General features: G+C 39.2%; 1 long non-coding RNA gene across 1 annotated transcript; it reads left to right on the top strand.

Moving 5' to 3' along the window:
- The first annotated feature begins 361 nt into the window (after positions 1–361).
- LOC121947006 lies at positions 362–17,594 on the top strand. Its single transcript, XR_006106053.1, has 3 exons — positions 362–426; positions 524–647; positions 17,226–17,594. It is a non-coding gene; the product is annotated as an uncharacterized LOC121947006 (long non-coding RNA).
- The last annotated feature ends 43,354 nt before the right edge of the window (positions 17,595–60,948 follow it).

Raw genomic sequence — 60,948 nt, 5'->3', positions numbered from 1 at the left:
AAAAAGGCAGCCACTTAAAGTTAAACCTCCTCAGCTGTAGGTTTAAAGTTAACCCTGGATCACGGTTTAAACTGGAGTTTAAAGTTGTAAACTAAACTGAGATTTAAAAAGAAGTTTAAATTAAATCTTAATTTTAAGACAGTTTTAAGGTTTGGTGAAACAGAACTTAAACTTAATCTTCATTTAATCAGGTTTAAAAGTTAATCCTTGTTGCTGCAATCCAGCCTAAATTTTAATAAAATATATTCCAGTTTGTTAAAGTCCCAAAAAATGCTCCTGAAACATCACATGACCCACCTGAAGCAGGGTGGATAGATACAACACACCTGCCTGGAAAGGCTCCTCCTCCCTCAGGTGCACTCAGCTGAGTTAATGAGAGGATATTTGTTGCCTTCCTCCCTTTGTTTGACCTTGTTCAGCAGCCATGTAAGTTTGTTTCCTTTAATACTTAAATTTACCTTATAATGCACAATATCAGATGATGTCTCAGTTTATTGTTAATGCCTTTGTTTTCTCATTGCAGAGTTAAAACCAAACACACACAAATACTCTGTAATCAACCACACTGCTCTGCTGAGTCGACACCTGCTGCCTCTCCTGCTCCGTTCACGTCATCTGAGTCAGCGCCAGCGCTTCTTCCCCACAGGGTGAGTTATTAAATAATCACAGTTGTCATGAAAGTTTAAATCAGCCACAGAGACCAGGCTGTAAACATGTCTATTTCTGCTGACAAGTTGGGCATTTTAACATGGAAGTCTATAGGGATTTACTCCATAAGAGGAACTGTAGTTTTTTGCACTTCAACATTCAGCTTCATTTTCAGACCTGGAGGCTGCGGCGTGGTAAAAACTAAACTGAAACTTTAAACAGTGTGAAAGTTCAACTGAAATAAACAAACCAACTCCGGGAACTAACTGCTGATGAAACAAAAACTAAAAAACAAAATAAAAATTAAAACAGGGGCTGTCACCTTTAACACGTTAATCGCAATACGGTTATGGTTTGAACTTTTTTTCTTTTTAATCAACATGCTGCTGTTTTGTCCCGCAGCTGCAGCTTCCTGCAGTGGCACTGATGGAAAATAACGACACCACTGTGCTCTTGGCTGTTGCTCGAAGTACAGACTGTACTTCTGTATTTTGGTATTACCCGCCAACCAGACCGCCGCCACGGCCACAAAGAGTATACAGCTCATCAAGAGACACCCTCGCCCCTCTCTGTCTCGCAAACTTGGACCGAAACACCATCAAATGGTAAAACTAGGCAGTGCTGATCAAATAATCATGATAATGTTGCTGCATTGCACATTTCACACCTAAGATGTTTTCGGAAACGTATTTAAACGCCCTGTTTAACCATGATGGCGAGAATTTTGGAACGTGAAGTGGGCGCCATGCTGCTTCCTGCACAGTGAAAACAGAGGCCAAAAAAATTTAGATAAAATGATAAAACCAAGCAAACTGAGATTCTGTTACTGAGTTGCATTTTTCTTTCCTCAAATGTTTGGAAAAACATATTTTAGCTTACAGTTCAACTGTAATATGTGTTTATTGGTCTGCTGCAGAGCGGTGCATTGTGGTAGTTGTAGGTTTTCCATCTTTTGAGCAAAAGCGAATGTCACAGTCCCTTTTCTCTGTTTCCTCTGGTCATGTAGCACCAACTTCAAAGCATTTGCGTCTTTCTGCAAAGACAGAATAGTGTGACGTGAGGACTCTTAATATGGGTGAAATACTTTTTTAAGAGCCCTGAAACCCCGTTTTCTCCATCAGCTTTTTACTACGAACAGTGTGGTTTTACATGAACACAGAATTTTCTGCCAAAGTCAAAAAAGTTGTTTATTGTACATGAGAGATTTCTATATTTGTGTTTTTGTTTTTGCTTCTTTTTTTCAAGTGGTTGGGGCCACGATGGAAAAATAGGATCAAACAGACTTCTGTGCATTAGTCAGGGTTTAGCAATATTTTATAATCAAAATGTTTTACAGTTGTGGGGTTCGTTTTCATTCACAGTCAATCGAATCTGATCAAACGACACCCACACGGTCTGATGACGCACATTAGCCCAGTTTGTTTATGATTGTTGCTCATTTAGTCATGAATATTTAACATTACAGAGGAATAGAAAGTGTGTGGGTACTTCAAGTTATACTCTGTGTGTGTGTGTGTGTGTGTGTGTGTGTGTAGCTCCACACACTCTTACTTCCCTGGTGGAAACAGCTCGGCTCATGTGGTTTCACTTGAAGCACAATCAACCCAGGAATGAGAGCGAGTAGCTCTTTGGCACACGGCGCTCACTTTTATCTTTGAGCCCGTGTCTCTATTGATTTGTCTGTTGGTCTTTTTTCTCCTCACAAGATTTATTTTTCATTAAAGCTCTTTTCAGCGGGACGCGGAGAACAGAGGTCAGGGCTATTTCAGTTATCTCATTTCAGATAAATTTGAGGCATGCACACTCGCTGAGCACAGGGGAATTTTCCGTTTAAAAAAGCACAGCGTGGTTGAATTGGCCTGAAAATAATCAAGATTACTAATACTTAAAAAAAAAAATCATTAATACGAGCTTGAAGCAGAACTTGGAGTTTATGAGTGAGAGCTAATCCGTCCCTTATCCCGTCCTCTGTTCACACACACACAAACAAAACACGCACACACACTCGCTAATTGATACAAGGCTTGTCCTGGGTTTGATTTCTTTGAGCAAAGCTTGCTGGTTTCAAGTGGCAGCCCTCCCTCTGCTCCACTCCTCCTCCTTCCTCGGTTTTATGATTCTCTTTTTTGCGGTCTGCGCTGAATAAGCTGTTCTCAGCAATTATGGCAAATACAATTCAATCTGTTGGTAGATCTTTCTTTAATCTCATTTCCAGGCTCCTAATCAGTCCCATACATCCACTTGCGGCCATTTGGTTTACCATTGTAACCCCTTTCCCGGCCGCAAAGAATCCCATCTTTATAAAATTCGTCATCCCGAGAAGGATCAGAGACTTTATTTATGTTGGAATAAGCCCTGGCCGTCCACCGCATGGCTCATGAGTGGTAAACTGGCTGAGGAAGCAGGCGGGTGGTTAAATACACATCAGATACACGCCCACATCTTTGCTTCCAGTGCTCAGAGCTGTCACGAACGTTTGTTATCTCACACAGCAGTCTGCCACCTCTGCGCCACTCGTTCCCCGGAGGAGCTGCTTCACATTGTTTGTCAGAACAGAAACTCAAAGGCCTCCTCCTCTCCTGTTTTACAGGAATTGTGACAACTTTTTGTTTTGACTTCCCTTTTCACCACTTTTTTCATCTGAGCTCACTTTTATCACCTGTATGGTTGTTTTCACGCTTCCTCTCATACGTGACCAGATTAACCTGCTTGGGGGCCCCCGGCAGAAAATTCACCGTTGAACGGCCTGTTGCATCCGAGGTCTTTAGTAGAAGATACATTAGGTGGGTTTCCATTAACCCTCAACCCCAGAAATCCCTCATATGTGGCCGCGCTCACGTATGAGAGGCTTGACTTTCCATTATCTCTCGCATAACACGCCTACGTCGCTTTCGTTCGGAAATAATGGCGGCTAGTACGGTGGCTGCAATAGAAACAAACCTGCTAATGTTTTGAACATCCATCGCCATGTTTCTTGGAGTGTTATCGCGAGAGGAGAAGTCGGATAACATCGCTCAATCGAGACGTAGTCATCTCGTAATCGTGTTTTATCAACATTTCGTAAAGTTTGGCGTAAATCTATAATGGAAACCCGACATGTAGTTAAAAGTGCTAAACTTTTTTTGCACAGTTGATAATGTTAAAAAAATACCAAAAACAACACAGCTTTATCCAGTCATGCGGCCTCGCTGTCATCTATTTTCTCTTCCTCCTCCGCTCACTTCCTTCCTGCTGTTTTACCTTTCGTCTGTCATCCTTCCTTCCTGGTTAATTCCACAGGTCACGTCAGTCAAGAGGTCTGCAACATATTTGTCTCCCTGTTGTAATTTCTAACTATTTCTCCGTAACTAATAGGCCATTACTCAGTGCCAGCCTGTCGGCCTGTGAGGCTGCACTGGGGGCAGCGAACACGAGGCCCAGGGGCCCCTCTTTTTTTCATTAGTCCCCTGAGGAATCGGACTGCTCCTGGCTCCGGGCCGAGACAGGCGAGGCCCCTTTAATGTTTTTGCAGAGCACCAAAGCACTTTGTTGCCTCAATAAAGTTCATTTATGGGATAATAAGGCTCTGGAGGACACATGGTGCTGATTTGAGTTGAATGGCTTCAGCATGGCTCACATTCCCAAACGCAAGCTCTGTCTCTTCCATCTCTTTCTTTTATTCTGTCTTGTTTCTTTTTCTTTCTCTCGCTCCTCATCTCACGTTCCCCCCATACTCTTTATCCGCCGTCATTTATTATTCTTCGTTTCTAACACTTTGGCAGTGTAACTGTCTGATCCTGGGTTGACCTGGGATTTGCACACCTGGGAATGAATAGCAGCGAGGGGGCAGGAGGCCGTCTCATTTCCCAGGATTTATTCCAGAGCTTGGACGGGGGGGGGGAGAGCAGCGATCAGAGGAATGAAAACCCTCAAGCCTCAAACCCTGGCAGGAGCTTCACATGCCAAGGATACACCAGTACACCAAGTGCCCCGGACATTTGCTGTATCATAGCAACATATCCTCACAGGACAGTTTGCATGATATCCCACCAAAACACACAAGCAATAGTTTGTATAATGTCCTACGAATATGTTTTTGTACTTATAGTAGGTGGCCACTCTGGTAAGGTGCCAGAGTGCATAAACAAAAAAAGTGTTAGTGGAGGAACCCCCCGACAGAGGTCTAACAGCCGTCCTAAAATCCTACACGTCCTAAAACATAAAAAAAAAAAAAATCCTAGAGATGTTTTAAATCCTAGAAAATGTCCTAAAAACCGAGAAATGTCCAAGGATTGTCGGACATTTTTAGGATTGTCTGACATTTCTCGGATTTTAGGACATTTCTAATATTGTATAATGTTTCTAGGATGCTAGGGCACCTTTAGGATTTTAGGATATTTTTAGTATTTAACGACGTGTCTTGGTTTTTAAGGATTTAAGGATGTTCTTGGATTTTAAGACTTTTGTCGGATTTTAGGGTATTAGGGGCTTAGCTAGGACCTGTCTGGGGTGCAGGGATCCTCCACTGACTCTTAAAAAAGTTATATTTTGATGCGGTTTTATGCACTCTGGCACCTTATGTACACTAAACAAAAACAATTCCCAGTGTGAATCACTTAATTTTTATTATGAATTAGAAAATTATTGGGGGGGGGTCCACCTGGCACCCTGTCAGGGCCCAGATTTGGCCCATGGGCCTTATGTTGAGCATCACGGATGTAGGGAATATATGCGTTGAAACAGATTCCTTCACTCTGTTGACGGTTTAAAACACACAAGTTTAGATATATTAGAAACAGAACCTCCACTTCTTTATATCCCTCTGGTTATTGCACACAAGGCTTACGTGAGTGTTGGCCGTCTTTCCCTGAAACCCAGTACAGACATCGTACACCACTGTATGCTAAATGGTTTCATCTGAGTTCAATGTTTTTCTTTTTCCCCTCATTAGTAGTTGGTTAACCACTAATGCTTGGTGTATCTGCTCAGCTTTTCTTCCTCCCTTCATTGACTTAGCAAGAAACAGATGGCGGCCAAACCGCCACATCTCCCTCTCCCCTCCGACTGTCATCCTTCCCACCACTTCTTTTACAATAATCTCTCGCTCTCAAACGGAAAATCGCCCCAGTTTTGCATGTCTGCTCGTGGCGCAACACATGAGACAGTGTATGTGGTTTAATAGGATAAGGCTTTTGGGGTTGCTTGGTGCTTGGAAACATGGCTCAGGCCACCTCTGGCTGCTTCAATCATCTTAAAGACATTGGGTTAGGCCTGAGGGTGTTAGCTTGAGCTTGTTAGTGCGGTTGGAAAAGGCTGCGTTTGATTCCAAGATGAGGACTGGATGAAAAGCTGTGAGTCTGGAGGGCTGACGCTGATTTGATGTTGGCGTTTGGGAGCCGCTCCATTTTCAGTTGTGGTGTCTTGGGATGGCACGCTGGCTGAGTCGCCAGTTCAGCCGAAACAGACCGCTGACACGAAGGGTGGCTCAGTGATACAGTGAAGACTAACTGTTACATATTACTCAGGCTTAAGACTCTCATAGAGAACTGAGTGGTGCAGATATTTGACTTTCTGCTGCTATTTGGAAAAATCTCTTGCAGTATTTGAATAGATGACTTCAACAAGCTTTTAGCACTTAAACCAGAAGGAAGACTAGGATCATTTGTGGCTGCTGAATATATGCACTGAAACATTAATCAATATAAAGCCATATTTCTGTATGAATTAAATAAACTGGTTATACCATGTTAATTAGTGATCTTTATGCTAAGTCAAACCAAAGAGGTTATAATACCAGGAGGTGACAACAGCCACAAGAGGGCGCTCTTACAGTGCGGCCGTCAGACTGTATATGAAGATAAACAACATGACAGTTCCCCCAAAGTGTGGCTTTTCAATCTTGATTGCCCCCTGGTGTCAGACTGCAGTACAGGATGGCACATTGGCTGAATGCAAAAGTCAAACTAATTTTTCCCAAAATGGTTTCTGTCACAAAAGGTAGTTCTCATCACCCTGATGTTTGCTCAAGTTTTGTTTTCCTGACAAGTTTGGTTTTAATGAGTTCTGTTATTCTACAAAACAACTCCCCCACCAGGGATAACGCTAATACGCAGACTCCGGCGAATTACTTCACCAGCATAAGATGGCAGCATCCGTATCCTGGATGTTTTAGCCTCACTTAAGAATAGCGGGGGTTAATAGTGGCGCATTGTCCATCTTCATATACAGTTTATGGTTAGGCTACACCACTGTCTCATGTCTCATGACTTCAACAACGTTATCACAATGAGGCTGTAACACTGTGTTTGACAGGATGACGTTCTGTAGTCTCACTTGTCAGCAACCATGTTTTTTAAGACACATAAAGGCTTCCACAACTTTAGAGACTTGTTTTTAGAACATATTAATAAATGCCCCACTCGACATAATATGTCCTAGAACAAAACATGAATATCTCATGAGTTTGTGAGTTTGAGTTTAACCGCAGAGCAGGTGTGTTAAAATGACTTATTCCAGCAACACTATTCTCTGCTTGTACGGTGTGGTCTGACATATATCCATTTTACTGACTTCAAGTCTGTTTACATCCTGTCAACTCTACAGTACCTTCGCCTCCGACCTTAGTGATCACAGTGCTTCTTCATCTCAGAGTTAGTAATGTCACTTTTTACAGTCAGCCTTTAATTATTGCTAATAGTATTTATTGTTTTTGTGCAGTGTTTTGATCATTTTAGCGAGGTTAGCCGGTCAGATAGCTTAGCCAGCTACTGAAATTGCTTTTCTCTGACTTTGGCGTTTTATAGGTTTAGTTTGGATTTACCAAAGTCACACAAAAATACAAACAAACTGCAGATCTGGGCAGAGGTAGACCAGCAGCTCCCATGTTCAGTGAAGTAAAATTACAGTTTTTGTCAGTGGAGTCTGGCTTTGAAGAGAGCACAGACACGTTTAACTCTCAGTTCAGTTTCCTGTCAGAAAGATCTGTCTGTTTGGGAAGCACTGAGCATACGACTGGATAAATAAAACAAGGACTGAGTTTTGTGCGACTTTGTAAACAGATGTTTTAATATAGTTTTGCTGTTGACTACAGCAAAACTATATTATGCATATATTATACTATAAATGCAGACTACAGTGACTTAAATTCATAAAGACTTTTTTCTGTTTTTGGATTCTTCGTTTGCAGGAGTCATCATGCAAGAAAAAAAAGATTTTTTTCTCAAACTCGGCATAACACTGGGTTCATAACTGATAAACTGACCATAACTGACCATTTGACACTACAAATGGTCATCTGGGGTTGAAGTATTCCCCCTCCTCCTTTTTTGTCAAATGTTCAAAGAAAATAACACAGTCAAGTATGGCTGGATAATTGGTAAGATGATTTGTGTTTGCATTTATAAAGCATTGCATTTATCTTTATAAAGCTCAAACTTAAAAACACTCACTGATTGTTTTCCATTTAGACGCAACTGAGACCAATTTAGAGCGTCCAGCTCTTTGCCTAATTTGCTGCCTCTGGCCCAACATGAATTAGTTTTTTCTTTGTAGTGGGTTGATGATGATATAGTGGTTCAGGGGTTCATTTCCTCAACAGAGCTGTGGTTTCAGTAGTGTTGAGGTCAAAAGGTCAAACACTCAAAGCCTCTCCTCTGTCTCAGTCGTGGGCTCCAGTTGCTGAGTTATCGTCACGTTGGATCGTAGTTATTAACAAGTTTGACTTCAGATCAACTTAACAGCACGAAACCAGTGGTTAAGAGCCGAGCATGTGATACATGGTTATATTGTCGAACCATCTCATTACAAACATAAAAGGAGACTCTTTTCTTTGGGCAGGAGTTCACAAGATGTAAACAGGCTGTAAAAACTAAAACATCTGTATTCATTTTCTCCTGTTTTCCACATTTGGTAGTCTTTAGTCAACACAGCTCAGAATCAGGAATTCTTCAGGGTAAATTTAGCCAAATAAATGTTTAAATCGTCTGCTGTAAAGGTTCAAATGGAGGCAAGTTTTGACTGGACTTGGTCAAATCGTAAGCATGTGCGTCAAAAATTAGAAGTTTGCAATTGTGCTGACGTCATCTACTGTAGTATATCTGCTGGGCCAAAGTGCTTTGACATTTTCAATGGTTAACTTTAGGTAAGTCAAGTCATATTTCCATGATAGGTTTCTTCACACTTGTACTCCACTACATTTCAGACTTCTCTAATTATTTGACAGCTATAAATACTTTGCAGATTAATATTTTACATTGACCTCCATGTTGCTCTCTACTGATGATTATTCTCTTTTCCAGCCTGTGCATGACATTTAACATGACACAGAAGTTAAAAAATACACAAAGAACAGCATACTCATCTGCTGCAGAGCAGTGGACACAGCTTTGGTGTACTTGCAATAGGAGCAGAGTCTATAGCCAATTTTTAATGCGTTTTCCTGTGCCTAAAAAACCTGCAGACATTTACTTTTTTTGATCCAAAAGGTGTATAAATGATCTAGTTACCACCCCACACCCCTTTTGGTCTTTTTTATGTTCATGGTCAGTGTGTACACCCAAAAGCATATATGCACAGAAAATCTTAATCTGCAGGTGATGGTGGCATTATCATCTGCATATTGTGGCAATCTTACGCATTTTTGTGGCCGCGACCAAAGTTCTCCTACGCACTAAACACACAGGAGAAGTTTCAGTTTGCAACCTCACACCTAGATGCCACAGTTCCTACTAGACCTTTAACATGCGCACACAAGTGTCTGAAATAATAATAATACGAAGATAATTTGCCTTTACACGTACAGCCCCAGACCCACTCAAAGGTTTCGAGGACTAAGCCCCGAATCTCCCAAATACACCCCTTCTTATCCAAACCCTGCTGTGAAGTAACCTAATTTAATTGCAGCCCTTTTTTCTCCTCTTCTCATTAAACACGAGTTTAAACACAGAGTTGACTTCAGATTGTCGGTGTGTGAAATCGTTTTCCTCTCTGTGATCTCAGCCTCGTTGGGCGATGACTGCCTCTTTGTGTCTTTGATGCAAATTCACAATGATTGGAGGTTTCCGGCGCTCCAGTTCCTAATCTCGTGGGAAGTACTCCTGTTCACCTGATCAGGGTTATTTGGCTTTGACGAGCTGCAGAGGTGTGTGTGTGTGTGTGTGTGTGTGTGTGTGTGTGTGTGTGTGTGTGTGTGTGTGTGTGTGTGTGTGTGTGTGTGGCAGAGAGACAGTAGATTTTGTGAATACATTCATGCGAGGTGTGTATGAGTGTGTGTGAAATCATGCAGGCATCTCACAGACGTGACTTTCATGGCCTCACTTCAGAGAGAGCTTTTCCCTTGGCAAGATATCTTGCCCTTGGCGAGACCAAAGGGAAATATTTATAAATCATCCGCACAACAAATATTGAATCCGACCTGAGAGGTCAAAGCCATTCAGATGGACACCCTCGCCAGAAATGTGCAAACACACCTTCAAATCCGCCTGCTGACCCACCAGAGCGTCCCTGCGACCAGATTTCTGACCCACTTATGTATCCCACAAACACACACAAACACACTCACACCCTTCGACCTATTAATACCAACATGCTCCCTGTGGGATTGTGAGCTGCTGCTCGCTGGAAGATCAAATGCAAACATCTGGTACCTCGCCGATAAAACTACTTCCAGCAGTCTTTCTTTTCACCGCGCTGCATTTGCTTTTTGTTGTTTTTGTTGTTGCTGTCTGACCCGTTTCATTTGCTTGTCACGGTAGTGTGAGTTCTACTTAAGAGGAGCATGAAATAACTTTAACATAACTAATGACTTTTTATTTCCCCAAATCTTTTGATTTGTTGTCACAGTCTAGCAGTCACTCATATTTTTTTTTCCTTTTTTTCTAAATGTATAAGAAATGAGAAGTTATTTTGTCAAGAGGTGAAAGGAGATCAATAATAATAATGATGATAATAATAATAGTAATTATACGTATTTAATGGTGCCTTTTAAAGCTCTCAAGGCCACCTTACAAAAAGACAGTTAACAACAAGCACCAATGCATCCATAGATTTTAAAGTCAAACACATAAATAAACAATAATAAACTTGAGAAAATTATTGTCATAAAAAATAGGTGAAAATTATAGAATGACAGATTGATAAAGACTGAGAAATTCTGGATTTCTTTAAGCTATGAAATATAAATGATGAACTAGACTTTAATCTCTTTTTGTAGCATCCACTGAATTATAAATATAATTCAGTGGATGCTACACAAATAACAATACTTCAATCTCTCCTTTTTTCTTCAAGTGGGAATTTAGAACAAATTGGGGATTTAGGAGATGGATGTGTTAAGGTCATGAGCAGATTTGCCTTAAAATTACTTAAGGTTATCCATACATTTTAAAGGAGTAGTGTGTAGGATTTAGTGGCATCTAGCGGTGAGAATTGCAGATTGCGAATGGCTGAAACTTTCCCCAAGCGTGTGCCCAGCGTAAACGTCTGGTTAAAATTCCTTCAGTGTTCATTGTGCAGCAGGTTTTTGCAGGGAGCTGAATAATCCACAGAGGTCTCTTCCTCTCCAGAACAAATGGACAAGGTGATTTAAACCAGTATAAAAAAACAGATTAATGTGGTTTCACATTACAAATGGGTGTCTCCCTGATGCTTTTTGGCTGGTCCCAGACGAGCCGCTAGCTCAGCACACTCTAATGTCTGATCACCTTTTTTCTCTGATAACTTAAGATCCAGACATTCAGGTAGTTTTTACAGGAAACTGAATTATTTGCAGAGGCATCTTCTTCCTCAAAATAAACAGACCCGATGATTTATACCAATAAAAATCTGAATAAAGCAGTTTCACGTTAAAAATCTGTGTTTTTAAGTGCTGCTGACTATGGCTATATAATAATATTCTGGAAAAAATGATTGCAATCTTATATGCTATGTAAATTTAAAAATGATAATGTTTGATAGGCTTGGTATTGATGGGGATCTGTAAGTCAGATGGCTGATTGATAGTCTGTTTTTAATAAAAAATAATGGGGAAACAACTTCAGACACCAGCTGAAAACTGGTGTGAGGTTTTTTGTGTGGTGAATTAAGCCACACCAGCACGTTGTCTTGTATTATTCCTCTTTGTGCAGAACCATCATTAGTTTAACACAGTATGCTGGTGATTTATAGGAACATGCACTCTAATGTCTTACAGACTGCTGTATTTGCAGCTTCACATGGCTGCTGGACACATGTGGGAGGATGTTTTATGTGCTGCTGCATGTATGGCTGTTTTTATGTGGACTCATTCAGTGCAACAATATCAAAATATTGGAGTGAACCTTTTCTGATTTCACTCATGAATACAGTATGTGGGTCAACAGCGAGATAATGGTTCAACCCCATTACCAGCACCAGATCAGAGAAAAAGGACTATCAGCCCACATGGTGTGAAAAATGGCAAACGACAAACAATCTCTGCAATTTCATAGTCTTTTTAGTTTATTCTCAACTAGATCGAAGGTTATCAGTTGAAATCAACAAAATTACATGAACCGCTACATAACAGTCAAATAAGGACTCACTAATGTGTCATAAAGTCTTATAATGTTTAAAAGATACTCTGCAATGTACCATAGGTATAGACTTGGCAGAAGAAAAAAAATAGTAATAAAAAAAAAGTAAAAATAAAGTAATAATTATGAGATATTAGTGTAGCATCTTTTAAAACAAAAAAGCAGTTCAAAGTGCTTTGCAAGAGAAACAAATCAATGACACAAGTGTTAAAAATGGAAGGAGTGAAAACAATAAAATTAAAGATTAAAAGAAAAAAACAATATGATACAAGTAATAATAACAAGTTGATAATGGAAAAAACACAACAGAAGTTGTTTGTCTAATTTGTGACTGGAGTTTGTTCCAAACCTTTGGTGCATGAGGACAGAAAGCTGCTCCTCCATACGCTTTGCAATTAAATTTGGGTACAGTGCATAGCTACTTGCTAAACTGTTAAACCTATTGGAAAACATTGTTTTTCCTGACTTTAAAACTGTTACACAAAACAGTGAAAAAAACATTGTGTATATGACCAGATGTATGTATGTACACCTATGAAAAGTTATACACTATAATTTGTTTGTAACTCAGGTAATCGTGCGCCTGTCGTTTGTATATAACCCATGCTTATTTGTTAGATATCAAAAAAACCGAAGTTAGCAAACTGTTGTAAGAAGATGTATTAATGTACATATGTCACATATGTCATAATACTGACAATAATATTTATGGTTAAGGAGAGTGTTTATTTGACAGAAGTTAAGTTCTTCAACTGTTAATTTTATCAGAAATGTGTCAGAAATTTAACTGAAATTTTGAAATTGCTTTTTTCTTTTTTGTTCATCTTTGTTGGCACAAACAATGCAATGCACACTTTATTCTTGGGTTTTTAAAATGAGGAGAAATCGCTGACTTCAATTTTATCTAAAGCAGATTCCACATCTGCATTAGATAAACCACACAGAAAAAAAAACCTAACTGTTAATATTATATCTTGATCCATGGGGCAACAGAGGCTACACGTTCTGCTCCTGAAGTACATGTAAACACTCCTAAACACCTTTAAAGCCAAAAATATTTAAGATAAGATAAACTTTAATTGATCTCCTGAAGGGAAATTCAGTTGTTGTAGCACAAATACAGCAGCGATAGGCGACAGGTAAAAAGAAAAAGTTAAAGAAATTATAAAATGCATGTAAAAACAAAAATGATGTTAGAATAAATAAAGAAATAATAAAGAAAAAAAACTGGGGAACCTGGTGCTTACCCTGTTGAACAGACATCCCATGTACAAATGCTATGTCCCTGCTGCAGCAGCCGCAGGTTTGATTCCAACTCGTGGCCATTCGCTTCATATCATCCCCTCTCTTTTCCCCTTTCATCCTGAAGCTGTTCTATCAAATAAAGCCAAAAAGCAAAAAAAAACCAAAAACTATTAGCAGTTTTACCCTAGTGTCATTTTTTTGTGAATTTATGTCTATTTGCTTTCTGAAGTTTTCCATGGATTTTGTGTCACAGCTGCAGCCTCAGTGTTAGCCAGCAGAGAGCAGCAGATCCCCATCTGTTCAGAGCCTGTTTCAGGCGAGATCCCCTTTTGAAAGCAGCAGACTGAGTGGACTGGCTTCACTCACAGTGCCGCTCCCCCTCAGAGAAGACTGTGTTTTGATGTGAGTGTGATGAGAGGAACTACCATTCATCAGAGCTGCTGTAGGAGCTAAATCCTTTCATTTATTTATCACATTTTCATAGATTTCATCATCTTTGTGCAACATGTCCTGCTTCTTGCATGAGCGCAGTTTCAAAATCTGTGACTGTTTGGCTAATTTCAAAATTCCTTCAGATGGCGGTTTGTTTTTGACCTTTATTCGCCTCAGACAAAGATCAGACGGCGTCGGAATGACACTGACATGCATGGAGGGTGTGCATAACAGGGCCACCTCTGTGACAAATTTACTGAAAAATATGATTTGTGGATACAGGAAGGAAAAGAGAGGGGCTGTGGGTTGGAGAAAAAAGGTAGTAGCTGAGCAGAGAAAATGAAAAGAGAGTTCTGGCTTGCAGCGTTCTTGTTATTGCAGCCTGTTCTGGCTGTCAGAGGACCTGACTGAACCCTGACCTCTCTGCCAGCAGCATGAGGAAGTGGTTAGACAGACTCATAACAAGACGTGGTGCAGCTGAGTACTGAGAAACCGAGGCTGAGGGGAGGGAGGGGGGAGCGTGCTCCCTTTGAGTTGTCTTTTGTTTTTTGGCACGGCACCTCCGGCCACCACGGCAGTTCCTGGGTCCCACAAACTCTCTCAGATTGTCATGTCAACGATCACGTTGTGTGTCGACCTAAACCACATCTTGACTTTCTTAAAGAGCAAGTGGCCTCATTCTCTGTCTGATGCTCTCATGAGACAAAACGGCCCTCAATGCCATTAATTCGACCGCTCTCTGCTGACCATGCGGCTGAAGAGCGGATGGATAAACCAGACTGCTGCTCCATTGGACTCGAGCAGTTTCACGCTCATAAACACAGTCAGGGCTCAGTGCAAGCACACTCATCGTTGAACTCCCGCCCTTCCAATCCCTTCATGTTGTTGCACCAAATTCTGTGTGTGTGTGTGTGTGTGTGTGTGTGTGTGTGTTTCATACACACACCGAGCAGTCTGGAGGGGGCATGCCAGATGTCAGTGCTCCGTCTTGGAGCAATTAAACCGGTTGTTATGATGAAAGAATTTATTTGCCATTTGTTTCTCCTGCTCAAGTCTAATTGAGTGATTGAGATCTTAATTAGATTGGTGCTCTTTTTTCACCTCCATTGTTTCACAGCGTCTTTAATCCCTCGTTTGTATTTTAACCCTTAAATGTTGAAGTTATACCTCTGTGTATAAAGACGTCTGTGCAGAGCTGGAAACCAGCTAATTACTGTAAAACCACTGCAGTAACTGGAGCAAGTTTGGAGAACAGAGATGCTTTTTTACTGTATTTTTCAGTCGTATGGATTTTACTTGGGTACTTTTGTACCATTTGAACCAACCACACTCTGCACATTTTACTTTTTTATCTGTTATTGAAGCAGCTGTAAACAATATTTTTATATTGGCAATGGATCACATGACCAGGCGCGTAGCACCAAATTCTGGGCCCTATGCATGACCAGTCTCTGTGAGCTCCCTGCCCTCTCTCTTTTTATTTATTTTTAAAAAGACCGTATGCTTCCTTTCTTCTTTCTTTCTTTCTTTCTTTTCTTTTATTGAACTCCAATTCTTTGAGAAAGATGTGACAGTGTGCTTTGTTGCTCCAGAAGCATAAGCAGTCACTTTCCTCAACACTACAGTAGCTGTGCTTAGAGACAAACCATAGTGAAGGGGTGGACTGAACCATTTTGCACCCGTTAAAGGGGTGCTCAGAGAGCCTTCACTGCTTTTTTTTCATACAAACGTGAGTCTTTCAACCGATTTATTTAGCAAACTTTAATTTATTTATGGTACTAACTACTTAGATATTAAAAATTGCAAATGATTTTTTCATTTCAGACTTTTTTGAGGGCCCCCTCCTACTGGGGCTCTGGGTAATCAGTCCCACTGTGATGCCCCTGCACATGACTGTATGTGAAGGGGGTCACTGGTAGACAAACCCACAGTGAATTATCACCAGACTCTCAGTTCCTCTTTGCAAGATGGAGCATCTCAGTATCTTTCACCCCATTGTTTTGGTTTTCCGGCCTCTGACTTTGCTGTCTTGGTTCAGTTTCACTGCTCTTAAAGGAACAGTGTGTAAGATTCAGGAGGATTTAGAGTCATCCAGCAGTGCAACCAGGTGAAACTTCTCCAGGTTAAAATTCCTTTAGTGTTTATTGCTCAAGAGGTTTTTACTAGAAGCTTAATTATCTACAAAGGTCTCTTCTCCAAAATGAATGCACCAGGTAATTAAAACCAGTAAAACACTGAATAGAGCAGTTTTACATTAAATAAATCATTTTTTTCCTGTGCTACTCATCACAGAGGGGCTTCTAACTATGGTGACTGTGATGATAGGTTATATTTTGTGGAAAATTTGCGATCATGCATAAAATCCCAATTGCTCCCTAAATGATGTCAGCTACTTTTAGTTAGATGATTATCATTAACAGTTAACTCATGGAATAGCTTAGTGTGAATGTTTTTTCTGTGCCTTTGAAACAGAAATTTGACCATCTGTGAAAATACAGAGACCCTGGACAAGAGACTGAATTAACACTGACTGTTATTCGATCTTAATAAAGTATTTCATAATCAAGGCCCTCGCATAAAACAAGGCTGTCTCTGCAGCGGTAGGATGCAAATACTTTTTAAATTGGTGCTAGATGACCAGAGAAAACAGAAAGAAAGGATGCTTTTGCTCAAGAGGTAGAAAACCTACAACTACCAGAATGCAATGCACCTGATGTCACTTGTAATGGTCCCTGTGAAATGATGGTGGCCAGCCGGATCTTATATTACAGTTAAACAGCAGCTAAAACATGTCAATGAAAACATTTGAGGAGAGAAATGTGCGACTCAGTAACTGAATTTTGGTTTATATTTGATCAGTGTTGCTTATCTTTACTTTGGGATCCCTCTTCCAGGACAGACAGACGTGCAATAGATGTTGTAAAAGTAAGAAAAACATAACATATAACTATAGTAATAGACATAAAAAATTATAAATGTAATTTATGATAGCATTTAACATTACATTCAAATTTTGTAGTTTATATTTGTGGCGATAAGTCATATGTGTATATTCATAATGGCGGCATGACTAATAATAATGACATGACCACAGCACTTGGACAACCATGACCATGACCATGAGTTCATTTACACGTACTAATCACACTGTTTTGATACAAAGCAAAAATCAGCGAAGTATTCCTTTAAGGAGCCACAAGATTGAGAAGGGTCAAAGGTCATCAACCAGGAGTCATTGGAAGTCTTTTTTTTCTTTTGTCAAACTTCTACATAGTTTTTCTTGCCTCTGTTTGTATACTTGCCTACATATTATCTCTATGTGGTTGTTACACATATTTTGTGTCACATATTTATCATTCTTTTGGGTTTTAGGTGACTGATGATTCATCAGCACAGTCTTGCATCAGGAGAGGGAATCATGTTCGTAAAATAAGCCCACAATGCCTCAGTTTCCTGTCCCACAACATCTGCTCAAATGATTATGAAAAACACTCAGCATGGCGCCTCGTCGCTCAGAGCGTCCATATGTGGAAGTAAACACTGTTTGTGATACGATGCCATCCTTCCTGAGGCGGCCATCACTTTGTCTCTTCAGCTCAGAGATTTAAAACAGTGTGATAATGATGCAGTCTTTCTCTCACCGTGGCACATTATTAGATGCTTAAAATTGTCTCTGTACAAATTTGTTTTCTCGCTCTTGTAGTCTGTAAACAGCTCTCTGTTCCAGAGAGCCTTGCAGAGACCGGCCAAGTTGTTTTGCATTCTTGTTCTTGGCAGCAGTTGGGTAAAAGCTATAAATTATTTATCCATTGGTTGTTAGCAGAGATACTCTGGATGCTAATAAACTCCTGCAATGTTTGATCTCCTCTGTACCTTCGTGCTGAAAATAGTTGATTGTGACAGTACTGTGCCGGAGCTGCATTTCAAAGAAGCTGCTTCATTTTCTGTCTGTCTACTGATGTGTAGGCAACTGGTGTGTGTTTTGGCTGTTTGGAAGTTAATAAAACCTTCAGATGGAAGCGATGAATGAGTAAAGCTTTGTGATATTATATATATATGGGTTTGACGTGTGTGTTCATGAATACTGATTTTTAAGAAGTTACCAGTATCTGCAAAATAGTACCTGACAACTAATTATCAAACCAATTGTGGATGAAAGGACAGATGGAGGGAGTGATGTTATCTATTGAAATCTACTCTGAACTGCATGCTGTCTGTTAATGTTGCATATACTTGAATGTGTGTATGTTTATTGATATTTTTAAAGGGCAAATTAGGTTTAAAACTGTTATTGACTTTAATACTGCCAAGGAAGCAGTATCTAAATGCTGCAGAAATATTTATGTGCATTAAATTATTGATGTTTTATATTTTCATAGTTACTGTAACAGTAGTTACTGTAACAGCTCTATCAGGATGGAAGCAAAACTTAAAAATCAAATTCAGAATTTATATCAGACAAGTCATTAAAGTTGTCCTTGTGTACACACTGGAAGCTAGTCAATGTAACTAGAGTCATATATATATAGTTGTTTATTTACAATTTCTTCAACAACAGAAGAACAAAATTAATTGATTTTTATAATTGCATCTGCTGTTCTCTTTGTTCAATCCAGGTCCATGCATGTTGTTTTATGCATGCCATTCATGGCAGTTATCTGTTATGTTAATGTCTTACCTTTTTCTTTTTTTTTTAATAATCAAAATTTAAAAAAAAAAACTCATCAAACTCAACCACTCAGTACTTTTACTTGAAACAAAGTGTTTCTACTAGTTTTACTTATGGTAATAATTTGAAAAAAGAATTCTGAGTTGAAGTGTCTCTGTTGATCTATACATGTTTTAACAGATTGACATCCAATTTCATGCCTCTCCCAATTTTGGAAGACATGGTCTTGTTTCTATACTTTAATACGGGCTCTCATTTCACTGATGATGTTCTCAAACTTGTCTGTTTTATTGGCTAATATCACACTCACAAAGCTAAAGTGCTTCAAATTACTCCCAATATCCATTTGTTGCGTACTGAATTACAATATCTCTTTGACTCTGTTTCTAAGATAAAAACAGACAAAAAGCTAGGACGACCTCTTAAATAATTGAAAAATGTATATCAAATTAAAACAAATAAGGTGTAATAAGATGTCTTGGTTTAAATCCCCCTCATAAAATTTAATGTAATCTTTATTATTGTTTTTGTTTTATGTAGTTTTTGTTTTATACATCTTTTATCTTTATGTATTTGACATTGTTTCAGATGTTAATAAAACTATTCAGTGTTTTAAAATGTATGATATACCTGCACATCGTACTGTATAATTTGAAAAATGATCGTTAAAAAAATAAATAAATAAATAAAAATGGATTCTTCTTCTAAGGTTTCTCATTTCCGTTGAGTTTGTGTTGAACTGCTGAAACAGCGCCCCCCTGAATTGTAACAGTGGCTCCATGTTAATTTGTGTGGCCAAAAGGAGTATTGCACCACCAACGGCGGGATATTTATTTCAGTTTAGACCGCGGAAGAGGAAGCAAGTTCGCATCTGTTTGTAAACAACAACACTAATTATCAAACAACAAGATGTGTCCACCAAAGTGTCAACGATACGGTTTATAACAATGTTCAGAAAAGCTGTGAGGAGGAGACAGCCGTACCGAGACTTTACCAAAAAGTTCGCCGTTTAAATGAAGCAACCGGGAAAGTTTGCTGACTTTAGCTAGCTAGTTTCTCCAGTGTTAGCTAGCAGTGATAACAACAAACAACTCTACAAAATGACAGTTCACGCCGACTGTGATCGTTTCATTTAATCTGATGGGACGTTTAATGTCGGCTACAACGAAACTGGACCCGGAGAAGAAGCTGGAGAAGCACATATGATCAGAAGTGACTGTTGTTAAAGGCTAGCCGAGATATCAAGCTAATCCTCATCTGTAGTGGACACGAAGTCTAGCGGGAACTATTGGACATGGCTGCTGGACACTTTTCTACTGTGAGGGACAACAGTCTTCATCTTTAGAGACAGGTAAGTGTTTACAAAAATACACCTCTGTGCTTTGTCTCCGCTTCTGTGATGCTTGTTGGTTTTGTTTATTTTTGTGCTGGAGTTAAGCTGCTCGGTAACATTATAGTGCGTAGTTTGCTTCGTAAGGAGATGTGGAAACATAAATTATGGATATGGATGAGATGTTTTATTATGCCATTGCTAAGAGAGATTGTAAGTCGTGTATTTTATACGTGCAATAGCGTTTACTCGGGTACTTTTGAGGAAGTTGCACTTGTGTATTTTCATTTTCCTCTACTTGATACTTTTACTCCACTGTAGTTCAGAGGCAAGTACTGGATTTTTCTATCACACTACATTTATTTGATAACTTAAGTCACAGGTTGGTTTGCAGATTGAGGAGACTTATTGATCACCTTGTGGTGAAATCAGAAGCTGTCCATGGTCAGCAGTAAGGTACACTGTGTAGAGTGGTTAAAATTTGCCTCATATACATATACACCAGCTACAACATCAAAGTGATATACACATGATTTATTTAAGTAACCATCATATTCCAATAACATGCAGTGCTATACACCATTCTGTATATTGAGTACTTATACTTTTGGTACTTTAATGGAACACTGTGTAAGGTTTATAGGAATTTTAGTGGCAACTAGCAGTGATTATTTCATCTTGTAAGGAGCTGAAACTTCTCCTGGTTAGAATTTCGTTAGTATTAATTTTTTAAAAGGTTTTCACCAGGAGCAGAATTATCTGCAGAGGTGTCTTCGTCTCCAAAACAAACCTACCAGGTTCACATAAAGAGTAAGTGTTTCTCAGAAGTTCTTTGGCAGGTCGCAGACAGTCCGCTTTCCCAGCATCTGCAAATGTGTGCACACCCATTTGCTCTCATGCCTTGATGTGTGTTCACCTTATTTATGATCCAGACATTCAGGAAGTTTTTACTGCGAGCTGAATTATCCCCAGAGGCCCGCGCCTCTCCAAAACTAACTGCCCCTGTGATTAAAATCAGTAAAAACACTGAAGAAAGCAGCACCCTAAAAATCTGTCATTTTCCGATGCTCTTGTTGTGCAGTGGCTGCAAAGTCAGTGGCTGATGTGATAATGCAAATGGCCCTTTCTAGGGCCAGTGTTTAGTTTGTCCATTCTGGGCTATTGTAGAAACACGGTGGTGCAACATGGCATTATCCGTTGATGAGGACCTGTTCCCTTTGTAGATATAAACGGCTCATTCTAAGGTAACAAAAACACACCGATTCTTAGTTTCATGTGATTATACACAAAAGAAAACACACTTATTATATTATATTCCATTTCTGTCAATATATCTCCTAAATCCTACACACTGGACCTTTACGTATAATGTTGTGCCATAACTTTTGATTGCACCACTTTTACTAGTATCAGAATATTTCTGCGTTGTGGTTTTTATGGTTCCACTCTCTCAAATGTGAGAATTTGCTACTCTTCTTGTCTTACATTATAATAAATGTATTTAATGTGTTTTGGGGTGAGCTTTTACAGTAATTGTCACTCCCCAGTCTTTGCTTGTGCAGAGCCTTTGCTTGTGTTGAGGTCAGAGTCTAGACGCCCAATGTAATGGACAGTCAAGCCTTTCACACTTTAATGTTAATGTTAAAGTCACTGTGGGCCAGAATTCAGAAAAAGCATGTTACTGCAGGCTGTGGATGGATTCGACAGTGGAAACCACCTGCTTAGTGAAGCAGGTCTTTATAATTGCCCACTGACAGTAACGCAGCCTGTTGATGAACTCTTTGCGCTTACCACATGATTTTAAATGGAAAATAAAATGGAAATGCAGAGAGTTGCGCAGTCACTCAACACTCAATCACGTATTAGGAAAAAAAAACAGCATTATATTGGGAGGGGATGCTAAGTACTGTCAGCATCTGGTTGATTGTAATTGTAATCATGTCAACACATTAACACCCACCTACACACACACAGATGCACTCCCACCACCTTCACCATCCCCCTCCTCTTAAAATCTAGCAAACATTCACGTCCAGCCCAGTCAGATTGGCTTAATACATCCACCAACTCCAGGGGGAAATTACTTGCGAGTTATTTTTCTTTAGCTGGGTATTGGCAGACCTCCATGAGCAGTGTTTTCCCCTTAAAGACATATTACTTATGAATCAGAGGGAAAAACGAGGGGAATTACTGTTATTAGAAAGAGTGGAAGTTATTAGAAAAAGAAAAAGTGAAACATTACCACTGTGAAGGGGTGCTGAGAGACTTGTAAAAACTATCGAGTTTTTTTCACCAAGGTCAGGGGTTTTTAACTGCAGAACTTGGACAGTAGCACAGGCTGTGCCACCTCCACTACACCACATGTTAACACCTCTGAAAACACATGACAGAACACAATGAAATTACTGTGTTGGTTCTGTGTTGTGTCACAGTTTCATGAGGTGTGGCAAGGTTTCTGTTTCCTGTGCTGAACATTATCCAAAGGCACTGAAGGCCTCTGAGGCCCCGGAGAACATTATTACGATTTTAAGTAGTGGGTATCATGGTGGTGAGCAGTACATGAGCAATGGTAAAAGAAAATTATATTCATGAAACAGTTCTCCAGATAATAATCACCCCTATCATTTTCATTTATTTTTCCTTCCATTTATAAACTATATTACATAAATTTAAATGTAACAATTAAAGCTACAATATTTGTCTCCACTGGGTATGGTTGACTATGGGTGGGAAATAGGACAGTATACATCTTGAGAAAAAAATAAATTTGTCTACTTTCAGAGATTTTGGCAGACTGCATACTGTGTTAACCATCTTATGTTGAAAAATGCTGCACAGCAAATAACTATTTGTATTTAAACGACTGGGTTAGCAAATAAAAAGATTTTTTTTTATTCTTTTAATTTCTCAAATGCTTTACATTAAAAGAAAAAAAAAATCAGCACGAGGTCCAACTTACTTGCTGTTTGCAGTGCAGACAACTCCAAAAATCTAAGACAGTGTGTAGAGGTGCACAGTTGTGGCAAAGATCAAAAAACAATTTGAACACTGGCACTCACAAAAAATTACTTATTTAATATGGGCAATTATTTAATAACTGAATATTTAATTTATTATAAAATGTTTAATTTATTGTTAATTATTTCATTCATTTGTGTAATATGGGCTTCAATATGGGCAAAAAAAGAGCTTTGATTCTTTTGCCCATATTAAATAAGTAACAGTTTTGTGAGGGTCGATTTCCAGTTGTTTTTCAATCACATGTAGATGATATAAGCGTTCATGTGCTGACGTATGTTTTTCTGGTGTTCATTCAGCCTCATCAACAAGGTCCTAAAAAAGGTACGATATACAGCCTATAGCCAGACCTACTGAATTGAGACTGTGTGAATCAAAAATCGAAACTGACTCAGGAAATCAGTGGTGATACCCAGCCTTAGAGATAGCGATTTTGAAAGTAAATCGCCAAATCAAGGCCTTATACCTACAGTCTACATCTTGTGAGCCAGACTGTATCCTACATAACATCCTCTCTTCCTTGTCTGCAACTGTTCACATTATATGACATATAGTGTAAATTTACTAAACTGGACCTGACCCCTGTTGTGACCCAGATGCAAAACTGTTTCTGGCTAAAGTGGAACAAACAGGATGTGGAACAGTTTGATTCCCTCAACACATCCTCTCAATTATGAGGGAAAGTACTAAAGTAATATACAAGTGATTTATTGCCTGTAAACATATTACTCAGGGTACAGCAATGTTTAATTCTCTAACTTAAACTTGTATATTGGCATTAGGGATGTAAACATGGCTATTTACATGTAATCTTGGCTGAATGGAGAACTTTGTGTTCAAGCCAGATGCACTGTAAAATCAGACAATTTGATCTTAATTTGAAAAATCGAGAAAACGAATTGCCTTGAAAAAGGTAGTAAATATAACTATTCTTCTGTTATATGTGTTAGGTTTACTCAAAATTTTGTTGTATATACTTCAATTTGTGAAGTAAACTTAAAAGTGACAAGTAAAATTGACAAAATTTTTAAGTGATAGCAACTTGATCAAACCTTAGTGAGTCTGCCTCAACTGTACAGTTGTGTTTAGATAGTTAAATTTGGGAAACTGTTTGTGTTTAATAAAGTAAGCACAACAGATCATTATTTGGATTATTATTATTATTACCATTATTTTCATTGTAACAAAATGCCATTTTGAGCATCTTGAGACAAGACCAGTCTTTATGCAAAACAAACAATATTAGACAGTCAAAATAAATCCAATCATTATAAAATCTTAAATAAAAACCTAGAAATATTAAGACTAAATCTTTCTCTTTGGCTTTACCTAAGACTTCAACAGGACTCATTGTCATGCCATTTTATCATAAATATCAGTACTCATTTATGCTCCAGCCAACTTGCAAAATACATGTACAGTTGAGTTTGACTAACTTGGTTTATTTAAAAACGTAAGTTACCATCACTCATGAAAAAACATGCTGTGTTCACATTTCGCATTTGTAAGTCTCAACAATTTCACAAAATTAAGTAAATATAACTAAAATTTAAGCAAACCTACCAATTAGGTATGAAATTAACTTATAAAACAGTGTGTGACCAGAGAAAATAGATTTTTTTTTTTTTTTTTTAAAAAAGCATACTCCTTTGATAACAGTATATGTCAAAAGTCAAAAATCCCCAGTGTACAAAATGTTTAATTGCTCAAGAAATAACATCAACAGAAAGCAGCGGATGTCAGTGGGGTTACTTCTTTCATCATGGCTAATGTTGCAGCAACAAGTTCACATTAAGTATTAGCAACAGCATGTGCAACTTTTTATTTCAACAATGTTGCAGCAACAAGTTCACATTAAGTATTGGCAACAGCATGCGCAACTTTTCATTTCACCATTCACTTCTTTCACACATGGCTTAAACTTTAAGGTCATGTACTGCTGAGAGGCTCAAACTCAACAGTATAAAAGATTAGAAGCGTATTAAAGGTAATGCGGCGCAGTGTCTACATTTTAATTGCGTCAACGTAGACAGATACTGGCAGGTTTTCATCTTAGTAATTTGACTTAAATGGCTGTTTTGGCACTGAACCATGTGGGAAGCTGGACTTCCGAATAAGATCCGATGATGAGTGGATACAGCCTGAAGTGATTTTTACTACCTGTCAACTCTTTGTTTGATTAAAAGACTTAAGCTTGATTAAGGTCAGGAGGCCTGAGCAGCAGGAGCCGTGGGAGAGCGAGCCGCAGGCAGCTGCAGAGGTTGGTTCATGCTTGTGTTATTGATTTGTATAAACTCTGATATGTTACTCCTCTTTTACCGCAGGGGGCCATTTTGTTTATGACCCAAGCCGAGCAGACCACCACGTGTGTATTCACAAGCCTTTTTTTTTCCACCCTGAGAGCAGGCCAGAGAAGTTTCTGTCGTGTGTTGAGCCCCAGACAGAAAACGGCACTCTGGGGAACCACAGGCATCCATAAATATTCAAGCCCAGAGAAGTTTATAGAGTTTGTTGTAAAGGATTTATGGTGGGCTGCAGAAGTGGTCATAGAGAGGGGGGCTTATGAACCATGTGGCAGACCCTACTCGAGGGAGGGAGGGGTCTCGACTCCTCAGAGGGCCAGCACTGGTGATGAGAAACGGAAATAAGTATTAAGATTCACTGATGCAAACATCGCACCCTGCCAGTGTGAAAGTAATTAAGTTTGGTGTTTGGAGGGTTTAATATTCCTGTCGAGTTGTTGCGTCATGGTTTTGGCCAATTTCACTGTGCTGCATAGCTTTCTCTCTTGTGAGCAAAACAATTTTGTGGATTGCCATCTGTTTAGTGGTTTAAGGGGTTTTGGAGGAAAACCCCAGGACAATGGGTTGCCATGTCTATCCAGTCAACATTATATTGATGCGTTTGGGCTGCATGATTTAACATATGCTCACTTTAAATTATGCAGCACCAAAAACATTATATTGACTCCAATATGTAATCCTTTTTAGCTGCTTCAGATTTAAGAGGAATGGAATAAAAACAATTAAATACAGGCTACAGTTGTCATGATATTAGAATTTCTAACTCCATACTGACACCCAGAAAAATACTTGATTCTCTGTACAATTTTCAATACCACATGGGAAAATGACAAAGAATTAAGAGGCATAAAATATATTTTTAATTAAGATAAAAACAATACAAACAGTAACATCGGCGACAATAATCTTAAGTTGCCTCAGGTAGTGCAAACCCCCCAGCAAGCTTACTGTAAGATATCAATGACAACAATATTTTTAGGTTGTCTGAGGAACTGCAAAAAAACCCCAACAAGACAGCAATAATGATGTGCATATGCACTCTGCTACAGTCCTGTTTATTTTCTGTGCTTCTGGTGACTTGGCACCATATTTTTTTTGCTGATCAACAGGTAGGGTAGACTGTGAGTATTTCTGTCTACTTGCAGGTCGACTTTTCTTAGCTTCAGTCTGGGACTTTACGAGAAACAGTTTCCAGGCACAAATAATTGTGTTAACTTGGCAGCACTGATGATGTTGGCTGCCAAGCTCGCACATTAATGTTGCTTTGTTTTATTGTTGGGGGTAAAATAGGGATGTAACGATTCACTCACGATTCGATGCGATTCATGATACTGTGCTTACGATACGATTTTCTCACGATTTGTTTAAAATACAAAATGAGATTACAGAAAAATTATGACTGAAAAATAAGAGTAATATTAATTACTTCAAACAAAATTATACAAAATACTGCATTTTCTCTTCTTTTCCATATCAAATTAAAGAGTCCCTTTTTATTTCTGAGGTAGGGTATAAATGCAAAATACAAACTATGCAGTGAATACATTTCTGGATATTGAAAATGTCCCTGCTGTTGAAAAAAAACAACCCTTTCACTTGGGACAGAGGTGGCTGGAGTGAAAGGGTTTGCTTTTGCTAGAGGGCAAAGCAGAGAGGGCAAGTCCGAAGAACTATTTTGGTCATTTCCCACTTGTGGGTGATAAGTTGGTCTCTCTCTTTGGCTCTTGTACTCGTTTGAGTGAGCAGGATTACAAATGCACTTGTCAGTGTGGTTTGGCCATGTAGTTGTCGTTGAGGAGTAACGTGCGTAGGCGGGCCTGACTGGAGTTCCTGATGCTGCATCATGTTAGTTGTACTATTTTTGTAGTTCAACACCCTCTTGCAGTATTTGCAGACTGTTTTTTCTGTTATCTTCTCACCTTTATTGACTTGAGGAAGCTCAGTGCCACCACACTTGCGATTTGAAACTGCAGGTGTATCTTCTATTTCAAAATCGACTGTCATGGAGCCTCTTGACGTTGAGCAAGCAAAGTCAAAAGCAGATTACGTGCTCTGCTGTTCAAAAAGTGTATCACGGTTAATTTTTAATTTCACCGATTTGAATCTCACATACTTTTTATCGATTTTTAACTGCCTCACGATGCATCGTTACATACTTAGGGTGTAATGATCCATCGATGTATCAGTTTGATGACCAATGATGCAATTTGATCAATGCAAAGTGAAAACATCGATCCATATCACCATCTTTACGATGCGCCTTTTTATTGACATTCTGTGTCACCGTCAAACAGTGACAGGCAGATGGCAAGCGGCCAAGAGAAAGAAAATGAAGATAATGCTGTTTACTTGGGAATGAATCAGCAGTGAAGAAATATTTCAGAATTTGGTCAAAATAAGGGTCAACAGACAGAGCACATGTCATATGTAAACATGACATTAAGGGATAACTGACGACGTTCCTGCCTGGTAGGCCGCTAAGATAGCTTCATGCATCAACACAGCAACATTGGCGGCTCTGTTTGAACAATGTTAGACTGAAAAAAACGCATGCTCTATGAAATTTGACCGTGCTGTTCTGTCAGGAGATGCAGTGACTTTAACAAGTGGTGAGTAACAAAATGTATGAATAATACATATAAACTGTGAAGCTGAACTCCGCTAATTGCTAGGCTAATGTATGCTAGGTAAAAGTGCCTGAGTTAATACTTCTAATACAGATTTTTCTGTGTACCTTGACAATTACTATTGAGACAAATTTAATACTTTTGTTAAATGCTCTTGTTGTTAATCCATTTATTATGGCTATTGGGAGAAATTGGCCTGAAATCAAGTCAAATGGAAATTGTATTGTAACTGAGTGTCTTATATCGACATATTTGTTACCGTTTTCTAAAGAATCAGTATAATATTGTGTCATGATGAAACTGGTGATTTATGTCCCTTCTAAAAACAGGCACAGCACACATGCATTTGTTGTATGAGATTATAAAAAGAGGAACATGAGTTAGTCAACTTGAGTTTTCAGCTCTTGCTTTTGTATGTTTTTTTGTGTGAACACGAAACCGCTCTAAGCTTTTGCGGAACATCATGGGTTTGGGTCAGCATATTTGTCTTTCACAACCTGCTTTCCATACGGCTGGATGGATGCCCGTCTGTACTCACCACAACCACATGATGCGTAAACCAATACCCGACGTAATGACTACTTCATGTTGCATTTCACACCTACTTTTTATCGTCATCTCTGTAGTTCCCCTTTCTTATTTCAGTTTTTGCACCCTTTAACTTTTACCCCTCATCAGCCTCATCTTTACACCATCATTTCTCTTTCATTCATGCTGAACTTTCAGTTATTTACAGAGGTCTCTGTGTAACCTCAGCTTCCCTCTTTTTCTTTTTTTTCCACTTGCATGCTGCTGTGTCATTTTGCAGCTCTAGGCCACATAACCAAGCTTTGTTGCAACAGCACCATTTCCCTTGAAAAACAATGTGTCACTGGTGTCTCCACACCACACCAAGATAATAGCATTTTCAAAGTAAAGGTCACTGTTACGGCGTACTCTCTAAAAACATTTTCTCTATTCTCATAGCTCTGAAAGCTCTCACAAAACCCCTTTGCAACAGCTGAATGAAGAGTGCCGCCCGGCAATTCTGGTGTCACAATGTGCAACACAAGTGGTGTTACCATCTCATGAATGGCAGGCAGTTTAGAAAATTAACTCTCGATACCCTGAAGGTAGCTTTTAATGACCTGGCTGCCTCCAGGCAGGAAAGATCAGTCTGATCTGAGCCACTTCCTTCAGGCTGTAGTGACTGCAAGTATATAACATTTTCTGTTTGTGTGCATATTGATGTTCTCTAATTATTTGTCTATATGTGTACAATCGATAAAGTCATTAATGGCTTTGTAAATACACTTAAGATAACTGCCCATCACAATTTCCAAGAGCCTAAGGTGGCCAATTTAAAATGGCTTGTTTTGTCCAAAACACAAATATATTCAGTTTACTATCACATAAAACAAAGAAAGGAGCAAATCTGCACGTTTTAGGAGCTAGAGCAAGCAAGTGTTTTGAAAATGACTTAAATGATTTACCAGTCATCAGAAAAAGGTGCTGGTTTCTGCTGATGGACTAATCCTTTTTAAAAGACAATTCAAGACAGTTCATGCCGGTGGCTTAAAGAATAATTTGACAATTTAAACTCTACTCTCACGACATAGTCATTTAGTCATATATTGCACATGGATCAAGCCGCGATACATTGAGTATATTCAATATCTCGGCCTATTTAGGAGAGCTTACACATGCTGTGTTTCGATTAATCTGAACAAATTACATGTTTATTCCAATTCATTCAGAAAAAGTGAAAGCCCCAGTTTGCACATACAGTGATCATGTATGTCTGAGAGAGTGCTGTCTGAAGAAACCACAGGGGTTTACTTTTTCTTCCCACAAGCCACACATCCCTGGCAGTGTCATGTGATCCCACCAGCATCCCAATAAAAAGCAGGAAGCTTCATTTCCTCTCCTGCCAACAAATTGCTCATCCGTCCCCCCTATCTACACAAGCACTCAGATTTAGATAAAAGCAGACATTGAAACAAGGGCGAGAGTGTTACAAGAGAGTAAACAAGGCTGCCATATGAGGAATCCAGTTGCATTTTTGCAATATATAAAATGGGGAATTGCTGATGTCTATCTCTCTGTGACAGATGGGGTTACAATAAAAGCAGGGCCAAAGTAGATGGGCTGGACTGATATCAGCAAAGATATAAGTAAACTATTTGAGAATGCAACAGGCATGAGCTGCTCCAGACATTACTTGTTGAGAGGGAATATTTGGCATCTTAAGTGCAGATTCCTTGACATAGTAGATCGAGATGATACCTTCATTTTTGATAGTCAACTTTAGGGGATTGTGATATATCAGATATACGCCATGTGTTGTGGCTTGTTCCATGTGGGATATATAAAATGACTATATTTTGAGCAACGTATATACATTTTCACTTTTTTTTTTAAGCCACTGGCGGCATGACACTCCGCAACTTGCAAATACTATTAATTAGGGTTGAGCAGGAGTGAAAATTTTCAAACAAGCTTGATATTAAGCCAGATACCGGCTGGACTGGTTTAACGAATTTTACCAGGTGTCCCACTTAACTGGGCAGACGCTCCTCATTGGAACATAATGACACAGTGTCCCAACACAACGTAAATGTCTCACTATCATGTAGCATGTAGCAAACCATGTAGATATCAGCTGTGTGCTCAAGATTAGACTGGAGATGTAAACACTTAAAAGATGGGTGAGTTGCCTACTTGCTATCTTCCTATGTTTGTAATGTTACTTTTTAAATCAGAAAACATGCACGTTGTATGTGATGTTTACCAGAAATGACAAACAATATAACAACAGTAAGTAGCCTGACAGTAGCTTGTTTTTAGTGATGGTCATTTATCTCAACAGAAACTCAGCTCTCCAGCAATCTACCTCCAGCCAGCCAATGAGTTTTTGGTTAGAAGTCTTAAATAAGGTCAGTGATTAACACAAGCTGAAGAGACTGTCACGTTTTGTTCCAAGACATGAAATACATCAGCAAATGCCACAATCACAAACTTTGAAGCTTTTATGTGTCTTAAAAAGAGACGGTGGCTAAACAAGTGGCTAAATGAGACTACAGAACGTCATTACCGCCTTGTAGTGGTAGCTTTATACTGCTGGCGATTACGTTTAAGCGTCAAAAATCCTGAAAGCGATTTCATTTCTGAACATTATCTCACAGAGTTTATTTTCTGCAATGACCCAAAATCCGATGGAAAAATCCCATAGACTTTTTGACGATGGAACCAGGGCGACCTTAACTTCTGGGTTGGCCTCTATTTCATTTTATTATAACAGTGTTCTATTTAACTTCATTATGACAGTATTTTATTACATTAGATTAGAGGAGATTTCAAAACATCAAGACATATATTGTGAATCACAATATATAATCTAAAAATATAGCGTTACTGTTTTAAAGCCACATTGCCCAGCCGAAGACCATTTTAACACAACATTCTCCACCAATTATCAATACATCCTTTCTTGCTGGAGCTATTAATAGGAGTCATGTCTGTCTCTTGCCTTGGCTAGCAGTGTTGATCTGGCACTCATTAGTTCCAGTCTTGATTTTATGCAGAAGTGTTTTTGTGCGCACGTGTGGGAGCATGTTTTTCAGTGTCTGTTTGCCTTTGCAAGCATGCATTCATGTGTTGAATCAATTAATCCACTTGAGTGTGTCGTTTGATTGGTAAAAGGGAGCATCGGTTTTAGATAATCCAGTATTTAGCCTATTACACAAGAGAGGGAACCAGTGCTGATTAAGGGCAACTGTAGACCCCTAATGGGTTAGCATTATGCACAGCAAAATGGCCCTCAGCACCCTTAACTAAAGAAATTTTCGACTGCTGTGTGAAAGGTCTCAAAGTTCACTATTAGTAAAGCTAATGGGACCAACTAGAGGGCTGTTTTCTCATCTGTGTCATTAGTTCCTCTTACACCAGCTCTTGGTGTCTGTACACAGGAGTACTGAAAGTAGACCTTTTCTGCTTTTCATTAGTTTTTTCTTTCTCGTCTGGCAGCCCACGAGTGAAAATGAGATATTTGATGTTGTTTTGCTGTCTGTCTTTCCTGAACTCACTCCTCCGTCACTTTTTTCACACTCTGCAGTATCTCAGTCATGCACATATACAAATGTGCACCCACACACTCTTTCTCTGTCAAACACGCACACTCACAGGCACATGAACACAACCATAGAGGGGAAAATCAGGCAAACCGCCCTCATGAATTCTTATTAAAGTGAGATTATTGAAATGGCAGTCCTTGCTTTTCGATGTCAATCATTGCACATTATGCCAGTGGCGATAAAAGCATTTATTTTCCATCTGGCTCAAGGTCCAATTACTCCTGCTGTTTACCACTCGCACGATGGTGAAATTCAGGTTCTCGGACCAATCTGGTCAACAACATGTTGACAACATCCTGTCTATCAGGATTTAATATGAGGTGTCACTTAGGACTTGGAGGAGTTTGACAGGTATCTCAGACTGATAAGGCTGCTACTTGCAGATACCTCCTGCTCCTGACAGGATATGCATTTCTCCAAAGATGCACACACATATTCTGTCTATATCTGTATGTCCACCTCTAACCCCTTAGTGCACACCTAGGACACCCAGAAAATTTCAAAAACATAGTTTTGGGTTTTCTTTAATTAAGTGGATTACTTAATTTTTTAAATTTTGTTGATATTTTGGAGTTTATTTGCAGATAGATAGCAACTCTGAAAATGTGACAGACTGTGAACAGACTGTTAATGCAGGCCTATATTGATGAGCAGCTCCTGGCATTGATATTGATAAATTTCTGCAAACTACACAGTAAATAGGCTTAAACTCTGTAGTTTTGTGCTCCAATAATGGATTCATCTCGATATTCAAAAAGCCTCATGTATATCTTTAAATTTGCATATAAATGAGTCCATATATAAAATATCAGGACTTATCTATCCAGTGAAAAAAGTTCCTTATGCAAACATTACATTTAGAAATGTTTCTCATTTTCTGTCATTAAAAACTAGGTCTTAAAATGATATAAAAGGCTAATTTTCAGCTTCACACTTGTGTTAAAGGTTTCTACTAGAACATGTTTACATGCGTTATGGTCAAAACACTATTTTCCTGATATTGTCTATACTGTAACACATGTATTCACGATAGACTGTATAAATAAAGGATGTAGACACTGTGATGTCACCCATCACTTTGTGTGCTGCTGTTTTGAAGCCTGGAATTTGGCATTTCATCTGTTGGTATCTTGTTTTTTTTTGGATCTAGATACGACCATATTTGGACTAGAGGTTGGAGTTGTGGAGGGACGAGAGGTGGATCTGACTCACAGACTGTAGCGACCGGTAGCGACAACTTGCAGACAGCCTGTCACTTAAATATGCGTAACTTTGGGCCTTAATAAAATGTAAACGGGTCAGTTATATAAAAATCATCCCCGTACAGTTGACATGGATGTTGAAATTAGCGATAGAGACCAAAGCAGTTTTTTGTACCAGGCTGTAAACATGTTTATTTCTGCATTGTAACATGGGTGTCTGTCAGGATTTACTCTGTTTTTTTGAGCTGACGTGTAGTGGCCATTTGATAATCTGCAGTTTTTGGCACCAACACTGCTCTGATTGGTCAGCGTTTCGGGGTCCTCTGAATCTTGGCATCTCTGCGCTGTCATTATAAAGGAAACTAACGTAACGCAGAACAGTGCTACTTTTAAACGTAAAAAAACAAAGACCAGTTCCTAAAGACAACCTGACATGTTACAGCTGGAATATGATCAGAAAACGGGGAGAAATCAACAACATAAGTAACCAAGTTATGTATCCCTGATGTCTGCATGTAGCAGTTAAAGCTACGTCATGTTAACTCTTTAAGTAGTGTGCATGAAGCAGATGACCATATAAAGAAACCTGGCACACTATGATGTCATACTGTAACCAGAGTAGAAAATCTGTTAGAAACGGTTTACAGCAGTAGGAAATCTGAGGTTTATGCTCACAGGGATTACTTCTACACATGTTAACCTCATTATTTGAAACTTTGGCCATGTTTAACACAAACATCCTTCCTTGTAACTTAATATATAAGACACAAAATACAGATAAAAGCATAATAGCCCCCCTTTAGTATAGGTTGATTTCATGGATTAATCTTTGAAATTTGAGCAAAAAAACCCCAGAAAAAGACAGGGCCAGTGTACACCTTCTCTCTGTGTCATACTTCTCAGTCTGTCGCCCTCTATCTCTCTCCATATCCATCAATAAGTCAACATTACATCTGTTAGTCGGCCTCTCTGCTGATATATTTATAGGGATTTCCTGAGGCTCTCTTTCTGCATGTTAGATGTTTCCTTACTGTCAGGTGCTGCATAAGTGTTACAGGGTGACATCTGGCTGAGCGTAATGTTACATCTGAGTTATCTGTTGTGACTCCGGACTGTCTGATGACATTTGTCAGTATTTACTGTTGAGGGTGAACAAAGACTTCCCTTCTCCTACCGACTGTGTTCTCAGTGTTGACAGGGTTACAGAAAGTTCATCTTGAGTTTGTTGGGAGCATGACCATGGCCCGGGCAGACATGTATAGATTGTGGCAGGTTGTCTTTGTTTAGGCTGGCCTGACGCAGACATTTCTTTGTGGATGTCAAAGGACATGTTCAGGTGAAGCAGAATTATTTTGTTCTCCCTCTGTCTTTCTCATTTCCTCCTCTTTCATAACCCTGCTTTCTTTTTCTGCTTTTGTGCGTTATCTGACATTTAATAACAGCTTAGCAGGTTTGAGGAAGTTCCTTGCAGAGATAAAAATCAGGGAACTCTGTCACCAAAACCTATAAGTATGAAACACTTTCTTATCTGTTTAGTAACTGTGGAAATTCAAGTTCTGGCTCAGTGTAACAAGTTATAAAATATGAAAGAAGAAGACTTTAAGAGTTTTGCTTGGCTCAGGAGATTGTAAGTAAGGCCTTAGATATAAAATTTCTGCAATATGGCTCAAATGCATCACAGTTCAGCCATAACCAGCTTGCTGTGTCAACACATACAAGCACAGTGTAACCCGGGCCATGATGAGCAGCGAATGATGGCTATCTTGCTGAACTGCTGCGGCTCGCACGCTTGCAGTGTTCACACTGAAAGCATTGTTGCTGTAGTGCTGCTGCAGAGCTGCCTGTTAATATAATTACTGTATTTCCATAATTAAAAGCTGATACTCCACTCATTTATGGAGCCATGCAAACCTTTGAATTGTCAACAACAGTTGTTAACAGCAATTGTGAACTATTTGCATAATAGTTCACAATTACTGTCAACAACTGAAGGGATTCTGTCCACAGAAGTGTTGTCAGGGGGCTTTAATTTTGAAACGGAACGATTGAATACAAAAGCATATTTGTATTTTTTCATGTCTATAAGTGATCTAGATAAAGAAACTATAGTAAAAGGATGTATGTTATCTATATATTATCATCAAAAAATCCATTTTCACTGTCTGGTTTTGCTTAAAATTGTGCTTCACATGTGAAAAATTTGTGAGACTCTGAATCTCTAGATATACCGCAGCTGTGTCGCAGCTGTGCAGTAGCCGAGCAGCAGCCGAGCTGCACCTGAGCAGTGCTGCTCACACCAGCAGTGCGGCTGCCCTAATCTGTTAACAAGGGCACGGAAAAAAATACAACAGGTTTCACAATGCACAGGTGCTGCACACGTAGGCAGTGTGCCTCTGTGGTGAGTAAAAAATGACAAACCCCATTCTGAACACATCTGTCCTGCACTTCTATCATTAAGATTACGTTGAGGGTGTAGTTTAAATAGGTTCAATGGATTTAAACCTGCATTTATTGATTTTTGTCCACCATTTGAGTGCAGTGGAAAAGCTAAAAATACAACAGTGACATATTATCTTATAAAGTTGTTATGGCAAACATATTAGCAAATAGTTGCTTATTTATACAACCAGCAGACAGGATTAGCATCCACTGGGAGTGTTGTTTCTGGTCACATGGTGAATAGAAATTCTACTTTGTCTCTTCCTTAGCTCTGTTTTGCTCCACATAAATTCTGGCCAGTCTGTTTACTGGCTAGTCACCAACTATATCTGTCTTCTGTTTGGTTGTGGATAGGTAAGATAAAGTGAATTGAGCAGGGTGTTTTTGGTAAAATCGGCAGCCTGCTGTGGCTTGTGATGGTGCTAAGAGAGCGGTGAGACAGAACTAGTAAAATTACAGACCCAAGAAAGAGAAACAATGATCTGAAGGATGTTAAAATAAAATGCTTACTACCACTACACTGTGAAAAGTTTTTGTTTTAAGTTTATACAAGTTGAGTTCATTTTCTAATGATTGAACCTTCCCTTTTAAATTCAGAGGAGTTAAAATTTTAAGGCAGCCCAGATAAAACAAATAGATTATTTTGACAGAGTAGCCTTAGATGGCACTTCTAATGCTCCTCTGTAACTAGCTCGACTAGCCAGTTCAGTTCCTAACTTGAATATTTTTAAACCTATTTGAGGGAATTTGGGGCATTTTAGTCTTGTAGGAGTTATTAATTTGAGCATACAAGTTACTAATTTATGCACACAAATGATATACTATAAACCCTGAAGCGCTCTGTAGTACACAGCATTTAGCATATTTTTGTATATGTTGCCATAAAACAAAATCTCACAGCTTCAGATATCTGTTTTGTCACAACATTGCATCATAATCCCTGGTCTGTCAGCAGTCTATGACCCTGAATCCAGCTCTCTGACAGCAGAGAAGCAGAACGATATGTCACTGCCAAGAGTTGTGTGCTAGAAGTTTTAATAAAAGTCAACATCAGTGATAAATAAAAGCCTAAGATGTGATGGAAAGTGCAAGCTTCTTAACTATACCTGCAATAATATTTTCTTACTAGCAATCAGCTCAGTTTCTGACAGTCCACTTGTTGGCAGAGGTCACTTGCTGCCCCTCCCTAACTGCACCAGGTTTCCTGCAAAGTCTCATTATCCTTTTATCTCAAAATTTATCTGACAAGAGAGCAGGGAGGGAGCATCCAGGGCATCTTTAAAGATTAATAAAAGCTGGTAAAAAAGAGAAAAAAAAAGCCCTAAAAAAAGAAGGGGGCCTCAAAGTAGCAATTCTGTTTAATGTGTTGTGTGTGATAGGGTTGACAGAATTATTAATCAGGAACTAAAGAAAATTCAGACCTTTGCTCTCAGCTGCCTCACTTAGAGTCTTTAGTTACCACCATTACATAGCAACTGAAGGTCGGGAGGTCTGCCACTAATTGGTTCTACAGGGTTTTGAATAACAATGAGCAGAGCCCAATTATAAAATCACTATGAGACACCACAGAGGAGTAAGAGAGAGAGAGAGAAACAGAGGGAGCATAAAAGAGTGAGCTAGAGTGATGAGGGACCTGCTGGACCAGCGATGGGAAAGAGGGACCTCGCAGAAGAAAGACAGACGTGAAGCTGTTTCATCACTTTTGCTTCTCTGTCCTCAGCAGTGAGCTATTAATAAAATTTATAAATCAGCGGTGGCATAAATTTTAATAGAGGGCTGTGGAAAAACAGTCAAGGTCTCTGAAGATAGCTCCACCTCATTTGAAATTCCATTTGCATAAAAGATTCACGTTACACAGGCAGATTTGAAGGAATCTCTTCTTTTTTATCGTATGTTCATTTATTAGTAATAGAGCCCTTTTTACATGGCAGGATCTGACACGAGCACTTTGGAATATAAATCAGTGTCTATATAGAACAAGTGTCTTTTTTTTCCATGTGTGGAGTGCATGTATGTTTTTGTCCAGTCATGCATGTACGGCAACGTATATGAGATAGTAAAAGTGCATTGGTAGGTGTGTTTGTGCAGATGCTCTAATGCAGGTGTACTCAGCTTGTTTTGCTTGTGGGCTACTTTTGCAAAATGACAGGAGGCCAGGGGCCAGTTGCAGCAGCCCCATACATGTTTCTGGGATTTTAGGACATGTCAAGGACTTCATGATGTTTCTAGGATTTTATGATGTTTGTAGGATTTTAGGGTGTTTCTGTGATTTTTGGATGTTTCTAGCAGCGTTTTTAGGATTTTTTTTTAAGCTGTTTTAGGCACTCGGGCACACTGTGTATACTAAAAGGACAAAAACATTTCCCAGTGTGCATTACTTTATTTTTTATTTGTGAATTAGAAAATGGTTGGGGGGGCACCTGGCACCCTGTTGGGAGCTAGATTTGGCCTGTGAGCTGTCAGTTGAGCATCAGTACTCCAAGGTGTGCATGTTGTGTTTTGTGTGACGAGACATCAGCAGAAAGGTTTATTGGCCACCTGGTGGCTCTGTTCCTCTGAGAAACAAAGGAACAACAGCTCCCCAAATTAGCGTTTTGTCAGGTGGGCGGAGGTGTCATGTCAGGTGGAACAACATCCCCTCCCCTCTACTGGCACACACACACACACACACACACACACACACACACACACACACACACACACAAACACACACCACTGGGTAAGAACAGACATGTTTATCAGGCAGGAAGCTCTCACTTTTATTTATGCAGTGTGAGATTTAAGACAAACGTGTCATCATTTTAATGGCTTCTTTGAACAGGGGGAGACTCTGACAGCTTGTGGCTGATCAACAGTTTAGAAATTACACTGAAAAACACAGGAGCTTTCTGTTTTCTGGTAGCAGAATAATGTCCCCTACCTTTTTCTTTGATTGTAATTTGATTGATCACTGTGGAGTTAAGAGGGCACCTGATAAAAGAAGTGAGGACTCTCTTGTGTTTGTCCACTGAGACTCTCAGAGTCTGTCTGGGATTTAAGTCAGCCTTTAATCAACCTGGAGCAGAGGCCAGGTCCTGCTGCTGCTCCCCTCATACCTCTACCAATGATTGTATTGGCAGTATTGATTCAGGTTATCAAACAAAAGGTCTACGCACACATCCAGGCTATTACATTATTTGATTTTTTTCTGACCTCTTTGCCATAAATCAGAGTTAATCAATGTTTTCAGTTTACTCTGAAAAACCCAGAGTTTTTCCCTAATTTGATCAGAATGATCAATAAATAGCTAATTCGCCTTGATTTGTTCTCATTCATGGTTCAGGTCTTTGGGATTAAACCATGTTTCCAACTTTAGGTAAAAGTGTTTAATTTCATAACTTTAATTTTTTCAATCAGTTCAGTATTTTTTCAGGAAAGGAAATTACTGGTTCCAGCTTCTGAAATTTGTGGATTTTCTGATTTTTTTTTAATTGTACAATGAATATCTTTATGTTCTGAAATGATGGTATGACCCCAAAAAAACAATTTTAAGACTTCAACTGGAGCTTAGAAAAAGTGTGATGTGTATTTTGTTCCTCTGCTTAACACTTCATAGCAGTTCGATCTCCATACATTTTACTTTTTTTTTCTTTATTTTGAAGCAAAACATCATTCAGCAATCAGAAATATATAGTGTCAAACAAATCCATAGACAGCCATTAACTCTGACATGCACCTGTAAAATAACCTGTGCCAGTTTCAGATTATGCACAGCTGCCAGTATTAAGTGATTGCTCGCTTTTTGTCAGCTTCCATTTGTTTTGTCTCCTAATTACGCAATTAATGTCTGCCATTTTGATTGTTTGCTTTTTGCCTTAGTGCTGCCATAATAGTGCTCTGTTTGTCTGTTTGCGGGAGGAAAACATCGTGCTAAATAATGCACAGCACGTCACTGCGACAGACAGCGTTGCCATTTGAATTATGAACACATTGGGTGAGACGCTAACTGGCTCTGACTAGCTTGAGGTGAAAAGAGAGAGAAAGACAGAAAATAGGTCTCATCCTGCGCTTCTGCTGCTTCACCTTTATTGGATGCGATGGATGAGAAGAAGAGTGGACGTCTTGGATACTTTCATGTGCCTTGTTAAAAAAAACTCTGAAAACCTGAAGGGTGATAGCGCAGCCCGAGAATTGTGCTTCCGTCAGCGCGCCTCATTTAGCACATAAAGGTGTCTGATTTGCAGGTAAATTAGGCTTTTTCTCTTTTGACATTCTTTTGGAAGTGTGTACTTATAAATGATTGTATCCCCTTTCCTCTCTCTCTCTATGGTCCTTCCTCTTTCACCATATCTGTTATTCTAAGATATATATTTATTTTGGTCTCTGTGAGTGTGAAACAAAACGGTTCTGTTTATCAAGTCAAGCCAGTGCGTAACTTACCTAATGCTTTTTTACAACTATAGCTGGGGAGTTTTATATCATACAGTCCATTGACCAGTCAGGTGACTTGTATAGTAGCATTCATACTAAATACACAAAACAACATCACAGATATCTTTTAGTTTGTACCAAATGCAGTTTCTTAATAAGTAATGGAATGTATGGGCGTACAAGACAAATAATAATAATAATTAATGATAATAATAATATAACTTTATTTATATAGCACATTTTGAAACAAAGCTACAAAGTGCTTAATAAGAAAAACAATAACAAAGCATGTGCAAAATGTCAAACAAGGTGAAATAATATAAAAAGTAATAACAAATACCATAAATAAAAAGCCATGCTAGTAGTGTGGCTCCAGAGATGGCATGGCGTGTTTAACTTTTTGTTAATAAGAAAACATTTTAAAAACCTTTGGCATTCCATTGGGCCTCAGTTGTACTCTGTGGTAAGATGGTGGTAATAATTTGTGATTTTTGGCATCCTAACAGGCTAAACTGAAATGATGATCAGAAATTCTTAATTGAATAAGGGGGTAAACTGGGACAACTTACAATTGCCTTTATACTGTATAAAGAGAAATTGTAATAAAATAGAAACAGGAAAAAACAGGTATGAAAAATGTGCATTATGCTCTAATATACAGGGTAACACAGCATATACATACAAATAGATAAAATTAGACATTCACCAAAATATGAACAAATGTGCATCATACTACAAAGTATGAGTATAATTTAAATGCAAGAAAAGAATAAGTAAGAGCTAAATAGAGATGAAGAGATGTACAGTATTGTAGAGATGAATTGTTGCGAACTATGTTTACAAGCTAGTGTTAGCATTTAGCTCAAATGCCTCTGTGCCTACAGCCTCGCAGAGCAGCTAGTGTGGCTACATATTCTAGTCTCCTCCATCTGTACTTGCTTATGCATGACCCCAATTAATTTTGAAGTCAACACCAGGTTACCCTTAACAAATCCTCCTGTTTAGCCAAAGATCACATTATTCTCAAAAAATCTGTTCATTTCTTGGTAAATACAAATAGAGTACACACCTGCATCTCCCTATTTACACGATAATTTATACAGCGCCCTGTGGCAGCACGTCAAATTCTCTCCCTCGTACTTGTTCCTAGCTATTCTTTGATAAAGTTTATAGGGATAAGATGGTGTTTGATCTGTGGGTAATGTGTGTGCTTTGTACTGAAAAGAGTGCGAGACAGACATTAGAGAGTGCTTTAGGGGCGAATTGGGCATACAACAGTCTGTCACCTTGAAGAGAGGCAAGATGTGCGGTTCAAATCTGCAGGGAACAGATCTGTCATGAGAGAAGCCTGGGCATCTCTCCCCTGGGAGACGGAGGGGGGAGACGAGAGTGGGCTGTGGGTGAGAGACAGGTGAGAATGGCACTGAGAGAGAGGAGGAGTGAAAAGGGAGTGCTGATAAAGGAATAATGAGAAAGTGTGTGCCTGTGCCAAAATCCTGCAAACTGCCTCTGACAACGTATTAGCACATTAAAGTGAAAAAAGGAGGTAACAAAACAAAAACACACCAAAGCTGCTGCAGCTTTTAAGGACATTTTGGCCCCTTTTCTGCAGCAATGCTCATCCTAAGCCATGCAAATCAGGCTCAGTATTTGCCTAGCTTGAAAAAGCAACTCTATTATTATTAACAGTAAAAGAAAAAAAAATCTGGCTGGGGGTTATTTTACCTCTCCCAGCAGGAAGTCTGCAAATTAACAAAAAGAAAATGGAATGCAACATTTGCCGCCTCTATTGTTTTTGTATTTTCCATCTCTTTCCCCACATGAGAACGCTGCAGCCTCTAAATTAATTAGCTCTGAATATGTCTTAATGATATTTATACTTTTTAGTATAATTGTCTAATTGTGCTTTTCTAAAGAAACGTATACAGTATGTTTTAGAAGACAAGTTGTTTGCAAGGGAGAGAGTTTTTCAGCTTATTAAGGAATTTTTTTTGATGTTCAGCACATCATTAAGTCCGCTCCCATTGTGATTGTGCCTAAGCAGCCTCCTCTCTCCTTCTCACTGCTGTCTCTCTGGGGATAGATTCTGCACCAGGCTGCTGGTCAATTAGTCAGTGTGTGTAATTCAAAGGCTGAGAAACGACCGGAGGGAAATGGAGACTTTGTGCTTTCTGCTTAGTGTTTGTGTTTGTGTGAGTGAGGGCGGTTGTCGTGGTGAAGGGGCAGCAAATAGAAAACAAAAAAGACTGGGATTAATGGGTGTTTGGCCTTTAGGTAATATATCCCAAATCTCAAAATCTCTAATACCCCTTTACCACCACATGGGCTATTACTCTTTGGCTCTTATCCGTTCCGAATTTTTGGAACCATGGTGTTACCGGATGAACCAACCTGCGCTTCCATCGGTTTTGCATGGAACCATTGTATTCAAGAATGATTTATCAGCGGAGGATATTGACCAGTGCACAACAGAAGTAAACAGTATCAGCAATATATAAATATAACTGGATGACTCAAGTGTATGTAAGAGAACATGCTACACATTTACATGTAGGATGAAGAACACTTAAAAAAAATTAAAGATTTTTTTGGCTTTTTTGCCTTCATTCCGATGGGACAGCTGAAGCCTAAAAGTGGTAGATAGAGAGTAGATGACACGCAGCAAAGGGTCAAGGTCGGAATCGAACCCACGGCTGCTGCAGCGAGGATGTAGCCTCTGTACATGGGGCGCCTGCTCTACCAAATGAGCTACTGGGTGCCCCGGATGGAGAACATTGCTTAATCTGCAGATAAAAAAATAATAATGGGTGGATGGCCACTGCATTTGTCTTTTTGCAGTTTGTAAACATCCTGTAAGTAAATGTTAGCCTATTACAGTCTATTTACAATATTTATTTTCAGTCAAGTGTGGATGTTCTTTATGCTGCCACAACATGAACTTAGTCTGGAGATCCGCATATCTTTGAAAGAAAATAAGCACACGATTTTGCTGCTGCACGCAAAAGCAGCTGCAAAAACATCAACATCAAACATCATCAACAAGCACCATGGGTTCAGCTAATAATGGATGGTTGGCCACTGCATTTGTCTTGATTTATTTAATACTAACAATACTTTATTTAAATTTACCATGACAGTTCTTTGTTCTTTATACTTTACTTTATTTAACATTAAAACAGTATTTTAGCAAAGTTTATTATAACAGTCATGTATGTGTGGCAGTAGCTACTTTATTTTTAACTTTTTTTAACTAAGAGGAGATTTCAAAATATTGAGATATATATCGGGTGTCATGGTACGGTTCTCAAAATTGAGGTAGCTGAACAGACAGCAGATGGTAGTGCTAACTCAATAAATAGAAATGATGTTATGCTATGCTTCTGTGACAGCACTGTCCCGATCTCAGCAGTACTCGCCATATGAGTGCAGTGCAAAGCTGCAGGGATAAGCTGGCCAGATGCGTTTACCACAACAAACCACAGAGAAGCTCAGAGTACAACACACATTCCCTGCTCTGGACTCCATCACTCCACTATATCTTCACGTGGCAAATAATGGTGCACTGCTATGTCAATGCTGCGAATGTCGCATATGAAATCATTAAATTTCTGGGTCATGGATGGTGCTCTCTTTGATACAGTAGATTTATTATTTATAGCACATAGACAAAGCAGGTTTTATTCCTTATTCAGTGTCTTTCTGTGTATCTTCATAACACAGGGACCTACAGTAAAGCTTTGGAGTTAATTGCTGCCAGTCATAAATCTCCCCCCCAGATCTCTTTACAATAGAAACACCTGGATAGAGAACAGACCTCACATGGCCTTACATGACCTCTGCTTATTATATGATTACTCCCACACGTCCTGCGTCTTCTCATGGATGTGAGAAAGATTCCTGAATGTGTGGATCTGTGGATACAAATATGCAGTTATATTACGCAGCACAGCATGTACACATGAAGTGACCCACGCACCTATATTCAGAGGAATTGCAAACAGATGGAGCACACACACATATATTGTATAAACAAACTGTACACATACTCTGACGAAATAAGCTTGACAGCAACTGCTTTCCATTGCTCTGGGCTCATGGCAGCTGGTTGATGTATCAAAGAGGAAATGGGCTGGACAAATCAGATGAGCTCTGAGCATTTATGTCACTCAGTATGTTTATATAAACACTGTAGATTATTGTAAATAACACGATTAACAAGATTAAGGTAATAGTATGAATAGTATGAAGTGTTTGCATGATTTTCACAGTAACTAGACTTTATATGTTTGATAAGTGGTTTAACAACCAGACGGTATGGGGTTTCACAAAACATTTTATAAATGCCACAATGAGGGTATAAACATAGAGAAGACGGCAAAGCTGCCAGGAACCACCGACACTTCACCCATTTGGCTTCCTGTGGGTGGATCCATCAAGCTGTCAGTCCAAATGCAGCTGGAAAAAATGTGTATATGCAGTATGTGTTTATGAAATAGTGGATTTCAGCCACAGAAAGAAGCTCTTTAAAATAACTCTCTGTCTGGTCATATATATTGATGCAAAAACACAAAGTCTGATCAACAAAGCAGCAGTGAGATTTTCCTGATAGAGCTATTTGCCTCAAAATTTTCCAACTTCTAATAAATCGCAAAGTTTATGTTTTCTTTCTGACATTATTTTTGGCATAACTCAATAATTTCCATAAAGTGAATGTACAATTTGCTCGAAATTTGAATATCTTTGAAGCATATTGTCTCATAATTAATGTGATTACTAGATGATAGTTAAATCAATCTCCCACTCACTAGATCTGTGGCATTTTGCTATTTTCTTCTTAGGCTTTATGTTATATATAATGAAAGATTTGTAATTTAGTCTGATGATGTTCTTTATTTAAAGCGGGGATGTGCGCCTCCACTATAATATGTTGCAGGAAACATGAATTTGCAGCATCTGTATGATGGATGTTGGCTGTGACTGCAGAGTCCAAAATTAACACTCGTCAAGCACCAAACGCAAGTATATTTTTCATTTAGTGAGTAAATTTCTGAAGTCTGTCTGCCACACTGACGAGTTAATGTTTGTAGTAAAATAGTCATTCGCATCTCTATGCTGAGAGTCACTGCCTTGTTATGGTGTCATTTAACGAGTAAGCTGCTTACCCAATTTTTTAAACGGCCTACGTCTCTAGCCTCATTTCGAGTGCACAGCTGATAGCTACGTGGTTTGTTAATATGAAGTAGCAGAAGTGCATATTAAATGGATATGGTGTGGACAGACAGCGCCTGTGATGCTACGTGATAGATAGACATTCGCTTTCTGTTGGCTCGTGATGTCATTATCTTCCATTCAGGATTGACCTCTGACATTACGTAGGACATCTGCTCAGATTCAGTAAACTAGTACGGTCTGGTGTTAGACTGAATATCAAACTGGTTTGAAAATCTTTACATTAGCCCCACCATATTGCCCAGTGGGTTTATTGCCTTAATCTGGTTATAACTGAACTGTTACAATGCAGCAGTCTCTACTCTTCAGGGGTTTTTGGTGTGAAGCCGGCAGGTGCAAGTCAAAGAAAGTTTGGTCTTGGTTCAAAAATGGCAGCCCTTTCAATAACGTGCCCTGCATTCACTCTCAACTAAAGGATATCCTGCCTTCACTTGCAGGGCTCACCTGTCTGTTTTATCTCTGCACCATAGATTAATATTGCAAGGCCTATAGCTGCTACCCTCATCCTCTCTCCTCTTTCTCTTGTTATCTCTGCATCCCATCACTCCGAAAACACACTTACTTCTTCACCTCCCCCCACCGCCTTCCTCTCCGGTTTGTGGATATTGCTTTTCTTCTCTCCATCACTCTTGTTTTCCTCACTGCTCCATCTCAATCAAGAATGCAGCAAGTTTTATGAATTCATCAGAATGATCATGGACAGTCCAGGGAGGCATGCAGGGAGGCAACAAGGCGAGACGATGGCTGTTGGAACAGACGGAGGAAAGAGGAAAAAAGAGAGAGGGAGGGGAAAGAAGAGCAAAGAGAGGGGGGGTGTAGCTGTACTGCTGAATTTTAATGAGTACCATGGGGAATTTCTTCCTCACATTTTTTTTCCATGCTCCCTTTCCATTTTTTTCCCTGGGATGCACCCATCTCTCCTACATGGCTCTAAATCACTGTCACACAAATGAGCTTTAACACAGTCTGTCTTTGGCCCGGACGGCAGCGCGTCACAGAATAGAGCCGTCGGCTACGCACCGAGAAAAAGGCGACCTAAAAGTCCTAATTGAACTGCCAATTTGTCATGTTTATCTTTACTGTCTTCCACCAGCCACCAAAAACCACACATGCGGCAGCCGCCACATCCTCTTCCCGGAAACCAGTGCAGATGTAAGCAGTGTTTCTTTCCATGACAGATCTGCTGCTCATTAGTGAATTATTCATTCTTTTCATTAGAGTCTTCCAGATAGCATCACAAGTGTCCACACACACTGTTTCTGTTCTTTATGTCATTCTTTTACTGTCTTTCTTTCTCATCAACCCTCTCTCCTATCTTTCCTCCAGTAAGCCCTTATGGCCTATGGCTCCACTACGCTATCTATGCCTTGTCGTTTTCGCCTCCTCTCTCTCTCCTGCTCTCTTGGGAAGACTTTATTATGCTTTGCTCCGACAGCAAAGTACACAGATAAAAGATAATTGCCTGGCTTGACTCCTCCATTGATATGAAAATAGGATTTAAATTATTCACAGTGGTTTAAAGGTTAGTTGAAGGTTATTACTGGCAGATAGAAGTAGAAAGGCACAGGGTAAGACGCAGGAAAAAAGAAAAATCTTGTGTTGCAAGCTGTGGCCGGAAGGTGAGGTGCCTTTCTGAAAGGCTAATTTGCAGTGCAGGCAGCAGAGACATCTTGCGAACAAACCACAAAAGCCTCTCAGGGGGATTTGAACATGGTGGTGGAAGTCAGTTATTAAGCAGCAAATTAAGGCTGGCTTCTCCACAGAAAAACATTGTCAGTTGTAAATAAGTCTGTATCCGATCCTTGCCCACGCTCTAATCCTTTTCTTTTGTCTCGTGTCTAGCCTTGCATAGCATTTCCTCCGTCACACAGAGCCCATCAGTGCATGTTAGGTAATAAACAGAGCCTTTCTACAGAAGATAGTAGGGTTGAAGTGCCGGGTTTAACCCTTTAAAACCTGAGCAAACCTCATTTCAACAACACATGGCCAAAAAAAATTAGCAAGAAAGAAGAAGAAGAAAGAAAGAAAATTACCTTAAAAATACAAAACAAAAAACAAATGAAAAATGACCCGAAAAGAATGCAGAATTTCAAAAAAGATATGCATATTTGTTTCTGCTTATAATTAGAATTATGCTTATAATTAGTTTTATGGACATATTTCCATCGTTTTTTGGGGGGATAATTTTATAATGATTACCACTTAAAAATTAATTTTCAGGTAATTTTCTTTGTCCTTTGACTGTCTTTCAAAAATGTGAAGAAAGCAGTGAGCAACTTAACAAGACATGGCCCAAAAAATAGCAAGAAATCAGAAAAAAAAATTATTAAATTAAAAGAAACAAACAACATATAAAAAAACAAACAAAAATGACCTGAAAACCTGAAATATTATATGCATACATTATTTTCTGTAACATTATTTAAACATCTAATTGAAATGATTATAAATATAGTTTTCTGGACATTCTAATAACTATTACCCCTTTTTTAAAAGTAATTTTCAGGTCATTTTCATTGTCACCTTTGACTAATTTCTTGAAAATTATGGGATACTTCTTGCTAAGTTGGTCATTGCATTCTTCCCCATTTTTTTGGAAAGAAATCAAACCAATCAGGTCAGGTTTTAAAGGGTTAAATAGCTTGTGAAAAGCATCACAAGGCAGCACAAGAAAACTGATGTCCAACTAGGTTTTAAAGGGCTAAATCAGGGTCAGTTGTTTGGGGACTACTGGCTTGTTTTGCACCAAGGACATGATGGACTCACGAGGGGGTGAGGAAGAATTACCTGCTCTGTTGTTGCTGGTGTCCCTGAGGACACGTTCGCTGATCACAGCAAGGGGTATGTGGGATAAATAGGAGAGGGGAGAGGTTATGAGGAGTCCTTTTTCTGCTCCCATCGCATTACCTCGGCACTGGCTTGTTGTGTGTCTGAGGGGCTTTGTTATGCCTGCAAACAGGATTCAGACATTTCTGACATGGGGAAGGCTGCAGTAGGTGGTCTGTAAACAAAACATTCCTGTCATCATCTGCAGGTTTGGCTGCCACAGCTGTCCACTTCCATGTCACAGCTAATAGACTGTGAGCATGTTGGATTTTTAGGTTGATGAATAATTGTTGGAAATATATCAACTAATGGAAGAACTGCTTTGAGTTGCCTAATTTTGAGGAGCATAAACATTGTAATTAGCTTGTTGTGGTGAACTACACAGCATGGTGGAGATGTCAGTTAGATACTCACAGCAGAAGCGAATATTCAGACAATTTTCAGAGAGATTTTAAAACAGAATGAAGTTATTTCTATGGCCACTTGTGGGCAGTGTTATAAAATACAACACTGACATTTAATAAAGTTATAGGAGCTCTATCTTGTATAATTCAGTAGTTGTCTGTACTCAGCTCTCAACATGGAGGTGGCTGACCCAGCAGCTAACAGTGCTTACAATGGAAACAGTGTTGACAGAGCTATCAGTGTTAATCAGGGGGGATCCGAAAGGTAAGGTTGCATGATGATGTTGGCATGTCATGGGTATCAGCTGATGCTTGCTTTAAAATAAACTATCAAAATTAAACATTAACTTAAATGAAGGAATATCACCTACGTTGAAGACACACACAGAGGCGACACCTTACGCCCCAGAGCTTCAACGTAAGGTGAGTGAGGGACAGACCGTGCGCCTCATGGATGAGGGAGATGAGGGAGAGATGGGATCACGACCCCCGACAGTTCAGCGTTTCAGGAGAGAGAAAGACGCCGTGGGCCACGGAGCTTCAGTGTTATATGAGAGTGAGCCCGGTGAGCCTGCCTCTCTGCAGTTTTGATACTTAATAGTTTTAAAGTTAAAACTCTGACAGTTATAAGTACAATAATCTGTGAACTGTGGGGTGCTCACGTGTTTACGTTCTGGTGCTGAACACACGGTCACAGAAGTAGCTCCACTCAGTCAATAAACTTGTAAATAACCGCTGGGTAAAATGATCATTCCTGTCACTGTGTGTGTGTGTGAACTAAAAAGAAGACTATCTGAGCGCTTAAATCGAAAACCTACCTACCCAACTGACAAATACCAGAGTAGCCGAATATTTGGGTCCAGCCCTACAAATTTTTAGGAAGAATGGAAGGCATACAGCTTGGATAAACAGTTCACAGTTCAGTTTAGATCTCTATTGTCCCTGTAGAGGAAAATCATTTTGCAGTCATACAAAATACTATAAAAGGTTCATGTGATAAAAACAAGAGAAGCAGCATCCAAAAGAATATGGATAAGAAAGTGTTCAGCTTTGTTGGAAACCAAGAGTTAGTTTTTGGTGTATTGGCCTGTCAAAAAAAAGCCTGCTACTGAAAGAGCTCTGTGCCGTCTGCCATCACTCTCCTTAACAAAATGTAGCAGTAACACTCAATGGACTCATGTTCTCGTGATTGTATTGTGGTCCATGTGGCTATGTTTTGGGCTTGATGTTCTTGAATCGCTCTTACGTGTGTACAGGCTGTGGAAGCAAATCCTCGAGAGAAAGTGGTCAGTAAAAATAACAAGGTTTTTGGTGTTAAATTACTTTTTCTGTGATCTTATGTCCGAGCTGTTCACCGAATTTGCATTTCTAATCATTTAAATTTTCAAATGTTTGGAAACGTGCCTCTTATCTTTATAGATTTCATACTGCATGTTTTACCCCCCCCCCCCAAAGAAACCCCCAAAGAAAAGAAACAACCTCAGATCAGTAATTCTTTTCCTTCCCTCTGAAGCAAATGTATTTTTTATTCAAAATTCAGAAGTGAGGGTCCCATCCTGCAGCCTCTCCTGCCACCCAGGGAGCCTATTGATTACCTGAAGCCAATCACTTGACAGCAGCATATCCTCAGAGAGCAGCCAAGCACCATTTTCCCTCTTATACTTTAATTAGCGATACAACCCGTGGGCACTAATCTATGCGCCCCCTCTCTGATATTCCTCAGATGTGCCCCGCTTTGATTTCTCTGCCCCAACAAGGAGTATTGGGATTGGTGTGCGCTGCAGGAATGCTAATATGTTCCTAGAAAGGGAGATGCTGTCAGCCTGTTGGCAGACAAGAAGAGATCAAGTAAGAGTTTCTTCTCTCCATATTCACACCTGTACACATCATCCCTCTCAAATAGATTCAGATTTAGTGCCGTCCCTGAAAATGGCTGAAAGTAATACCCAAATTTGGCAGGTGAACATGCAGTCGTACAGAGGCAGATCCAGACTCATGTCCTTGAAAGTCTTCCTGAAATATCTTAACAGGATGAGGGGGGAAAGTGAGAAATACCCCACAAGCTGCCTGAATTTGAACAATGTGGTGCATTTATTTCATGCTGCATTACATCCTGTGGTTTGCTCGAATATATGCCAGCAAAATAAAATTACTGACTGGCTACATATTGGTGCAGTGCAGCCCTTAGTGTGCCCCGTTTTAAGTGGTGGTTATTAATTAAGTACATTTATTGTACTGGACTTAAGTACAGCTTCAAGTATCTGTACTTTTCTAGAGTATTATATTTTTGGAAGCTTGTAACTTTGACTGCACTACATTTGAAGGACAGATATTGTACTTTTGACTCCTCTACATTTCTATGAAGGCTCTCATTGCTTGTTACATTTGTTTTGAAGTCAGCTGAGGATTTTTTTTTTTTCTAAAATGCAAAAGTCCATTAGCTGTGTTGTTAGTTGTTTTTTTTTGACAAAGTGAACATGTACAAATATATTAGCCTTTAGTTGAAGTATTTTTCTACTTCTGCGCAATGAGTGAATATTACATACACTGAAAAGCATTATATTTTTATGTCTCTATTTGCTGGTGGGCCATCATGATAAGAGTATGCATAATATGGTGTTTATTCCACTACAGAAGAGACTTCAGGATTACTAAAATTAGGTGTGGAAAAAGTGGATATATCAATATCAGTATTGGTTATCGCCAAAATGAGATGTACTATACTGGCATATGGGATATCGGCAAAAAATCCAATATTGTGCGTACTTCATACTACTACAAATTATGAAGCAAGTCAGTGCATTCATGTAGTTGTTTTCGAGTCATTATGCTTTGTAAATGCACTTTGACAAGATACAACAGTACATTGACAAAAGTATGCAAGTACTAAAAAAAGTACTTTGAATACTTAAGTATTTTTAAAAGCAAGTGCTCTATTTCTGTGACTCAACTAACAATTTGACTTAGCAATTGGAAAAATATTTGACTCAAGTAATAGAGTTGTGTACTTTGGAGCTGTGTACTTTGTCCACCATTGCCTGTTTTATGTCTCACTGTTGGTAGCTCCACCACAGTGATCAGAGGTGTTGTGCCTTGCTTAAATATACTTTGGCAGCTTGTTTTTTTGGGAAGTGTTTCTTATCACTTTCCTCACGCAGATTTCCATAGCTGCGATTTGAGCCAGCAGTCCCCCGCCACAGTCTTGCCGCCTCATTGAGAAACCTCAATAATCATCTGTAGAGTCCTGAATAAATCAATCACTGATGTACGACTAAAGCGAAGGTTAGTCTGCCCTGGCATCCCTTTGATGAGGCCAGATTTGTGTATCAGTCACAAGCCAGCGCCACTACCTAGCACACTTCAAACAGGCTTAGCGCTAAGCCAATTAGCATGACTTTGCATGGTGTTGATCTGCCTGTGACATGGTGCAGGCTGGGCTTAATTGGGTATTGCTGCACTGGCTAATGCTAATTTAGTAGCCCTCAGGAAAGCTGAGCCCTGAGGTAAACAACAGGGCTAATATGTTGTTAGTGCTGTGTCCATGCACTGGCAGAACTACTCTGCTTACAGTGTGCAGCACATAGTCAGACACCTTCAGGCTGCAAGGATTTTCTCAGAAAATGAGTGTGCATCTGTCACTTTTACTGTGCAGCTACAGTTTCAGGTTAAATATTAATTACTTAGTGATGATTGAAGTGGATGAAAAGTGGAAAATGACTCAGACGACATTCAAGAATGTTGTCTTACTTAACAGGGAGGAATTTAGTCATCTTGAAGCTGATGTCATTTAACACCTTTGGGAGACGAAGGCTGCCAGCTCCTCCTGTAAGAAAATGAATCCTTAAAAAGGGTATCAGGCCCGGGTAAAAACAGTATTGTCTGACATATCACTTTGTCCTGATGGGAATTTAGATAGTTCTAGCACATTTGCTGTTAAGTCTTCTTCTCTTCTTCTCTACTGCCTTGAATGTCAATTGTGGGGTGGATAATTGATCTGTTGATACTTTCACAGCTGATCAGATTGATGGATGAGAGAAGATATATGCAGATTTTTGAAAGTGAAAGAGAGTTTTAGGCCCAGCAGAATGAACGGTTTAGTTTAACTTTTAATTTGAGTGACATTGTACTGATCCTCTCTGCCGCTACTGCACTTCAAATAACCCAATGGTGTTTTAATACCGCTTCTAATTGACAGTCCAGCTCCATTGAAACTATGGCAGGACAAATTAGACTATGGCCGCCCGCCATAGTCTTGGTTACTTATGGAGAACACTGACCTATGTTATCATGACCCAGCAATTTGTGTATAACCCATATGAAATCATAAGGGCTGCAATCATGTGACAGATATTCGGATGGGAGTAAAAAAGGAAAGTAGTATAAAGAGTGAAAGTTCAAGAATGGAGGCAGGTTGATGTGGTGGATGGGTCAAACAAGCACAGGACTTTCCCCCAGGAGGTTGATGTTTGTGTCATGTGTGAAACTAAGCAAACTTTGAATAATTTCAAGGTATGTTGTCATTATACGTTATGTGTGTTACTTTAAATGAGGCACGTAACATGACAATAGCCAACTATGTTTCTGAAGTAACCCACATAACAACTAAGTACGTTACTTAATGTTGAGTATGTATGTAAACCTGATCTATGTAGCTTTGTGTTAAAACTGTAACGTGATGACGCCCAAACTTGATTATTTTCCTAAACATAACCTCTTGTGTTAGATATCAAACTAACTGATGTTTGTGCATTTTGTTAGATATCATATAAACCGTTTTCAGAGGATACGTTGTAAGACTGAATCCAGGGACACACATATGTGATGCCCATTAATAAACTTTTTCTCTCACAGACCCATAGAGAACATAAGAAATTGAGTGTGTGTTTGAACTGTGTGTGTGTGTGTGTGTGCGTGCATGCGTGCGTGTGTGTATGTGTATGTATGGCGGGTGCAGCGAGGGCAGCCTCGTCTCAGATCTGAGGAGGCCTGCAGGAATGTTCCTGCCTTTGAAGAGTCTGCTGTCTGCGCTCAACAAATATCAGGTCCAGAATGAAGGGAATGTGGCTTCACAGGGCTCCATCCAGCTCTGTTTTATTGAGGGATCCCGTTCGCCCTCTCATCCTGCTGCCTCTGTTGTTGTGGGAGGGATGAAGAGGGCACATACATACTGATGAGGTGAGCAGGACTCCAGGCTGGAGCTCAAAGAGACATTCTCCTTCAGTGAAAACACACAAACCAGCCCGAGTGAGGATTGTGGGTGGAATGCTAGTTTTTTTTTTTACCACTGAAATTTACTAAAGTTTTCTGTAGATACATGTCTGTCTTTCTAAAAGAAATGGGAGAAAGTCAGATATAAACATACCTGAGGAATATTAAAATAGCATATTGGCAAAAATTCAACCGGTGCAACAAAACTATCCTCGACAGAAAAACGGCTGTATTGGTTTTTTATTTATAGATTGTACAAAAACGTATGTTTGCTTCTTTCTTACAAGCAACCTCTTGTGGTTAGCAATAATTGTCTCCTCTGTTTAGCAGTAGGCTGCACTATTAGCAACAGGCTAAATTATTGGCAACCATCCCTGAGGTGCATTGTGTATTAACACGCTTTGTTTTGTTTATTGTCAGACTCTATGAGACTCTCTTTTTGATAAGTCTATCTCACCTTTCTGGATGCTTTACAGTGTTGGAGGTTGCTGCCAGTTCTTGAATAGAAACATTATCTGCAGGATTCTCCATTACTGAATTAGGCCTTCACCAAAGGGAGGTACAGGAGAATCTGCATTTGTTGAACATAAAACACATAGATTTTTTTGGCCTTTGTCTAAAGAGTTGGTGGAGTTAAGGTACAAGGTAGATTTATTAGTCAAATTAAAATTTGTCCTTAAATCCTGCTACATCTTTTGGATTTGAAGGAGGGGTTGATGAGTCCTAAAGCCTTGGGAATAAGGATGCTCTGTATTCTGGTGGTACAGCAGCTGATACTTCTGTATCTTTTGCAAGATGGCAGCAGGGTTAACAGACTGTAGCTGGGGTGGCTGCTGTCTTTCAGTGACCTTTGAGCTCTGTGCAGACACCTCACTTCACTGATGTCTCTGATGCTCTGTAGATGGGTACCAGTGATGTTCTGGGCAGTTTTTAACACCTGCTGTAGAGCCGTGCATGAATCATGCCAGTTTGTGATGTGTACAGTCAGTTTCCAGACCAAACAAGAGCTAAAAGCAGAGTGAATATTGGACTTACTTTTGGCAAATGGCAATAGATATTTTTTAAACAGTGTAAATGGACAACTAAATGTTTTTCTTTACATTTTTATGAGGCAATATGTCAGTGTTGTGTTTACAGCTTGTTTTAGCTTTGTTTAAGGGTTGCTGTGAAAGACACTGACTACCTACAGTATGTTGTCATTTAAATATGAAGACTTGTTTAAAAGTATATAGAGTCTTTGTGACTCAGAACTAAAATTTGCTTTATTCAGAAGCACTTATGGGCTTAACACATGGTAGAAAGACAGGTGATAAAAAATAATCATATTTTTTAGGGCTTTCTGTAGAAATGAATAAAGGCTAATTAATCCTGTCTCACGCTGTAAAATCCCAGACAACTCAAAGGCAATGGATAAAAAGACAATTCAACATGTTTCCCATGACAGTTTTATAGGCACAGGAAGGTCCTTCTGACAAGACAAACTGGATTTTAACACTGTGACATGAACAATATTTGAGACATCAGAAAAAATGGGTTTTGTTTGCCTGTGTTAGGTGCTGTGCTCTATTCCTGTCACTGACAGAAAGGTGAGGCAAGTTTATTTGTGTAGCACAATTCAGTGACAGGGCAATTCAAAGTACTTTACTTACAAAGTGCAAAAGAAAAACATTATAAAAGGGCATTTAACCAAGCTAAAAGAATGAGACAGGTAAAAAATACAAGAATGCAGTGCAGTGTAAGAAATTAATACTTATTTGATTTAATAAAACGCAGCAGCAAGTAAGAGTCTTCAGCCTTGAAAAGAACTGAGAACTGTAGTGGACCTGCTGTATTCTTGGAGTTTATTCCTGATATGTGGTGCATAAAGCTGAACGCCATTTCTCAATGTTTACCTTCAACTCTGGGGACTGAAAGTATTTCTGTCCCAGAGGACATGAAAGCACTTGATGGTTTGTAATGTACCAGATGATCAGGAATGTAACTGAAAAAGCTGTAATTCTACAGTGTTTTATGTCAGCCTGCCCATCTAAACTTAATACTAAGGCAAAATTTCATATTGGTCAATATCCATATTCATCTACCAAAAAAAGCAGCATTATTTCTCTTCAAGTTTTAAGGCTGATTTTTTGCTCCTGAGTGAAAGTTGAAGAAACCAAAAAGTTAATTGTAGTTTAAACTACTTTTCATCATCACAACACAACAAACATGTGCCAAACAGCAGAACATTTTATGAATCTGAGGTAGATTCAGAACAATTATAATCAAAATAATGTTAGTAAATAAAACTATAAATAGACAAAGAACTTTTAATTTTGGTCAGCAGCATGTCAAACTGTGTTTGGACAGTTTAAAGCAATTCTTTAGTGTTTTAGCTGTTAGTGTTTACAAGTTTGTCACAAGTTTTACACTCACAGTATATTATATAAGGAAAATTCTATTGAGATAATTATTGGTATTGCTTTATCGCCCAGCCCTACTTAAAACATATATACAGGCAAAGAATACAGAGAACATTTACAATGCATTAAAACCACCAAAAAAGTCAGAACAAAATGGCTACTTCAGACTGAAGTAGGTATTTAGTGTAAAACATGGAAGTGTACAACTATACCTTTTATATGTTTTTAGCTTTTTACTGTATATTGTTTTACTAAAGTCTGATAACATATAACTGATATTTTGCTGTTTTATTGAAGTTTTTTCTATAAGGTGACCTTGAGTTTCCTGAAAGACGCCCATAAATATAATGTATTATTTTTATTATTAACCATAAGAAAAGGTAGCTCAAACAATCAGTATTGAGCTGTGAACATGGTGCGATTATACCAGAGCATTGTGAGTATTGTAAATTTAATATACATGCTAAGTGGGAAGGGAGGTCACACTAAGTACTTTGAACTTTAGCCTGTTGAAGTTGTTTTATTCTGAAATATTTGTGTTTTTAATACTTTATACATATTTCCTGTATGTTCTGGTTGTATTTTAGTAAAAAGACTACTGAGAAATACATACGTATGACCTTGGTGAAATAACGAACTTTAAGGTGGCCTAAGACTTTTTCACAAAAACACAAATAATTCAAAGCATGAGCTCAATAATTGTGTTATACAAAATAAACAAAATCTGTAATGTTTGTCTGCTGAAAAGTTTACTGACCTTCAGGATGGATGGAGCTTGCTCACAGTGTTTCTCCTCCTTTATCCCTTCATCCCTCCCCTCCTCCCTCCCTCCATCTCTCCCTCCAGCACTGCATTACTTACTCCTGACTCCTGACTCAGCGTCTCACCGGCCCAGACACCAATATTGAGTGCTTTTTATCGTAGCCGCACTTTTTCCTCGTTTGAAACAATATAGCCTGACTGTTGCTATTGATTTTAGTGGATTGTGCTCTGGTAAGCACTCCTTCAAGCCCCCGCTGCTATATTAAGCAATCGTTTCCCACAATAGATGACACTCTTTCCCTGCCTCCCGCAGCAATTTGGTTGGCTCTAATGGGCCTGGCATTACTCAAACTCCACATTGATTGCACGGTAGAGGATTTTAAAAGGAGAGGTCGAAGTTTTTGTCAATGTGGCTGTCACAAATGAGGCTGTTTTTAGATATGTGGGGAATTTTTCCTGTGGACTGGTTCAGCCTGACAGTTCAAGGTACTTGTGCCATTAAATGATGTTCGAACACGCTGGGATGCAGACGTGAGGGCTGTGCAGAATGAAACTCAATAGCCCACTGTGAAGTATCCTGGACTGGGAATGAAACCTTGAAACAGTGATGTGCCTGGATTGATTCCACTGGCCCAGCATTTATTTGCATGTCTTTGGTTCTAATGTGATGTGACTACATTTCCCTGCCAGGCACCGAGGCCCTCTGAAGTATGTCTCTTTAAATCACTGGGGCCTTGGGAGTGCAACTGCAAATGATTTCAGACGCTGGGCTGCTTTTCACATCAGTTGTGGTGCATTGGATTCCTGCTATCTGCTATCTGCTATCTCCTCCCCATGTCACTGAGCGTCAATAAATCAGTTCTCTCTACAGGCAGACCAGGGAACATGTGGGGAGAATAACATGCCCTGTAGTCACGGATATTTAAATATACAAGGGCTCCGTGTTGCTGCTGATTGGGCCACACATCACTGCCCGCCGCACCCAAGACAGTGGAAAAAATGGCTGCCGTTTGGGAACACTTAAGTGGTGAAGCCATTTAGTGTGTGACTCACAGACGTAATCTAATTGGCTGCACACCACAGACAGGAGAGTGGTTTGTGTGAAAGTAGAGTGTGTGTGTGTGTGTGTTTTTCTTTCACAGAGCAGTGTGTGTGAAATTTAGGAATGAAAGAATTTCACACTGTATAGATACACTATCTGTGTGTGTATGTGTGAGTGCAAAGTGCTGCATATCAGTAGTCAGTGAGTATAATGCAGTTATTGCACTACGTATGGCCCTCTGTATTCATATAAAGTGCTTCAACTAAAAAAAGGCTTATATTTTCAGTTAGTTTGGTAATTTTCTTGATAATTGTTGGGTCCATAACATGTAAGCAAATGCCTGTCACAATTTACCAGATTCCAAGTCGACTTATTTTCATTATTGATTAAACTGTTGATAATCTTTAAATTAATTTATAAATCTTTGTGTCAATAAAATGTCCAAAAAGAAGCATATATGTGTTTTTGACAGACATGATTATAGACTTTGACTGCAGCTGACTGGTATGTGGGGGCAAACAACCGTGACGCGGAAATTCTAGTTTGTGAGTGTAACCAACAATCCAAAATCAAGATGATGACGATCAATATTTAGTTTAATATAATGTAGCACTAAGAAAACCCCAAAATATTCAAATTTGACACTCTTGATCCAGTGAATTCTTTTCATTTTTACTATATTTATGAAATGACTTAAACTTGTAATCAGTTGTAAAATTATTTGGCAATTAGTTTCTGTCAATCTACAATTCAGTTAATCAAGAGTGTAATTGTTTAAGCTCTATTCGTACATTTTAACTTAAAAACCAGCTGATGGATGATGCGTCCCCACTTACCATTGAATGCAAGTGCAGGGATTGGCTGATAAAGTTGTCCATCATGGCGGAAAATAGAATTTTGTAGAGTTGAATTTGTCATTAAAACTTAACATAACATATAAATGACCTCTTAAACAAACATCAGGGTGATGAGAACTACCTTCAGTGACAAAAACCATCTTTGGGAAAAATTTATTTGGTGTGTACATTTGGTTTTTAGTTTGGCCTATGTTTTAACATGGAGGGGCGGGCTTTATGAACTATATTGGAGGCAGACACCAGGGAGCCATCGAGACTGAAATGTTACACTTCGAGGGAACCGTTATGTTGTCCATCTTTATATACAGTCAATAGGTCAAGTTGATTGTGAATTTTAAGAATGGCCTCTGCTGGACCACGAGGCAAACTAGTTAAAGGAGTCCATTGCGCCTATAGTCTTAAAAATTTGATTCAAAAAAGGTCATTACAGATTTTCCTGCATCAGAACAGAAAAAAGTTTGAATTTTGAATCAAGAGCGACAGCATTCTTCAGTAAGAGTTTGGAGCTTAAGAGCATATTTTTACTCACCTCTGTAGCATTGGAAGCTAAAACATAAGGCTAAGCTTTTTGGTTAGTCTTTTGATCAGAGATACACAATCAACAGTCTCCTGATGCATCTGTGGTGAACAGAGAGACAACTGACACTGGGGAAGGGGGTTGCAGTGGTGTGAATATTACAGTCAGGACTACGTTGTATGCATCCATGTAAAAGGCTGCGACTACCCACCCAGCTGTCTGTCAACATCTCTGAGGGGACAACTGTCAGATTAAGAGCCCTAGCTTAGTGTCAATAGATCACAATCTGCCTCCTGGCCTCAATTATATTGCCTCTCGTCCTCCAACCTCCCCCCGGTGTGGAGAGGAGTATTAGCTGTGAGCCTCATCACGTATTCAGAGCCGTAATGGCTTCTCCGCGCCTGCACTGCATAGATTAGCACCAAGGGCCGAGGGGAAGCTACATGTTGGCACAGGCTTTATGAACATTGCCATGATGGATGTCGGGCCCGAGTGTCATTAGTGCTGTTGTGCTGTGAATTCAGCAGTAGATTGCCAGAAAATCCTCTCAGCATGGCTTGATATCCTGTTAGTGTAGACGTGGCATGGGACATGTGCACATGTGCAGTGAAGACTCATTTGCTAATGGAAAATTGGGCGTATTTGTGTGAGTTGCCGCTTTTACGTATTTTTTAGCTGTTTTTTGTCATTTTTCCAATAACTACCTTGGGTGTTATGTATGCTGGTGTTGTGAGCATGTGGAGTGGACTCATTGGGTGCATATGAGGACTGGAAAAAACACACACACACGTTTTTATTTTTTTCCCCATATATTGCTTTTACTCCCCCACTTTTTCACACATGGCCAGTCCCTCTGGGCCCACCTCTGCTAGCCAAGGTTTATTATCTATTTGACAGAAGGGCTGGCGGAAGGCATTTGAACACCCCATAAATTGTCATGCAGGCTGCAGTGTGATGCCTACCAGTTTCATTCCCCCGGCAGCCGGGCATATAACCTCGGTGCCAGCCCATCACACTGCCATTTGCCGATCCAAGTTGAAACAGTGCAGTGCAATTAACGGCATAGATCATTTACATAGTGGCAGAGCTCATTTTCATAATGTTTCCTTTATTATCTGAGGAAGAAATTAACCCAGGAATATATTTACATACCAGCCGCCAATGGTAACAGCTTGCTAATTGCCTGTTAGATGATTAATAAGCTTACAGCAGATGCTAATGAATTGAGCACTCATTGTTTCAAAGGTGCTCATGTGGCAGGGCTTGTGTTTTTTTTTGCAGCTTAATTACAGCCATAATTATGTACTTGTTGCATCTGCTTTGAAGCAAATACAATCAAATAATGGAAACGATATATATCTGAGTGAATGGATGGCTAATTGCGGTGGAGTGTTGTCACTTGTTTGAGTAATAAACCAAAGAGACGTTCCCTGACATCACTTTAATGGAGGACGCTTTCTGAAGACCTGGTATGTTAATGCAGATTGACACAGTATTGTTTTCTATATTCAGCACAGGAAGAACTCAATTTCCCTTCTTAATAAGTAGGTGTCACCGATAATTTGTCTTTTTAACTTTGTATTAAGCACTGGTGTATTACCCTGTCACTAAAATATTTTTAGCCATGTTAGTGACACACGTTCATGGTCCCCACAGGATGTATCCTACTGACTTTGGTTGTGCTCTGACTTTTCCTGTAGCATCACCATGAAGTTGACATGTGGATTTGCATGAATCGTCT

The sequence above is a fragment of the Plectropomus leopardus genome, chromosome 1 (genome assembly GCF_008729295.1).
Source record: "Plectropomus leopardus isolate mb chromosome 1, YSFRI_Pleo_2.0, whole genome shotgun sequence".
NCBI classification, from domain to species: domain Eukaryota; kingdom Metazoa; phylum Chordata; class Actinopteri; order Perciformes; family Serranidae; genus Plectropomus; species Plectropomus leopardus.
The sequence above is the reverse complement of the archived record's forward strand: the minus strand, read 5'-3'. Positions and strand labels throughout refer to the sequence as shown.